This window comes from Tenrec ecaudatus, chromosome 8 (assembly GCF_050624435.1).
Source record: "Tenrec ecaudatus isolate mTenEca1 chromosome 8, mTenEca1.hap1, whole genome shotgun sequence".
NCBI classification, from domain to species: Eukaryota; Metazoa; Chordata; class Mammalia; order Afrosoricida; family Tenrecidae; genus Tenrec; species Tenrec ecaudatus.
Genome location: NC_134537.1, coordinates 65,354,475 through 65,419,074, shown reverse-complemented (window position 1 = coordinate 65,419,074; position 64,600 = coordinate 65,354,475). Strand labels below are relative to the sequence as shown.

General features: G+C 40.6%; 2 protein-coding genes across 5 annotated transcripts; one reads left to right on the top strand and one right to left on the bottom strand.

Annotated features, from left to right (window-relative positions):
- The first annotated feature begins 16,316 nt into the window (after window positions 1-16,316).
- Window positions 16,317-44,199, top strand: LOC142454960 (low molecular weight phosphotyrosine protein phosphatase). Of its 4 annotated transcripts, none has more exons than XM_075556403.1 (7): window positions 16,323-16,449; window positions 17,677-17,727; window positions 23,024-23,097; window positions 23,181-23,294; window positions 38,832-38,893; window positions 41,432-41,537; window positions 41,681-44,199. In XM_075556403.1, the coding sequence occupies exons 1-7, from the start codon at window positions 16,407-16,409 to the stop codon at window positions 41,756-41,758; spliced, it is 528 nt and encodes a 175-aa protein (XP_075412518.1). In that variant the 5' UTR covers window positions 16,323-16,406; the 3' UTR covers window positions 41,759-44,199. The 4 variants fall into 4 exon arrangements, with proteins under 4 accessions (XP_075412519.1, XP_075412520.1, XP_075412518.1 ...); XM_075556401.1 differs by lacking the exon at window positions 23,181-23,294 and adding an exon at window positions 23,344-23,457 and having other exon boundaries at window positions 16,324-16,449; XM_075556404.1 differs by lacking the exons at window positions 17,677-17,727; window positions 23,181-23,294 and adding an exon at window positions 23,344-23,457 and having other exon boundaries at window positions 16,317-16,449; window positions 41,681-44,198.
- A 5,784-nt stretch (window positions 44,200-49,983) lies between these two features.
- Window positions 49,984-55,057, bottom strand: ALKAL2 (ALK and LTK ligand 2). Its single transcript, XM_075557182.1, has 4 exons — window positions 54,799-55,057; window positions 53,367-53,420; window positions 53,203-53,283; window positions 49,984-50,048 (listed from the first exon to the last, which is right to left on the bottom strand). Exons 1-4 carry the CDS (start codon window positions 55,055-55,057, stop codon window positions 49,984-49,986), a joined length of 459 nt encoding a protein of 152 aa, XP_075413297.1.
- Between the last annotated feature and the right edge of the window lie 9,543 nt (window positions 55,058-64,600).

Here is a 64,600-nt window from a genome sequence, read left to right as displayed (position 1 = left end):
GTGGCCTCTCAGAAGCAGGTAGTCAGGCACCTTTGGGTGGATTTGAACAGCCAATATTTCTGCAAGTAGTCAAATCATTTATTGATTTGCACCACCCAAAAACTACATGTATAGTCTTTATTGATAAATTTATAGAAAATTCAAGAATTGGGTGATTACTCCATTAAAACAGCATACCAATTAACAAATGGGAACAGCATTTCATGTTTTATATTGCTTACTCATAAATTTATATGTATATTTAGGTTTTAACAATTGTAATATAACCATTAAAACTTTGAAGTATCTGAGTGACGACAGCACCATTCCACACTCCCAGGAAATGTAATCATACACATTTCTAATAAAACCATATGATGCATTTAATTACCACTATTGATAAGCATGATGATATATGCCACTTATTTTAAACTCAATCATGGTCATACTTTAATTCTTTTTTGTTACCTTAAAAAATAGGTCAGCATCAATTCTTTAAGGCTGTTTTTGGTGCCTTCAAACAACAAAACTTTATTCTCTCACAATTATGGACTCTAAAAATCAGAAATTGTTTGCAGTCATTTTCTCCCTGTAGATTCCAAGAACATTTCCTTGCCTCTTTCTAGCTACTGGTAATTTTTGCCACTCTGGTGGAGCTTGGCACAGACGTGAAACTGCTTCCTTGTGGCATCTTCTGCTTTCATCTTCACGTGGATTTCCCCGTGTTCATATTTGCTTTTTCTCATAAGGGGCCAATCATATAGGATTTAGGTACCACCTCTTCTTACCTTGGTTATTACATTGACAAAGACCTTTTTTCCACCCAATCCAGGAAAACATATGGTAGCCAACAAAAAGGGGTGTGGGAAAACATAGGGAGCAGGGGAACAGGACACTTACCCACCCAAGGGGAGGGCATTATTTATCTCCACAGGGAAAGAGGGACCAGACTTCAACTCCAAGATGTGAATGCAACATACCGGCATGAAGCAGAGACCCAATAGAGAGGGCTGAGTTGCCGACCCCAATCCCAACTACATGGAAAGCCTCCAGAAGAATTCACTTCAGAGGACAGCACTGAAGCTACAGCTCAGAGAGAGGGACATGTTTGATCAGAGCCCAAAGGAGCAAACAAAGGAAAAGGTAGAGAGAGTGGAGTACATCCAGGCCCACCAAGTCCTAAGCAGGATATTCCTGCTCAGAACAGCCAATGCATAGGGTTGACCCCACCAGGAGACAAGACATCTCTCACTGACACATAGTGCTAAGGGGGAAAACACTGGAGACACAGTGCAGGAAATGTGCCCGATCTGACCTCACCACACCAAGGCAAAACACTAAGGATGTGTAACAGAACAGCAAGGGGAGCAGAGCAATAAAGTCCCCAGAGAATACCAAAAATAGACTCTAGGGCCAGGGCGTGACACCCCATCAAACTTGACAGGAAAACACTCATAAAGGTCAACAAACAGACCTCGAACTGTTTATAGACTTTTCTATTTTGACTTTGTTTTGTTGTTGTTGTTTTGTTGCTTAGTTTTGCTCTGTCTTATTTTTGTGCTTATTATCATTTCTGCATGTCTACCTAAATAAGATAGGTGGGACAAACAATCTCGAGGAGAAAATAACAGGACGGATGTTTGGAGTGGGGGCAGACATGGGAGAGGCAGAGGCAGGGGCAGGGAGGGGGCGGGGGATGGACAACCAGTGATCTAAAATAGATGGTGAGGAGGTGTGTAGGAGGCCTGGTATGGCTTGATCAAGGGCAATGTAACCGAGAGGAATTACTGAAACCAGCGGGATGGACAACAAAAAAGTGGATGAAGGGAGATATCAGTTAGTGTAAGACATGAACAAATAATAATTTATAAATTATTAGAGTTCACGAGGGAGGGAGGATAAGGAAAGGAGGGGGGAAATGAGAAGCTGATACTAAGGGCTCAAGCAGAAAGAAAATGTTTTGAAAATGATGGCAACAAATGTACAAATGTGCTTGACACAATGGATGTATGTATGGATTGTGATAAGAATTGTACAAGCCCCCAATAAAAATATTTTTTTAAAAAAGACCTTTTTTCTGAATTGTATTTAGAGAGGCACTAATTCAGTGCTTAAACAAGGAGACTTGGCAAGAGTAGCCATTATCAAGCCACCGGAAAACTAACCATGAGTCCATCTTTTGTTAATATTTTGTTCGAGGTCAATAAAACACATATGCATGCATGCACATTATATAAGTATTTGTGTGTAAATATGTGTGTCGATGCCTATGACCCCTTTGAAAACCAAAGCACACAGCTCACATTCTGCCACTCACATTTGTTTATTCTGGGATAGTTAAAATACTGGATTTCAGTATAGGTTTTTAAATCAATTTTATGTGATAATAATTTACAAAACAAAATTTATCTGTTTCACAAGTATAGCTAAATGAGTTTTTGCAAATATATAAAACCTATGTAGCTGCTGCATTTCCATCATTCCAAATAGTTTTTTTCCATTTCCCTTTACAGTCAAATCTAACCTACCTCCAACCCAGCCTCAGGCAAGTACTGATTTGATTTCTGCATCTATTAGTTTTGCTTGTTCTTAGAATTTCATGTAGATACAATTATATTTGTATTCCTTTCTGTCTGGTTTATTTAGCTCACCAAAAAAATTATTGAAATTTATTCATGCTGGGACGTCTTTCAGATGTTAATTCCTCGTTAGACTTAAGCAGTGTTCCAATGTATGACACTAACAAAATTTGTTCATTTACTCATTTGCTTATATATTCATGGGTTGTTCATAGTTTGGGACCATTGCAAATAGAATTTCTATAAATATTTAAGTATAAGCTTTTTGTGTAAAAATATTTTTATTTCTCTCAGGTTGATAACTAGGATTAGAATTGCTTGTTCATCTTAAAGGATATATTTAACTACGTAAGAAGATGCCAAAGAGTCCTCTAATGCAATTGTACTATTTCATGCTTATACCACAAATTTTCAATTATTCCATAAATTGCATCATTTGATGTAGTCAGTCCTTTTAATCTCAGTTGTTCAGTGGGTACACAATGGCATCACACTGTGGACTTGATTTCCATTTCCCATATAATTAGTGACACTGAACATTTTTTCATATGTCTATTCGCTACTTCTATTTCTTTGTTGTGATGTTTACTCACATCTTTGCCCATTTAAAATGTGATATTTTGTCTTAGTGGCAAGAGAATTCTCAAACGTTGTTGGGAGTCTTAGTTGGTACAAGTGCTTTAGAGAACTATTTGACTGAATCAAACACAGGTGAAAATATGCAGTGCTTATGATTTGGCAGTTCTGTCCCTGGGAATAATTTTAGGTAAACTTAGGTGAACTCACAACAATATTCAGGAAATGGCATGGGGGCCATGTCTGAGAGCTTCCAGCCACCCTAGCCAGAGGCGGATTTTGAAGAGGCTCAGTCAGCCGTGGCTCCACCCCACCACTCCTGATTCTTCTCTATCAGATTCAGAGGCTAATCATCCCTCCCAGGGCTGGGTTTGATGGGACATTGCAACGGGACACAGAACTCACAGCAGATAATAGTCAGGATTGTTAGGGAAGTTTACAGGTTGTCATGAGTCAGTGTCAGGGGAAGCCAGTCCCTAACACATCATTACGGGTCTGGTAGGGGCAATTGTACAGCGATAATAAGTAAACATCATGGTAAAGTTATAGAGAGCATGAGAGATAGAAGTGAAGTATTGAAATCAATGGAGTCAGACACGATTCATGGTAGCATGCTCACCTCAGCCCTGCCTGAGGGTCCACGTGGAGGGAGAGAGAGAGCTTAATGCTAGCCCAGGCTTTTTATATTCTCTGGGAACATGCAAACCCCCCAATCACAGGTGAGGACATAAGTCACAGGAAGGGGCTATGCTATAGGCAATACAGTAATGAGAGGGGGGTGGTCTAGGGACATAAACACAATAGGAACAGGAGGGATTGGGGGTATACATGTGACAAGATGGGCGGATCCTAGGTTTAGGATGGCAGCTTAACTTTGACCTATTCTCTAGATCTCCATAGGAACCATTATCAGTAGGATGTAAATTCTACCTACTGGAACCAAATAGATGACTGCAGGCATCCATTGTCTTTAACAGCAGGGAGTGGGGCCTATTGCAGTCTGGCAACTGATCGCCCTCAAGGAGGATGCCTGTGAGCATCTGACCTCCCCCCACAAGTCAGGATCAGAAAACATTGAGAATACAGTCATCTTTTCAACCGAAGTGCTTCTTATTAACCATGCCAGCAGGCCCATGGTCCCTTGACCTCTGTCCTGCTTGAACAAGTCACAAAACTCCTTTAGCACTGATAGATGCCCAAAGGCACCCTGGTCTGCAAGTCAGCCTTTTCCTGAAGGCAACAGCTATACTCCTTCTGTGAGCTGGGAAAGATGTCACTTTATCTCATGGTCCTGGCCTCTCTTGCCTTTGCCACTTCACACAAGGATCTCCTACACATTACTCTGGTGACATTTCTTTCTTGATGGTTGTGGAATATTCTGTTGGTTCTTCTGAAATGTCTCACATGTATACTCAATGGAATGGCAAAACTAACCAATTCCCAGTTTAGAGTTCTACACACCTTATTTCTATGCTCCTCCCCAGTCACTCGGGACTGCTGTTTCCCTGAGCACTAGTTGTGGATCCAAGCAAGATGAAATATTTGAAAATTTCAATTGTTTCACCATTTATCCTGATGTTACCCATAGGTCTGGTTGTAACTTCATTTTCTTTACATTAAGTTGTAATCCGTATTGAAGTTTGCAATCTGTGATTTTCATCAGTGAGTGCTTCCAGCCCTCCTAGTTTTCTGCAAGAAAAGTTGTATCATGTGCACATTTGAAGGCTGTAAATAAGCCTTCCTACAATCCTGATGCCATGTTCTTCCTTATATAGAATGGGCAGTTTTCCTTTGTTGGCCCGAGAAGTAATCTCACCCAAGCAGGATGGGAAAAACACACACAAAATTTTAACTGCCCTCGCACATAAAGGACATATATCAGTTACTCTTATTCTGTTGGGTAGAACGAGTTACATAGCAATACACTTGTGTGTCAGGCTGGGTTGTCCTAAGAAAGGGCTTTATATCAAGAAGCGACTTTACTTTAAAAAGGCACCACAGCCCTGTTAAACTCAAGTCCAGAGGTCCAATGCTAGCAGGGGCCCTCTTCATATTCATGTAGGTGAATATGAAAGGTGAAACAGGAAGCAGGGAGATCAGAGGCCAGTGAATGTGAAGTCATGTGGCTCCAAAGTCAGTGGAAGCATCCATGGCAGGGTACCATCAACTCCCAGGGTTGGGTAGCCCAAATGGGGCTGCCCTGGAGGCAGACACAGAGTCCCAGAAGAGTACCGGTGAGGGGGTAGGTAAGTGATGGAGAGAAAAGACCCCTGCTCAATCTTATACAAAAGGCCACACCCCCAAGGAGGCCTCATGTAGCTACCACTTGATTGAGTGGTTGAACTCGACTCCTACTCAGGTGTGTCTAGTGGACATACCATTTAACTACCACAACCTGGATAGAAAATTATGGTGGGAGTGCAAGGAATGTCTTCCGTGATTGAGCAGCCACCTCCCAGAGAGAGTTCTTCACAAAAACATAGGAAGCACACCTGGTGAATATGTGGTCATCTTTGCCACAAAAATAATAAAACAAACAACAAACTCATTGCATATAACTTATTCCATCATTCTATAAGAATGTCATGAACATTAAAATTGTATCTTTATGATAACTGAAATTTAGACAGTAAGTATAGTACCAAATAATATTGGAAGTTACAAATAGTCTGTGTGTTTACCTGATAAATGTACAAATTAATGTCAGCAAATGTTCTTACTGTGCTCTCCTTGGCTTTTTGGACTCCCTCATATAATTCAATACCACCTTCTCTTGTTAGCAATCCAAATGGAAATGCAGTTAGGTCTCCCCTGAGGATTTACTACAAATCAGATTTTTCAACTTTATAAATTGTCTAAATAATTTTTTTATAAATTATACTTTTTTGCTTCTCTCTCTTTTTCTCAGGCTTTTGGCATTTCAGTACAATTATCAAATATGATTATTTGATTTTAAGTAAGTCGGTTGTTGAAAAGATAAGGAGTAACTTTGTTTTAGATCTTAAACACTGGAATTCTAGAATTAGTACAAAAATCCACAGGGGCAGTTTCAGTCTGTCCTCTAGGGTCACCATGAGTGGAAGACAAGTCAATGGCAGTGAGTTTGCTTTTGGTCTGGTGTGCAGAAAAAATGATCACCAGGTGGTCAGCAATGTGGTGGCTGTGGCTGTGTTTGGCAAGTCTGGGTGTTGGAATGGTCAGGAACCGTATCTATCTCAGGGGAAGGGAAGTCAGGGAACATTCTGATTTCTCTGCCTGTTAGGTCAAATAAAGGATTCCTCCACGATGAAATTATAAGGCTATAGGAGCTGTGGTGGTGTTGTGGGTTAAGGGATGGACAGCTAACACAAAGCCAGCAGTTCAAATCCACCAGCCTCTCCTCAGGATAAAGACAAAAAGATTTACAACACCAGAAACCCTAGGGAGCAGTTCTACTCTGATGCAAATCCACAATGAGGAAATCTCAGACTACCTCAGTGCTCTTAGAGAGGAAGGGATGATCTAAATTTGACTGTAAGTAAACAAACAAACAAAAAAATCAAACTTACTACCATTGAGTTCATTCCGATGCATAGCAACTCTATAGGCCAGAGTAGAACTGCCCCTGTGGGTTTCTGAGCTGTAAATCTTTATGGGGGTAGAAAGTCTCATCTTTATCCTGTGCAGTGCCAGGTGGGTTCAGCCTGCTGCCCTTGTGGTTAGCAGCCAAACATGTAGCTCACCACTTCACCAGGGCTTACTGTAAATACAAGCATGTAATTACATCTTTACATTTATGGTACCCAAATGCATTATTTGTGATTCAGACCTAGACATGATCTTTCTACTTATGCTCTTTGCACCATTTTTCCTATGAGCCAGAGGCAGTAACTTTCACTAATTGTTTTGCATTCCTTAAAGTGCCTTGTTCTGCACAGAGAGGACCATAGGGCCAGCACCACCAGAAGGTACAGCGCCCCCTCACTGACCACAGAGCTGCAGAGGACAGCCCTGGAGACAGTGTGGGAATTATGTCTGGTCTGACCTCCCCAACACCAGGGGGAAACACAAGGTAAGCACAACAAAACAGTAAAAGGGGAACAAAGCAAAGAAGTCCCGGAAGAATCTCGAAAATAGACTTCAGGCTCAGATGGCAGGGCTTGGCACCTCACCAGACTCAATTGGAAAAATTCATAAGGGTCAGCAGACAGACTTGGAATTATTTATAGCCCCCCACCCTTTTTTTTAAGCTGTCTTCTTCTTGGGTGTCATGTCTATCTATATAAGACAGGCCAGATAAACAATCCTGCAGAGAAAACAATGGGAAAAACAGTTCCGGGAGGACACACGAGAAAAGGAGGTGGAGGAAAATTTATGGGGAAGAAACAAACCCAGGGACAAAGGAACAACAAGAGATCTAAAATCAATGGCAAGGAAGGTGTAGAAGGTCTGGTGGGGTTTTATCAATGCAATGCAGCAGAGGGGAATTACTGAGAGCCTAATGAAAGTCGAACATGATAGTGGAACAGGAGGAAAGTAAACGGAAATAGAGGAAAGAACTAGGAGGTGAAAGGTACTTATAGATGTATAAATATAGGCATGTATATATGTAAATATGTTGATATGTAACGACAGAGATATAGGTCAATGGACATATATTTATATGTTAAGTATTAAGGTAGCAGATGGAAATTGGGCCTGTATTCAAGTCCTCCCTCAATGCAAGAATACTTAGTTCTAATAACCTGACATTCTGTGATGCTCACCTTCCTGATACAACCACTGAAGACTAAATGGGGCATAAGCTAATGTGGTGAAGAAAACTGATGGTGCCCGGCTATTAGAAGATATTAGAAGCATTTAGGGTTTTAAAGGCTTGAAGTTAAACAAGTGGCCATCAAGCAGGGAAGCAACAAGGCCCACATGGAGGAGGCACCCCAGCCTGTGTGATCACAAGGTCAGGACAGGATCAGGTACCAGGCATCAGAAGACCCCTAAAAATCCTATCAATGCAAATGAATGCGTTCAGAGTAGAGACCCAAAGTCTATCTATAGACAATTAGACATCCTCTCACAGAAGGGTCACAAGGAAGGGACGAGTCAGTCAGGATGCAGTATAGCACCGATGAAACAAACAACATTCTTCTAGTTTGGCATCTCTCAACCTGTGGGTCGTGATCCCTTTGGGGGTCGAGTGACCCTTTCTCAGGGGTCGCCTGATTCATAACAGTAGCAAAATTACAGTATTGAAGTAGCAACACAAATAATCTTATGGTTGGAGGGGTTGCCACAACATGAAGAAATGTATTAAAAGGTCGTGGCTTTAGGAAGATTGAGAACCACTGCTCTAGTTCTTTAATGCTTCCTCTCCCCCAACATCATGACCCTAGTTCTACCTTACAAATCCAGCTAGACCAGATAATTTACACTGGTCCAGATAAGAACTCTCAACACAGAATCTAGGACAGAAAAATCCTGAGGAACAATAATGGGAGTAGTGATACCATGATGTTAGGGGGAAAGTAGAAAGAAGGGGGAGGAGGGAACAGATTACAATGATTGATTTATAATACTCTCTCCTCTCCCCAGAGGATAGACAACAGAAACATGGGTGAAAGGAGACAGCGGATGGTTTAAGATATGAAAATAACAATAATTTATAATTTATCAAGGGGTCATGATGGTGGGAGAGTGGTGGAGGGAGAGAAAAAAGAGTTGATACCAAGGGCTCAAGTAGAAAGAAAATGTTTTGAAAATGATGGCAACATATATATAAATATGCTTGATACACTTGAAGTATGTGTTGTTATAAGAGCCCTCAATAAAATGCTTTATTTTTTAAGTGCCTTGTTCATATATGGTAGGTGTTTGATAAAATCTATTGATTTGACTTAGTAAAATTAGGTCACTGTGAGATGGAATAAATTCAATGGTTATGGGTTTGGTTTTGATTTTTAGTACACTTCAGTAATTTATTATTATTATTATTATTGCTGTTGAACATTTAGTTTATTTTAGAAGCGGTAGAGTCCATATGTTTCCATTGAAGCAGCAGTTTGGTTTCAGAGAGTGAAGACAGAGACTCAAGTCTGCATTGTTATAGTTAATCAACCACAGAAGAGCTTCAAACCAGGAATTGGTATGGGAGTTGCCAGAACTATGTCTTACTATGTTAGACAGGGTTCTCTAGAGAAACAAAACCAGGACACTTATGATTATATATAAATGAATATATAGATAGATAGATACAGCACAAAGGACTATAACAGATAATTAGTTCATACAGCAGAATAAAAGGCTCAGTTCAACTCACTTCCGTGGAACAGTTAATAAACCGGAAGTCCTTCAACTCATGATGGCTGTTGGGTCCAAGGTCAAGGAAGCAGACCTCTGAGTCTTCCCAGAGGCCTAAAACAGCAGGTGGGTCACCAACATGCAGCAGGTCAGGAGCTTCGTAAAGCAGGCCTGGATGGGATAGCGAACTCAAGCAATGCAACATGACAGGATCCGACAGCCTCAGCTCAAGCGATGTATACACCAGCAGCACGGCAAAACAGCTCTCAAAGGAACCTCAAGCAACATCATCCACAGGTTGTCTGTCCCACAAGTAGTGTAGTTCACAAGTTGAGGCAGAGAACTAGCTAAAGAAGCTGTAAGCTGGTCCAATCAACAGACAGCAAGAGAGAAATGGGCAGGGCTTGCTAAGCCATTTAGCTCTTTGCCCTCCAATCAAACTGTGATCGTATTAATCCCACACGTTTCTATTAGCCAGGTTGGCACAATAAATCTCCCTATCATACTTACTAGGGCACTTCAGTTTGAACCTGCTGTAGGATTTTGTCACCATAAGGAGAGAGCCTTCCTGAGAACTAACTGGGAAAGGGTTTGGCAAGACTTAGAGAGACTGAAATTGAACAGTCTGCTCTGCATTGTTTGAGTCGATGAGCAAGCCATGTCTGAAGTTGAAAGCATCTCTTAACTTTTTACGCACAAGTGTGTGTGTGTATATTTATAGCTAAAGACAATTTTGATATTTTAACGTGTATAACTCAAGCATAATAAGTAACAATACTTATACCTGGTTCAAGAAAATAAAATTATTTCTACTTTGAACCCTCTCAACTAAAACTGTACAAACTAGTCAAATAAACAAATTCCACAGTGGAAATTCCTATTGCAAACATCCAGCTGTATGAAAGGTCATAGCCTCTTGTGTAAACAGGGGGAGAAAAGCCAGTTGCCTTGGGAATTTATATTCAGCCTAAGATGCCTGATGATCACAAGGCCCAGATCACTATGACAAAGGTCTCTAACCACCACCCTGATACTGCAAACTGCATGTTGTGCTTAGTCAGTGAGAACAGTTTCGATTTGTTAGCTGAATTGCAGGTCAGACTGGTAAGTTTTTAACATTATGAGTCTACCTTTTGAGAAAATCATAATGCCCGGTCATAGTGAATTTATCTTTAAGGAGAGAGAAAATATATCTATATACCTATGTATATCATCAATTTCAGCTCTGAGCATCATCAACTCATGGCTTACTCATATTTGATTCTGTTGTGGCATGAGGTATTAAAATCACAGTCTGATCTGAATGTTGGTATTTTATTCAATTATATTTGCTGCAGTTAGGAATATATAGATAATTGCTAATGAAGCTTGTAAAATTTTAAATCATGGTTACCATGTGAACATTTAGAAAAAATTCTTGAGTCTCTTGAAGTTCAAGACCCAGAAAATTTACTATAAATATGTTAGTTTATTTTATGAGGTTGATGCCTGCCAAGCATTAAATAAGAAATTGTTAGCTGTAAAATGTTCTTTAAAAAGTAATTTTTTAAAAAATAATTAAAATATTTGAAAAAAATTTACCAAGATTTTTAATTTTAAATATTGGAAAGAACTACTTTACTTTGGAAAGTCAAGGGCTTTAATTAAGTATACTGTCTGGAAATAATTCCTATCTTGAAAGGGCAATGTCTTCAGGAGTAGGATTTTTGTTCTTTTTTTAACTTGTTTCAGATTAAGATAGTAACATTAAAAAACTACTTGGAATACAGTGCCATATGGAGTAAATAGGTGAACACTACATTTCAGACCTCTGCCACTTATCTGGAAAAAAAAAAGAGAGAGACAAGGGATCCCCCTGTTCACCATTTTCATTAGTAGGGGTCAGTGTTCCTAATTTTTCCTCCCATCTGGAAGTACTCATTATCTTTCAACAGATTCAATGTATGTTTAGGAAAAGTTTTGCAAATTCCGATCAATAAGATCAAAGCACTATACCTTATAATTTTAACAAACTGACTTAACTCACTAAATTAATGACATCTCATCTAAAATTAAAGAAACAAAATATATTTAGAATAAATTGATAATTATCTTAGCTAACATTAAAGAAAACATCTTTCTATCTATTCAAGTAGACTTTGAAATATAATCTATGATTGAGTTGCCTTTATTTGTCCTTTATCATCTTAAACATCACCACCTGACAATTATGTTTGGCCTAAAGCACTCCTTAGACCAATTCTTATCTTCCAGTGGCATTCGTTTAACTACTTGCTTTGACGTAAGGAGGTAAGTCAGTTCCAGAACTGAAGAGTCTTTCTCTATGGTCAGATAATGCTGCTCTTCCTAAACCACTGTAAACTTTTAAGTCAATACTTGTCACTTGAAGCTCAAACATTAATGTGTTTATTTCCGTACACCCTGAACCCAGGCTGAGGATACTACAACAAAGAATAGGAATTTGCTGAAAACTTAACATTCAGCATAAGAAAATATATAGCATACACACTTACACTTGCTTTGCCTTTTCTTAGGAGCCCTAGAGATGTAGTGGTTAAACACAAGCTAAGCAGTTCAAATCCACCATCTTTCTCTCTGTGGGAGAAAGAGGAGGCTGTTGGCTCCAGTGCAAATCTCTAGACTCAGAAACCTGACAGCGGGATGCTATTAGTTGCAGTCTACTTGATGGCAGTGGGTTTTTTTTAAACATAAATTTGGACTTTTTAAAATAGGTGGCTAGAGAAAGGAAAGTATATTTTACTTTGAATTTCTAGAAAAGAGAAGCAATATTAAATACTATAATTTGTTCTTCAGTGAGCTAACCCAAATTAAGACTGAATGATCTCCTTGAAGGGTCTTGGTTAAATATTGGGCTAAAAACTCCACGATCAGCAAAAACTCCACGAATAGCAGTTCAAGCAGATCAAGCAGATCCTCAGGAGAAACACAGGCCTTGTTACTGCCAGAAAGAGTTACAGTCTCGGAAACCCACCGTGGCAAGTCTACTCTGTCCTACAGGGTCTCTGAGTCAGAACTAACTCAAAGGCAATGAGTTTGGTTTGGTTTGGACCTGTATTGAAATAACAGATGATCTACTCCTTTTTTTATATGCACAAAAGGCTTGAAAATCAAGATTCATTAAGAATGTCTAACCAAATCAGCTATTTATTTTATGAAAATGAATTGGATACTTTCAAAACTGGATATTTTCAAAACCAATTTAATAACATAAAATATAATTATAATTAATTTAAAAAATGTACCTCATATTTCTCACTGTACTGTTAAACAATAATATTGTAAGGTGGGGTTGAGAAATAGTCCATTAGCTGATATTTTCAAAGAAGTATAGCTTTAGTGGCATTTTAGGTAGCTTGAATGCATCTTATAATCTGACTAACAACTATTCTCCATCTTTTTTATGAGTGAAACAAGTAGGTTTAAACTGTTACAGAAAAATGTAGATTGAGAGAAAGTATACACAGTGAGAGATTATGAAGCAAAATAAAATAAAACAAGCCAAGCAAATAAAAAAAGACTATGGTTGAGGTCCTCTCCCAAAATATTTCTATATTGTCTATTAATTTTTCCCTCTACTCATATAAGTTCAAATAAAAAGAGGAAAATACATGGTCGATTGCCTACTATACACCCAGCGCTGCTTAAGTTATTTTACACACATTCTTATTTGGTTTTGAATACGCCCTTTTTAGAATGTGCTCTGAAACCCAATTTAAATAGGAGAAACCTAAGTCTCAGGGAGAACTTGCTTTGGTTACACAGAAATCCAAGAGAAGGAAGGAGCCAAATTGAAACTGAAATGTCAGTTTGGCTCAAAGCAGGACTACACATTCCACTGTGGCCTACTGATGAATAATTCTACCCAAAGAAAATCAATCATTCTATGTGCTTAGTTCTGAAATGGTGGAGAATTGTGTCATATTACAATGTCATTTGCATTTAAGGCAATTGTGTTAGTCTGGGTTGACTAGAAAAACAAATTAATAGTCACTCAGGTGTGTAAGAAAGAGCTTTGTATCAAAGAGGAATTGCCCAGTCCAGATCAAGTCCATAAGTCCAATATTAGCCCATATGTCCAATACTAGTCCATAAGTACTTCTTTGGACTCACATAGCCATGCAATTATGCCTAATGCAGGAAGATCACAGGCCAGTAGGTGGAAAGTCTTGTGGATCCAGTGGCTGTAGAAGCATCTCAATGCTGGCAGGGGTCTCCATGAGGCTCCTTCAGCTCCCAGCACTCCAGTGAAGCTCCATGTGTCTTGCCAGAAAGAATGTCTCACAGGCAAAAAGCATGTGTCTCACCTCCAGCGAGCTATTTATCTCCATAGCGCCTCTAAATGAGGTCATCAAACTGCGGCCTGATTGACAGGCTAAACTCCACCCCTTCACTCTTAAATCTCAAATTGACAACAGATTATGTAACTACCATAGCAATGTGTAGGGTTACTTCTCTGACTTTCCTGATTAGTAGAGTAAACAGAACAAACAGTCTTTCCCTTTGGGCCCTATCTACTTTCTTTTTATTTTGAAACATGAAATCCTGATTTCTAAATAGTGAGCAATCTCCTAAGAATAAAGATTTCCAAAACAGATGAAAGTGCCAAATCACTTTTGATGAACAAGGATTCTTCAGCATTAATTTTTTTTAATATTACAAAAGATAAAGGGTAGAATATATTCATTTAAAAATTATTTCCCAAAAAACCCCCCATTTCAATATAATAGTAATGAGCCAAATAAGCCATCCTGTTTAGTCAATGTAAATAAGATATTCAGGGAGGGTAGTTATAACTTATTTAGATTATTCTAACTGCCAACACAGTAATTTGTAAACACCTCAACAGTTAGTCACACCACAAACATTCCAGTACAAGTCCAGCACAGGAAACAGCACTTTAGGCTGATTACTGGAGACCTGTGCTTTCTCAGAACTGTATATACACAACTTTGCAGGCTACCTCATGATTAAGTCAAGCACTTCCACACATTGCAATAAAAGCACTTTTGAGAGCAAGAATGCGGGATGCAGGGTCTCTAAGAAGCCTGACTGACAACTTTATGTCCTACAGCATTCTTAGCCAATGGCTTTCAAGCTCCTTGTGGGCAAGAAATCACCTCATTTTATCCGCTCCCCCCTTTTTAAGTCTACAGTACCAAAAAGGAGTAGAATTTTGATGAAACTAAGGGAAATGAGACTTCCAGCCAGCACTGTCAATCCCTTTTACTTCCGGTTACCTACCGGGTAGTTCAGGTATGACAGTAATGAGTTCCACAGAGAAAACAGGAGCACACAGCACTGATGCCTTGTGTTTTACACAGACGCGGCTCAAACAGCCTGCGCTTGCCCACTCACTGACCTCTATCACACCTTGTTTCCCAAATGCATCCTCTGGATCCCTGGGAGGTTCAGGGAGAGGGTTGGATAGCACTTTTCACTTGGGGAGGCAGCACCATTTCTGACCCCTGGCCAGAGATTTATCAAATTTATACCAAGCGCATAACATTGTAACAAAAGTTTGAGAATGCTATCTATTCACGATTAGAAACCGGGCAGTGGCGGCCATGTGGCTTTTCGGATTTTAGATACACATAAATAAACTTGTAAAATGAATTACAATCAATAACGTAATAATTTAGGAAGAGCTTGTCCTGAAGTGAAACGAACGTAGTTATACTTGACTAAATTAAACCACCATTGTCCGTAGAGAGCAGTAAAAAATTTGATTTTCAGTTTTGACAACTCAAGGAATGCCTTCTTTTGAAGTGTTGATGGATGCGCAACACCTATTTCCTTGTTCTTTAAGCAACGATTTACTCTCCTTGGCGAAAAGTTTGATATTTTTTTAAGAGGAGGGAGTGCCACGTGAAAAAAATTACGCCTTGTCTCAGTTCAAGCGGAGATTCACCACTAGCGAAAACAAATGTCTGTACTCACTTGCGTCCCCCAGACTCGTCCACTTCGGGTGCCCCTCCAGCTCCCAAACTACCTAGGAACCGGAAGCGCTACTCTTTACTGGGCTCTGGCTCCGCCTCCCCCGAAATAGGGAAGGTGAGCTGCACACCTGCAACAGGTAAAGGGGCAAATAGCGTCCTGCTTTTGTCTAGTGTCGATATTCCCCACCCCCCCCCCCACCCCGGGGCGCGGGGAGGATGGCAAAAATGAATGTGCAGACAACAAAGGAAAGGCGAATCTTTTTTTTTTAAGTTGGGAAAGATGAACGCGGATGGTCTCTGCTAGTCTGGAAAGTGCTTCACTTTGGTGCTTTGCTTGCGACAGTGGGCGGCTCCCGGGCCCGGGGCCCTGCCTGCGCCGCTCGCGCAGCTGCGGCGGACGTGCTCCCAGGCTGCCGCCATCTCCAGGCCGACTGCTCATTCCCACGTCTGCGCAGGAACTACGTGGAGGGCTGCAGCCGCCGTGGGGTTTCGAGTCCTGTGGCCCCTTCGGAGCTGAGCATGGTCGCTTGCTTTCCGTTGAAGCATCGCCAGTCTTCCTCCGGACTTACCCTGCAGCCCCCGGAGCTCTTGAGCTCCCCAAACTCTGCTGGCCTCGTCTAGACCTCCCGCGAACAGCCTCTGCTGGCCAGCAGCTTTCCCCTCCCCACCTCGGCCACTATCGCATTAGTCGCCCGATCAGGTGACCGCTTCACACCGCGTGTTCCTCATGTTTTGGACCTAACAGGATTCTTTGAATCCCTTCTAACGTCACATCTCGGCTACCCACATTCTAAGACAGCAGGAGCTGCCGAAGACCAGGAGGGTGGAGCTGCAAGCGTACCACCACGGTCCCTGCAGGTGACTCGCGGTCCTAGGCGCGCAGTGGGTCACGTGCGGATGGACCGCCCACCCAGGGGCGGGGCTAGAGTCCAAACTGCGCTTGCGCGCGAGAGCCGGACGCTCAGAATGCGCATGTGCCGGGATCCGTCAAGGTTCCGGCTGGTGGTTGGGATCCACGTTGTACATCTCTGTGGGAGAGAAGATGGCTGAGCAGGCCCCCAAATCCGTTCTGTTTGTATGCCTGGGTAAGAGGGTGCTGGTTTGACCCCGCTACTGAATTCACCAGGAGGGTTGGATGTGGGCTTCTTGCACTGTGGGCTGCACCGCTGAGCTTGGCAAACAGTGTGCCCAAAGGGCCTTGGACTGGGAGATAGAGACCTTAGAATTGGGTTGTGTCCTGAGAGCTCACTCTGTGCCTAGCACCTGCAAAACCCTCTCGAAATTCATGCTTCCCTTATTGCATTTACCTAGAATCCCTGTCCTGCCCCACATAGCCTGATAGCTTGATACTCGTCTATGTATGAGACAAACGGATGGCCTAGGCCCATGGAAACACTGGCTGTTTGGGAGTGCCCGTTTACCCTTGCCGAAAAACAGATTTGATTTTTAAGGGGATCATGTTGGAAGGGTTCCTGATTTCTTTATTATGAAAGTCAGGCCATGAGGATAGGCGTTAATTTTTCCGATGACTTTGTTACCTATTTTTTCTGACCCCATCTGCCACTGTCCGGAAATCACCACAGGAAAAATAAGGCATTTTCTATTGATAATCTTTGATGGGCATTCCAGCTCAGAGGTATTTTCATTTTTAAAATTTTAATAATTAGTCCATGTGTTCATAATAATTCACATTCTGTTCGTTTCCAGGATTTCTTCGTTGGCCATGGCATTACATGGTTATATTCCTTGGTGTCTCCACTTCATGGTTATGTTCCTCAATAGGTCTTATGTGTCTCTTACCTCCCCTCAGAGGACAGCCTGGTTTATCAGTAGTCAGGTTACTTAATTTTTTCCCTCCAATGAGTCTGCATTTTGGACAGAATAATATTCCCGTTCCCTTTTACAGTGCACCCTTCTAGAAAATGGAAGCCCGCCCTAAACATTCCCATTGTTCTGTCATTACCTTTTACTACTCACATCTGCTAGTCCAGGACTATTTACTGATTCCCAGCACATCAGGCATTCAATGCGCCTTTGATTGTGTGGTTATTTCTGCCCAACTGTGTTCCCTGTTTTACCATATCGTTGTTATGGTAGATGATCAAACTTAGTGTCTCTACTACCCAAGACCTGTTTTTTGTTGTTAGTTGCCAGCAAGCTGGCTCCCCCCATAGCAACCCTATTCACAACAGAATAAACCACTGCAAGGTCCTTTGCCAACCTCATAATTGTTCCTATGCCTGAGCCTATTGACGCAGCATGGTGTCAGTTCATCTCGTTGAAGGCCTTCCTGTCCTCTCCGTGACATCTAGGTGGAAATAATATTTTCTGTCGAAGTTACATGTTGGACTGTGATCTATCAGGTCAGTGGTTAAAAACTACCAACTGCTTTGTGGGAGAGTGATTGGATTTTCTACATCTGTTAAGAATTTCACTGGCAAAAACTCACAGGGCCAGTTCTACCCTGCATTAGAGTGTTGATATGAGTCCATATCAATGCGTTGCAGTGAATTTTTTTTTTTTGCAGTAAATTTTTTTTTAATGACCCTTTCAGGAGCTTTGTTGGCACAGTGGTTAACATGCTCAGCTGCTAGTTGAATCTTTAGTAGTTTGAACCCATCAAGTCATGTTTGGGAGTCTGCTTCCTTGAAGACTCATATAGCCTTGGAAACCCGATGGAGGAGTTCTTTGCTTATCTATAAGATTTCAATGAGTCAAAATGGACACAACAGTACTAGGTGGTTTTTCTTCTTTGTTTCTGGGTATGGCCCTTTGTTTCTGGGTATGGCCCTTTTTAGTCACCCACACAGAATGACCCCATGCACAGGAGGATCTTACATTGTGATCCATATAATTTTTACTGGATACTATATATTAGAAGTAGATCACCAGGCCTTCGTAGTCTCTTTTGGTCTGAAAGCTCTGCTGAAACCTATTCAGCATCATAGCAACTGTAAAGCCTTTACAAATAGAATGGTTTGGCTAGGAATTGAACCTGGATCTCTTGGGTCAACTGAGGCCTTACTGCCAACCTATGTCCCTTTACGAGCATTTTTTATTGCATACACTTTATTATAATTCATTTATAAACCATTGAAATTCCAGCTCAGTTTAACATCCTTAAGGGCAATAACCTCGGCTTATTTACCTCTTTCCAGCTTTAGGACAGTTATCTGACACTTTGTAGGTTAGTTGTAGAATTAGAATTTTGTAAGGGACTTCATGGGGTTTCACTTGACGTTTGAGATCTCCACTGGAGACATCAATTCAACAAATATACTTAGTAGTAGTTCTACTCAAGTTGGGTCCCTCACAGGATTCCATTGCCTTATTTTTGCTTCATGTTGCTAGTTACGTTAGCTGAATACACCCTTCCCCTCAATGCCTTGGAGTCAGTTCCCACTCATCTCACTGCTATCCAGTCTGACACAGAGCGACCCTAAAGGACAATGTACACCTGCACCTGTGTGTTTCTGAGACTGTGTACAAGAGTAAAAAAGGCTCTTTCTCCACAGGGGTGGCTGGTGGGTTTGAACCACTGATCCTGCAGTTAGCCCACCACATAACCCAGCAGGGGCTTCTGAGGCTATAAGTCTTTATGGGAGCATATAGCTTCATATTTCTCCCTCAGAGTGGCCTGTGGGCTTGGACTGCTAACCTTGCAGTAGTCAGTCAACGCTTACTTGCCCTCACCACCTGGGCTTCCTCTGCCAGGGACTGTGAAAAGAGGAATGCCTTGGGCAAGAGGCTGTCTCAGTGAGACCAAAAACCAGGGAGAGAAAGAATGAGAGGTAGAGATGTGCCAGCCTGCATGTCTGATTTCCTTCCCATTTTGTAACCTGTTAGTTTCCTTAACAAACCCTCATGTATCTGAGTTCTGTATGGCCGTTGCTCTGAATTACTGAAGCGCTGTGGGAGGGAAAGTTTGTGTCAGAAGAAGGTAAAGAAAAACGAGGGTGGGGCTGTAACTGGCATCCGCTTCTCAGGACTCTTCCTTGGATATGGAGTTGGACTTACTGCTTTTGTGGAGCCGGAAGAGGTAGCCCCTTGCCATTTCTTCAGAGACTGAACAGTAGATTTGCATAGCTGCATCCTGCTTTCCATTGATAATCCAAATATAACTCCTTATTTTTTCATTTTGTAAGAACATTAAACAATTCATGTTCTTGCCAGATAAAGAGTAACCGGAGAACAGAAGCTGATATTCATGCTGTAGTCAGCATACTTGGTAGCATTGATAATTTGCTAGTGGTGTTAGAGTTCTCCCCCCCCCCCCCACTTAAATAGATATGAATGGATTGTTTTGTATGGGCTAGCTGCCGAGGATACGCCACTGAGCGAAGATGGCAAAGCCCCTGTCTCCAGGAAGCTTTTCTTTTCCCTCGTCTGAACGTGATGAGCCTCAGTGGACGCAGTGGCAGTGAGGTAGGGTTCCTTGGTAAGCCCAGGATGCTCCAGTGAGTGAAAACGACAGCACCCGTCTCCCCCTAGAGCTCCTCTTTCTTTTTCGGTCTCTGAATCACCATCAACTGGATGGTATAGTGAGTTTGTTTTTCCATTTATTCTTGAAAGAAGATGTTGTGTATTGTGTTGTGTGTTCTGCCTGATTTGGAAAGGAGTCCCTGGGTCATGTGCCCGGCTAAGTTTTCCACATCTAACTAATAGGTTGGTGATTTGAGCACACTCCTAAGACAGCTGGTGATCTGCTTCTGAAAGGTCCCAGCCTTTGAAACCCTTTGGAGAAGTTGTACTTACACACAGAGTTGCTCTGAGTCAAAGTTGACCCCGGCACAGCTACAATGATTGGAAAACATAGAGACCAAAATCAAAACAAAGTGAGACTTCTCAGATTGAAACGCTTCTATAAAGAAATCTAGAGATGGCATTTTAAGATTTTAGAATGTATTTCATAAATAAACCTCAGCTGTTGTGTCTTACTGATGTACTCTGTTTCTAAATAGCAAAAATTATAAGCAAGCAAATATTTTTTTAATATTGGTCTTATAGGTAGTGTTAACTTCTAATCTTTTACTAGTGGTAAATAGTTTTTGGAATTTTTCTATGCACATTCCTGGACAGGAATCTTTTCATTTTTTAAAGAGAAATATAAAGGAAACATAGTTATATAAAGTTATATTCCTACCTTAACGTTTATATTATGAGAAAACTAAACTGGTCTTTTATAAAGCATAATTGTGATTTATAAGTGGTTGGGTCTAGTCGTATGTTGTCTTCAGATGCTGCAAATTTCTACTCCCATAAGACTGGCAGTCTTGGAACCCACGGTGCACCTCACCTCTGTCCCCAGGGTTATTGTGGGTCACAATGGACCTGACGATGGTGGGAGTTTTGAGAGACTCACAATAATACTTGCCTTAATTTAGGAGAGGGCTATTTCTATTCAAAGTACTTCTGGGATATATGGTGACAGTAGAATACTTACACATCTATAGGAAGCTTTTCAGTAATAAAAAGACTGAGGAATGGTAGTACCTATTTCAAAAACTATACACAAATTTAAAATGTGTAAAGGAAAAATGTCACAATACACACTAGTATATAGCGGACTTTGAAGACTAATTTCTGTCTTTCCTGCTTAGTAAGAATTTTTACTTCTGTGGAAATCATGATCTCTATGAAAAGCAAAATATACTTAGGTTTTACACTATAAAAAGTAAAGATGGTTGTAAAGGCAGCAGGTGGGTATCTTTAAATATATGGTGAACAGGGAATCAGTTATGTTTCACAGCACTGGAAGATAGTAATTCTGTATGTTTGTTGTAAGCCTATATTACTGTATTCCAATGGAATAAAAGCATAAAATCTGTTATCCACTGTTGTCTGCTTTTTCCTTTCCCTTTATTTTTCTTTTCCATTACCTGAATTCAGGTTACTATGTGTTCTTTGGTGCTTTATTTGCAAATCCTAAGTAGTCTCTAGGGATCCCAAGTCAGAATTAACTTGTTGACCGTGGGTTTGATGGCACTGGAGGTTCGGTATTGTGCTGCTAACCCTAAGTTGGTGTTTCAAGCCTCGGAGAAAGATGAGGCTGTCTGCTTCCATAATGATTTACAGCCACGGAAGCCCTACATAGATGCCTTCTGAGTCCTAAGGACTCGGACCGTTTGTTTGGATTTGGGTTAAGTCGTCTTTGCCTGCTAGCTTGTACTTGTCTAAAGGTCGGCGGTGAGTCTGTAAGTTGTCTCTATAAGTTGTGGGAAGCATCTGTCTTACTTACACAGCTTTTTATCGGCATGTTCTAGCAAGGTGCTTGGTTCATATGAGGAAGCTCCAGAAAGTTTATGGACAAATGGAATGGAAAGATAATGAATTTTTCCCAAACATTTTTAAGCCCTTGGTGAATAGTAGGTATATAAAAATATATTTGTGGAATAAACACATCACATTACTCCTCTGCTTAAAACCTTGAATTTCTCCCCACAAAGTAGCGTTCTTGGACTCCCATATACCAGGCACATCAGTTCATCATAGTTTTGTTTAAAAAATACTGTGCAGCCTCATGGTGTGATTAATACAATCCCCTGGAATTTAAATGTCAATGTATTCTGCTTTTGTCAATTATGATCCTCTTTATCCATTAAAGATACATTCTAATTTTTCTTTTTCCCCTATCCTACTAATGACTTTTATTATCTTGTATGTAGTTTTTTTATAATCCTTTTTTCTTCAATTTTTTCATTGTAAAATAGGTGGATTTTAAATGTTAGATTAGCAGTTTAATTTTCAAAGTTTAAACTACTAATCAGCCTTCTCAATCCTTTACCCTTCACTCACTCTTACTCTCTTTTGAGAATCTCCCTCTTTGTGTTCTAGTTCTAGTTGTGTATTGCTTATCTACCGCCACTTATGCTTTTACTCTAGCTAGCTGTATATCCCTGTAGTATATGGCTTGGCACATGTTTTTGAAGGGAGATCTTGGGTTTCTTATTTTTTCCACGGGGTCTTAGTACATCGTTACTCTGTTAGAGTTTTCAGTTAATTATTCATGTTAATAATTATTTTTATCTTTATATGGTTGAAGAGACATGTTTTTAAAGTCCATTCTACGGAATTTCACTGTGAACTAGGTTAGTCTCATTTTGCTTCACTGATTTTTTTTTCACGACTCACTTCTGGGTCATTAGTAAAACCCCTCAAGCACACAAACTCACTGTCATTGCTTCAGTTCCGATTCATAGTGACCATACAGACAAAGAACACTTGCCAGTTTTGGTTTCTGAGTCTGTCAGTCTTTGTGAGAGCGGAAAGCTCTCTCTCTCTCCCTTGGAGGGCGGTAGGTTCCAACTGCTGCCCTGTGGCTAGAAGCCCAAAGTGTTACCTATCATGCCACCAGGGCTGCTTGGTCCATTGATAAGAGACTGACAGTTAATAATTTGGCTTGTCATCTTTTTCATATCTTTGTTTATATTTGAGTAGGTAGTTGGCGGCAACTACATAGGCAGCTGAGATTGATCATTGCTGCCTACAAGGTTCTACCAGTTTCTGGGTACATTAAAGAGGAATGCTTCCATTTGTTCTGTCTTAAGACAAATTGCGTTATTTCTTGAGAGGTATTTGAAGTAGTTTACATATTAAAGATAGAAATCAGCATTTGCCATGGCATCAAAGCTATAGTGCCCCCCCTTTCTTTGGTTGTAGGTAACATTTGTCGATCACCTATTGCAGAAGCAGTGTTCAGAAAACTTGTCATGGATCAAAACCTCTTAGAGAAGGTAAGTAGTGTTCAATATCTTCTAGAGACCAGCCTGTGTTTTGGTAACTTGTAAACAAACGTCTTTTTTTCCCCCCTCTGCAGTGGAGAATAGACAGTGCAGCAACATCCACATATGAAATAGGAAACCCTCCTGATTATCGGGGGCAAAATTGCATGAAGAAGCATGGTATCCCCATGAATCACATTGCCCGGCAGGTACCGTACTTTAGCTTCAGAAAGCACATGCATTTGTTTTGTGTTGCAGTGGATCATTGACAGTGGTGCTGTTTCTGACTGGAACGTGGGCCGGTCACCAGATCCACGAGCTGTAAGCTGCCTAGGAAGTCATGACATTAACTCAGCTCATAAAGCAAGACAGGTAGAAAAAACCTTGTTTAATTTCTAATGTGTAGACTCTCATATTTGGCATATGTTGCAAGAAGCTTGCTCAAATTAATACATTTATTTAGGTAGAATGAACTAAATGGAATTGCATTGTAACCGTTTTGTTTCACTTCCTGTTCAGTAGTTCTGAAAGATTTGTATAATCTTACAGCGTTTACTTGGTACTCAGTAGAATATATGTAGTAGTTCTACAATGTAGAGAGCCCTAGTTCAGAGCTAGCAGACCTAAGTTGCAGTTGTCATTTTACTTCTACCTGTCTAGTTTTGAGGCCTAGTATACATTAAAGGGGGAAATGGTAACAACTCAGCTTCCAAAGCTTATTGCTTGATGATAGTTACTTACTGTGTATTAAAATAGTTCATCAGCTGAATTATGTTAGGAATATAGAAGAAGAAGAATATGAGCCTGAAATTGCTTAGATTTGAAGTTTAACAAAGTAAATACCAAAATCTTTAATCCCTAATAGGCGCCCTGGTTGCAGAGTGGTTGCGCCACGGGCCCCTTACCGCTGGGTCAGGAGTTTTAACCCACCAGTTATGCTCCGAGAGGAAGAGCTTTCTACTGTAAAGACTTACAGTCACAGAGACCCACAGGGGCAGTAGGGTAACTCAGATGCAAGTGGTTTTAAGTTTGTAATTCCATAAAAAGATAACCTTGTGTTTCTATTATAAATTAGAGAATACAATTGCTTATCTAAGACTCCTTATTATTCAGTATTCAAATAGACTATGAAACATTTCCCAGGTGATGATAATAATCTTATACTTAAAAATGACATTTATATTGAATTTTTGTTTCCATAAGGTATTTTTTCTTTTAGATACGTGAAATTTTTTCTTTTTTATAAATCATTTTATTGGGGCTCATACTACTCATCACAATCCATAATACATCAGTTGAGTAAAACGCCCTTATACATTTGTTGCCGTCATCATTCTCAAAATTCACCTTCCACTTTGGTTCCTGGAGTCAGCTCATTTTCCTTTTTTCCCTCCCCCTCCCTCCCCGCTCCCCCCTTTCTTCCCACTCCCCATACCTCCCCATTCCCCCCTCCCTCATGAACCCTTAATAATTTATAAATTATTATTTTATCTTACACTGCCCGGTGTCTCCCTTCACCCACTTTCCTGTTGCCCATCCCCAGAGAGGAGGTTATATGTAGATCCCTGAGATCGGTTCCCCCCTTTCTACACCCCCTTCCCTCCCGGTATCGCCACTCTTACCATTAGTCCTGAGGGGTTCATCCGTCCTAGGTTCCCTGGGTTTCCAGATCCCTACTGCACATCTGTGCATCCTCTGGTCTAACCAGGTCTGCAAGGTAGAATTGGGGTCATGATACTTGAGGGGAGGAAGCATTTAAGAACTAGAGGAAGGATGTGAGTTTCTTTATTGCTACACTGAACCCTGAGTGACTCATCTCTTCCCCACTACCCCTGTGCAACGGATGTCCAGTTGTCTACAGATGGGCATTGGGTCCCCATCATGCACTCGCCTCATTCACGATGATATGATTTTTTTCCCCCACCTTTGTTGCTTGAAACCTGGTCCCCTTGGCCCTTCATGATCACACATGTTGGTGGGCTGCACGTGAAATGTTTTAAATGCGCACAGAATATGGAAATAATCTGGATGATCTCTGCATTCGTCTAAACCCTTTCAGTGTTGAATTACTTTCTGCTGTGAATATTTTGCTGATACCATGTGTTTTCAAGGTGGCACCGTTGGTTAATCACTGCTGACATCATGGTCTGCTGTTCAAAACCATCAACCACACTGAGGGTGAAAGATGAGGCTATCTGCTTTCTTAAAGAGTTACAGACTCAGAAACCTTCTGTGGTTCACTATGAGCCATAATTGACTCGGTGGTAATTTAACAGAAAGCATGCTGAAATCAGTGGGGCATTTTTTTCCGTTATTTTTGAGGCAATACAGATTTTGAATTCTGAGGTACACAAATATACCAAGTAAAATGTGGTGGTAGGATTGGTGGGGCCCATTTCTTCAGATTCACACACATATATACAAATAAGTCCCTGGCAGGTGGAAGCTTATACTATAATTGGGAGAGCAGCTTCCCAGGAAACTAGAACTGCTGAAAATGTTGGTGGGCATTATATGCCCTAATAAGCTAGGTAAGCTAGACCGAGTTTGCCACATTGTCCTTTTATTTGTTTTTACAATGTAAGGTAAAGACACAGGTAACATTTCTCCCTCTCTCAGAATAGTCAATATCCAGAAATTGTTGTGTGTCCTTACCAAGTTTTCATTCTTTTATTATTATATATTTATTTTTTCACAATTACGTTCATTTATACAAAAATGTTGATTGAGCCTTTACTATGTCATGTTCTGTTTTAGAAATCGAGAATACAGCATTAAGCAAAGCTGTGTTCTACATATGTGGAGCTTAATTTGTCCAGAAAAGCTAGACTACATACAGAGACATGGTTTGTGTACGAAGGGACGGTGAAGGTGGCTTGTTGGGGTGACCCAGTATTGAATGACTTGAGGTCACAATCCTCTAATGGGAGCAGGAGAGTATTTTCGGTGTAGAGTAGGTGAGGATATGTGGCTTGAAGGCTAGGGAAAAAGAATCCAGTCCTACACCAGCCTAAGGCAGCTTGCCACAAGGCAGAGGTCAGCGATGCCTCTACCTCCCTTCCTTTATCCTACTCTGACAACCACCATCCTACACGTGTCCCTCTGCTGGGTTTCATAATTAGTTGTAGTGGCTTCTCATAAAGCTTATGCAAAGTTATGATTTATAGGATTTTATTAGAGAAGTTATCAAGTTACCAAAGTCAAGATCAGAAAGCATTTAGGACACAGTCCTTTGTCCATGGCACTGCCTCTTTACAGCCATTCCAGAAGCCATGTCTCTCTTGCGCTTAGCCTCTTAGCCATGAATCCCTTAGCTTCCTCCTTGTTCCATGAGCTGCAAAGCGGCTCGAACCGCCACTCCCGGCTCTCTCACACGGTCGCTTCATGCAGCCTCTCCTGCTTGTGCCACGTCAGGCAGGTTCTCGCATGCACTTTGCTGCTGTCTCTTCTTTATGCTGGCCAGGAGATTGTTTCTACTTCTGAGATGGCTCACCGACACCAGCAGAAAGTTGAAACTGACCAACCCCCAAGTTAGAGTCTTGTATACCTTATTTGCTGCTTATCCAGTTATTTGATAGGAGTTACCAATTCTATGGTAGAAGAACCATACAAAATAATTTCATTTCATCACAAAAGAGACAGTGAATATATTCTATCATAAATTGCTTTTAAATTTGAATGCTATTTTTGGTTTATTCATGTGCTGCAGATAGCATTAGCTTACTCTGTTCAGTCACGTGTTCACATATAGATAAACATATGAAAAGATGTTCAGACTCATTTGTAACCTGGAAAATACACATGCCAATCAGATACCATTACATGCCAATCAGACTGGCAACGAAGAAAAGATCTGGCAGTAGTTTGACGATGCCAGGTATCGATAAAAATATGGGGAAATGGAGACTGCATTTTTGGTGAGGTATACTGTAGAGAACAACTTTGATGATACCTAGAAAAGTTGAAGATGCTTATATCTTTGGCTCAGCAGTTCTGTTCATAGCTTCAAGATTAACTCTGCTTAGTGCAACATCCTGTGACGAGAGAAATGTTCTGTATCTGCTCTGTCCAATGTGGGACCTGCTTGCCAGATGTGGCTATTGTGTACTTGAAACAGGGCTAGTGTAGAGGAACTGTGTTGTTAATATTAATTGATTTAGATTTAAATAGCCACATGTCAATGGGGCTACCGTATAGAGCTGTCTAGTTCTATAGTTACATACGCCAGAAAGAAACAAATAAAAAATTGTTCATTGCTGCCTTTTAGTATTGGGGCAGCAATGGAAAATGATGCATATGTAAAGCAGCAGAGAATTGTATCCTCATTAGCATGTCGCAATACATTTTCGCGTTCCTTTTACTGTCATAGGGATTAAATCAGTTATTTGTTTCTAATACAGAATATTTTACATATTACTTGACAGGGTTAGCTGTTTCTATCATGGATAAATTTCGTGGAGATTCAATTGGGTTTTTAAAAAATTCTGGCCCAAATCTTAAAACTTACATGTTTTCAGTTATCTCAATTACCTAGTGAAATCATAACCAAAAATTGGAACTAGGTGACTTTACACAACAATAATAAATCTGTCCAAATTTTTCCCCCACATAAATGATAATAGATCTCACCTAGCAAACACAAGGTGTTAGGTGATAGCTGGTTGTGTTGCTGAAAGTGGTTATATGTCAACTTGACTGGGCCGTGATCCTTGGTGGTTTTCGCCACTATGAAATGATGTCATTCTCCATCTAATGATCTTATATTACCCATCCTCTATTTACACTTAATGCCAATTTTCACGTAACAACCAGGTTTTTGGAGCTTGACCATGTCGATACTTGAGGAGTGAGTTTATGTTCTTTTAGTGTGAATAGCACAGGCGAGAGGAGAGAATTAGAAGACTGCAAACCATACCCATCGCTGTTGGGCGCTGTGGCTCCGAGCAGCTCCGTAAGACAGCGTGAACTGTTATGTTCGGATATGTTGTTAGTATTATAGGACCTTTTCCCTGCTAGTTCTTGTTATTAGTTGTTTGTGTTTGTTTAAATGTGTGGTAGCAGCTCTGTCAATCTTTTTAGGTGTTTTTTTTAATACTTTATTATTTTTTAAATTAAATTTCCCCCGTCAGGTTACTACTTTCTTTCAGCTTAATTTACTATCCTGCTTTCTAAAATTTAGAGTTAATGTTTTAATTATTGTTGTTGGGGCTCAATTGCTTTTCATTGATAAGTTTAAAGTCTCCTCAAAGCACACGACATATCCCGCAAGTATGTGTGCTTTTCTTATTCAATTAAATACACCTTTATATTCTTCTTGTTTTCTAAATTTATCCATTGGCTACTTAGAAATCTGTCTAAAATAAATTTAGTTTTTAATTTTTTTGGTTTGTTTCCATTCTGTTTCTTTATGGTCAGAAGCTTATCCTTGACGCTAATATTTGAATTTATATCATATATCATGTCAAGTTTGAAAATTGTGTTCAGATTGTCTGTATTCTTATATAATTGTTCTACCACTTATTAAGTATGTTAAAATGCCATGTTATTGTTAAGGACTTCTTAAGTTTTTTTTTTTATCTTACTCAATTTTGTTTCTAATACTTTGAATATGTTGTTAGATGGACGCACATTTGGAATTGTAAGTATACCTCCTGTTTGATTGACTTGCAAAAATAAGCGTCTTTTCTTTCCCCATAGACTGTCTTACACTGGTGTAGCTTTACTGACTTATTCTGGCTACATGCATTTTCTTTTCACATGCATTTTTGGTGTCTCTGGATGGTGCAAAACAGCTAAGCACTCAACTACTAACCAAAAAGTTAGTAGTTTAAGCCCATGCGAAATCCCTCAAAATAGGCCTGGCCATCTAATTCTGAAAGGTCAGAACCTTAACAGCCCTCTGGAGCAGTTCTGCCCTGCACACAGGGTCACTGCGGGTTGGACTAGCCTTGAGAGCAACAGACAACCGTTTCCAGCAGTAGTACTGTGTTCAGCAGTAGTACTGTGTCCAATAGTAGTACTGTGTTCAGCAGTAGTACTGTGTTCAGCAGTAGTACTGTGTCCAATAGTAGTACTGTGTTCAGCAGTGGTACTGAGGCATGCCCAAGTTTGCTTTCTGAATAAGTAGTTGAATGTTTTCCATAAAACTTGGGAGACTCCACTTAATGTGTATATTGAACTTAGCATTCTTACTCCTCTTTGATCTTTTCATCCTGTTTCCGCTTTTTGGTGGTGACACTTTGTGCTTACATGCTGAGGTACGTGAACCTTGTTTCCCCTAACCTTTTGTTTCCAAGTAGCTAATAAAGCTGTACTTACCAAGGTTTTAGTGCCATTTTGTTTTTCAACTCTATGAATTTTACTTGATAACTTACATTTTTGTATATTCCACTTCTCTTGAAATTCTGCGCCTTTAATTTTGGGGGAACGTAATCATAGTTACTTTAGATAAAGTCTGTTTCATAACTAATACTAGGTCGTCTGTGATTCGGTGAGCTGGGTTCTTTCTTTCATTGTTTGGTCTGATTGCTAGTGTGGGATTGGATGCTAAATATGTTATATGAAAATTGTACATGTTTTGAACACTAGTATTTTGTTTCACTTTTGTAGGTGGATGGATTGGGGCAAAGAATCTTAATATAAATATGGCTTACCTGATTTAAGACTGAATTGTGTTTATTAGACTAGGTCTGCTTCTAACCTGCTCCCTCTCCTTAGGCAAATGCTCCTGGAATTCCTAACTCGGAGCTAAACAGGATTTGTAGACAACTTTGATAATACATATAACCTCCCTCCCCTTGTTATTATTAGACTTCTATAGCATCTTTCTTTGGTTCTTAGTTTTATTTGGTTTGAGTAGTTTTAAAATATTGGCAAATGCTTTGAGGGGAAAACTTCTGAGTGTCTGGCTCACTTATCTCTGCCTCCTTTCTTTCTGAGGTCTTGGTTTTTCAAGTTCTAATTGTGTTGTTAGTCTTTTGCCTCAGTTTTTCTTTTCAGCTCCGTGAAGCTGCTGAGAGTGGATTTTTTTTTTTTTTTGGTTACTGTTTTTGGCTCTTAATTATGGCCCTCAGCGGGTTTCTCTGTCTTCTGGGGGAAGATTTATCAATTCCTGCCCACTGTTGACATTATAGAAAGGGGAGCTTTCTGTTGTGAGAACTGTCCTGTGCGTTGCTGGCTTCATCCCACCTGGTACTAGTAGTGCCCCTATTCCTGCCCCTCCCAGTCATGATCAGCAGAACTGCCTCTCAGAACTCAATGCAAACGCTCTGCCCTTGAGTCTATTGTGACTCATCGTGACCATGTTGCTGCCTCAGGAAGCATGTGGGAGATCACAGGGCAAAATAGCTTTTGCTCTAGAGTTTGAAATTAACCTCTGCAAAGTGTGCCCATATAACCTTGAAGTTTCCAGAGATGTTTTCAGAGGGACTATGAGGTAAACAGCTGCATGAATAAAAAGGTAAATTCCAATTACAAGATGTTGTAGGTACTATCCAGTTGATTGTAACTCTTATGGAACCACGTAAAACAGAATGAAACGCTGCCCGACACGGGATCTCCCGTGTTCTTACTACTTGATTCTCTTGTTATAGACCCTGTGCCAGTTCATCTCCTTGAGTGACTTCCGTGCTTTCCTTGACCCTTTCCTAAGCAGGATACCTTTTTGGAGGAACTGGCCCTCCTGATAAAGTGTCCAGAGTTGATTAAACCATCCTCACGTGGAGGGAGCATTCTGACTGGAAGAGGCTGGTTTTTTCACAGTAATTTCCTCATTCTTTGCCTGCAGCACAGTTCGGAGTTAGCATTTTCTCTTCACTCTTCCTGTTCATTGCCCAGTTTTCCCAGGCATTGGAGGTGATCTTGAAATACCAGGGCTTCCACCCAGTACATTTGGTCCCTAAAGTGGTGTCTTTATTTCTTAACCCCTTAGAGGTTTTGTGCAGCATATTTGCACAATGATATTAATGTACCCTTTGATTTTGTAACTGCTGCTTCCATAAGAATAGACAGTAGACCTGGTAAAATGAAGTCCTTGACAACTACAATCTTTCTCCATTCATCATGTTTTCAATTGATTAATTGTGAAGATTTTAGTTTTTTTTTTTACGTCCTACCTATATATCCATTGTGTAATCTTGTGCAAGAAATTTAACCTCTGTGCCTCAGTTTTTCATTGATAAAATGGGGATGATTCTCTTTAATCACTGAAGCCAACTGACAACTTTTTTAAATCAATCTTAACCTTTATGGGGAAGGGCAGTACCACGGAAGAATAAAATATGAAAGATAGGATACCAGTCACGGGTCTGTCTATAGTAAAATTATGTTAACACTGAAAGAATGCATTATGTATTTCAAACTATATCACAGCCTACTTTTTCTCCAAATTGGATTGTCAGTGGATTTTCCCTTATCTTAAAATAAGTATACGTATGTCATATTTTTAAATTACTCAATATGTTTCTTACTAAATGTGGTACACAGTGTTCTCAGTTAAAAATTAGAGAAGCACAAAAGGTCATTTGGAAAATGAACTTGGCCTATGACGAACTGAGAGATAAACAGCATTACCGTTTGTTCTGATCGTACATTGAATTGTAACCCGTACATTACCCTTTGTTCTGATCTTACATTGAATTGTAACCCGTATATACTAAAGTTTGTTGTCGTCTTTGATCTAGTCCCAGGCCTCCTCACCTCCAGTTCACTGTCAGTTAGCTGTCTTTTCCAAATTTCTTGATACAGATTAGAGAGTAGTTATGGGGATCAGTTAGTTTGTGTGAACGTTTCACTTGGTGTGTTGTAAATTCCTGCAGCCTTGTTTTTCATTAGTCCCTTCCGTACAGCTTGCACATCCTTCAATACCATCCGTCAGCTCTTGAGCTTACTCTACCTCTTGAAATGGATGCAGGTCAACCCACTTTATTTTATTAGTACAGTGACTCTGTTTGCTTTATTTTTATTTAATATAGTGTCCATGTAATTCTTCAATGTTGCAACTTAAAGCTTGTAGAGATGTTGTCTCCCCAGAAACGGCTTTGTTCTTCAAGATGTGTCTTGGGGTATCCTTTCAGACGATGAATGCGCTGGCATTCGTGCCTCTTGATTGTGCTGTCCCCGGCATAGTAAGCCTTGCGATTTTTCAATTAAAAGTGGCCACTTCCAGCCCATTTCTGCTCACTAATGTGTGGGATAATGATTTTCCTAGATTCATACTTTGTATATTTTCTATTCCTTTTACAAATGGATGTTTGCAGCACCACCACCCCCCGCCCCCCGCCACTCCCCACCCCACAAGTCTCCTTTTGCATCATGCCTCATTAGCAACTGATGGTCGTAACAGCTTTGCTCCTTCTACCTCATTCCGACTGACTTTGTTTTCAGAGGCCAATTCTTTCATTGTCACCCTTTGAGTGCCTCCCATCCTAAGTGACCCATCTTCCTGCATTCTATCAGAAACTATTCCCCTGCTGTTGATAAGATTTCAGTAGCTAATGCCTCAGAAGTGGACTGTCTTTCTTTCTTCATAGTGTGCAAACTCCATGAACACTTAACTACCAGGAGTGACTCGAGTTGCCTTTGCAATAACAGTGGCATATAGCTTGCAGCACCACAGCAATATGTAACTCCACCACAGTAAAAAAAATCTTCTTTTATTAAAAATCATTTTATCAGGGGCTGATACAACTCTTATCGCCATCAATACATACATGAATTCTGTAAAGCACATCTGTACATTCATTACCTTCGTCATTCTCAAAACATTTGCTCCCCACATAAGCCCCTGGCATCAGGTCCTCATTTTCCCCCACCCCCCCTCCCTCCTCACTCCCCACTCCCTCATGAACCCCTGATAATTTATAAATTATTATTTTGTCATATCTTGCCCTGTCCGGCATCTCCCTTCACCCACTTTTCTGTTGTGTCTCTCAGGGAGGAGGTCACATAGATCCTTGTAATCAGTTCCCTCTTTCCAACCCACTCTCCCTCTACCCTCCCAGTATCACCACTCACACCACTGTTCTTGATGGAATCATCCGCCTTGGATTCCCTGTGTTTCCAGTTCCTATCTATACCAGTGTGCATCCTCTCTGGTCCAATCACACTTGCAAGGTAGAATTCGGATCATGATAGTGGGGGAGGGGGGGAGGCAGCATTTAGTAACTAGAGGAAAATTGTATTTTCCCTCATTGCTACATTGCACCTTGACTGACTCATCTCCTCCCCTAGACCCCTCTGCAAGGGGATCTCCAGTGGCCGACAAATGGGCTTTGGGTCTCCACTCTGCACACACCCCCTGATTCACTATGGTAAGATTTTTTTGTTCTGATGATGCCTTCTACCTGATCCCTTTGACAACTCGTGAGCCACAGGCTGGTGTGCTTCTTCTGTGTGGGCTTTGTTGCTTCTGAGCTAGATGGCCACTTGTTTAATTTCAAGCCTTTAAGACCCCAGATGCTATATCTTTTGATAACTGGGCACCATCAGCTTTCTTCACCACATTTGCTTATTCACTCGCTTTGTCTTCATCAGTTGTGTCGGGAAGGTGAGCATCATAGAATGCCGATTTAATAGAAGAAAGTATTCTTGCATTGAGGGAGTACTTGAGTGGTGGCCCACTTTCCTTCTGCTGCCGTAATACTAAACCTATAAACATAGACACATAGATCTATTTCCCCATCCTCATCTATGAATATATTTCTTTATCTAGACTTCCATAAATGCCCTTTGCCTCCCAGCTCTTTCCTCTTATTTCCCTTGACTTTCCTCCTGTTCCACTATCAGGCTCAGTCCCCATCTGGGTTTCAGCAATTCCTCTTGGGTACATTACCCTTGATCATGCCCTACCAGCCTCCCATACATACCCACCTCACCACCAATTTGGATCACTTGTTGCTCCCTGGTCTCTGGCTTTGTTAAAATCACTTCCTTTCCCCCTACCTCCTCCTGTCCCATGTCCCCCGGAACTGTCGGTCCCGTTGTTTTCTCCTCCAGATTGTTCATCCAGCCTATCTTATTTAGACAGACCTGCGGAGATAATAACATGCACAAAAACAGGACAGAGCAAAACCAAACAACAATATACAACAAAACAGCAAACCACTGACAAAGAACAAAACAAAAGACAACAAGAAAGAAAAGCTTGTAGTTAGTTCAAGGAACATTTGTTGGCCTTTAGGAGTGTTTTCCAGTCCAGTCTGTTGGGGCACCCCGCCCTGACCCCAAAATCCGCTTTCAGCATTCCCTGGGGACCTTGCCACGCCATTCCCCTGCTGTTCCACTGCACTCCCCCAGTGCTTTACCTTAATGTGGTGGGATCAGATTGGGTGCAATTCCCACACAGTGTCTCCAGTGTTGTCCCCTGCAGGGCCTTGGGTCAGTGAGGGGCATCATATCACATAGTGGTCCTCTCTGTGGACTGGCTGCTCTAATTGGAGCCATCATCCTCAAGGCCTGGTGGGCCAGGATGTGCTCCACTCTCTCCTACACCGCCTTCATCTGCTCCGTGTGCTCTGGTCCGATTTGTCCCTCTCCCAGAGCTGCAGATTCAATGCTGTCCTTTGAAATAAATTCTTCTGGGGGGAGGAGCAGGTGGTCGCTTAGTATTTGGAACTGGGACCATCTCCCCAGACCTCTCCACTGGTTCCCTACTCCATGCCGGAATGTTGCATTCATACCTTGGGGCACTGAGTTGAAGCCTGGCCCCTCCTTCCCTGTGGAGATATAAACAATACCCTCCCCTTGGGTGGGTCAGCGCCCCATGCCCCCGCTACCCATTTCTTCCTTATTTTCATAATTTTTTTTCCTATCCCCACCTCCTCCCCAGTTGTCTACCTTGTGCATCCCTGCATTTGATCTGGTCCCTGCCATACTACACGGTCCTCACCTCAAGAATATTTATGTACAGTAGCTTTTTCCCTATACCCCTTTTGCATTTTTTTTTTTGTTGCTTACCTCAGAGGACTCATGTTGTACTTGTCCTTTTGTACCTGGCTTACTTCGCTTAGAATGATTTCCTCCAGTTCTTCCCATGCAGTGATGTGCTTCATACGTTCATCACTGCATTTTGGCGATGCGTAGTACTCCATAGTATGTATACACCACAGTTTTTTAATCCAATCATCAGTTGATGGAAATTTGGGTTGCTTCCAACTCCTTGCAATTGTGAACTGTGCCACAATGAACATTGCAGCACAGATGTCTGGCCTTGGTTTGTTTCTTGCCTCTTTTGAGTATATGACCAGTAGGGGGATTGCTGGGTCGTATGGTAACTCTATTTCCATGTGTTTTAGATATCACGAGATCGATTTCCATAATGGTCGTATATACTTACAAGTCCACCAGCAGTGGATGAGAGTTCCTGTCTCCCCACAGCCCCTCCAACACTTGTTGCTTTCTGATTTTTTTCAATTGGGCTACCTTTGAGGGTGTTAGATGGTTCCTCATTGTTTTAATTTGCATTTCTCTATGGCTAAAGATCGGGAACATTTTCTCATATGTTTGTTGCCATTTGGATTTCTGCCCCTGTGAAACTTCTGTTCAAGTCCTTTGCCCACCTCTCAAGTGGGCAATTATTTTTTTCTTTTTGAAAGCTAGCATAGTATTGTAGATTTTAGTAAAAAAGATCTTTGTCTGATGTGTCATTGCTAAAGATGTTTTCCCAGTCTGGGGACTCTCTTATTACGCTTCTTGGTGAATTCTCTCGATGTACACAGATGCTTTATCTTCAGTATATCCCATTTGTCATTTTGTGCCTCCTTTGTGTTTCTGTCCTTCCCTATATTTCTGATAGCCTATGTATTCCCTGTGCCAAGTATTTGTTTTATATACTTTTGTATTCTGTTAGCTAGTATTTAGTTAAGGATTTTAGCATTGATTTTCATTAGGGATATTGGTCTGTAGTTCTCGATTCTTGTGGGATCCTTGCCTGGTTTTGATATCAGAGTTATACTAGCTTCATAGAAGGAGTTTGGGAGTTTGCCATCTTTTCTTTGTTCTGGAAGAGTTTGTAGGATTGGTGTTAGTTCTTCCCTAAATGTTTGGTAGAATTCTCCTGTGAAGCCATCTTGTCCAGGGAATTTTTTTGTTGACAATTGCTTGATAATCTTGTCTGTTTCTTCTATTGCTATGGGTCTGTGGAGATTCTTGACGTCCACGGGGGATATTCTAGGGAGGGATTGTTTTTCCAAGAATTTGTCCATGTCTTCCATGCAGGGATTATACGTTTACAATGCTTTGTCTACCATTCCCTTGAGCATTATATAGTGTCCCTCATCTCTTTTTCTGGTTTGCACTTTGGTGTCAATTTTTTCTGAGATTAGGATTGCCCTGCTTTTTCTGAATTGCTGTTTGTTTGGTATGACTTTCCCCAGCCTTTGATTCTCAGCCTATTTTTTTTCTGTAGTCTTAAAATGTGTCTCCTGTAGGCAGCAGATTGGTGGGTTGTGTTTTCTAAGCCAGTCTGCTAGTCTCAGTCTTTTAATGCCTGAGTTCAAGCCATTGGTATTCAGGGTTATTATTTCCATCTGCGGACTCTATAATGTCATCTTATACCTTTAGTGTTGGGAGTTTTCCTACTTTCCTTTCTCATTAGTGTGTTGTGCGCGCATGTGTGTGTGTGTATCATTCTTGACTTCTTTCCATCCTTAAACCAATGCTATTTTCAGGTCTGTTTTCTCTTTTTTTGCCCTCTGAGTGAGGTGGTTTTATGTGGCGGTCTCTTATTTATGCTTGGTGAGCATTGTTCTGCCCATACTGGGTCTACAAGGATCTTTTGTAGAGCTGGGTTTCTTCTAACGTATTCTTTGAGTTTTTCCTTGTCTAGGAAGACTCTTACTTCTCCATCTATCTTGACCGATAATTTGGCTGGTAGAGTATCCTTGGGTTTGTATTGTTTTCCTTCAATTTTTTGGAATATGTTATTCCACTTTCTCCTCTTCTTCATAGTTTATGTTGATAGGTTTGCGCTTATTCTTATTTGGGAACCTTTATGTGTGATTGCTTGTTTTTCCCTAGCTGCCCTCATGATTTTTCTCCTTTTCCTCAAAGTTGGATATTTTAACTATTATGTGCCGTGGTGACTTCTTATTAGGATTCAGTCTAGGTGTTCTTTCAGCCTCCTGAATGGTTGCCTGGTTTTCATTCATTAAGCCGGGGGAGCTTTCCTCCAAGAATTCTCTCACTATTGTTGCAGATAACTTCTTGTGTCTTCCGCTGGTAAGCCAATAATTCTAATGTTGTTCCACTTCATTGCATCAGACATGTCTCTTGGGTTTTCTTCAGCTTCTCTGATAATCCTATTAGATTTTTGTTCACATTTGTTAAAGTCTGCTTGGCTGTCCTCCAAGTCACTGATGTGGTTCTCTGATTCCTCCAGTTGATTCTCGAGGTGCATGAATCTGCTACTGGTTTTTGTTGTCTCCTCCCTAATGTCTTGTATTTCCCTTTCGTGTATGGCCTTTATCTCCTCTATCATTTTATCTTTTTTCTGTATTGTTTCCCTCATATCCTGTGTGACTCCAAGCAACATTCTGAAACTTTGTTTCTGTGGCAGCTCAATGGCTGATAGTAAAAAAATTATGAGAGTATTAAATATTTTTTTTCATGCTAACTGAATCATACTTTCTGAGAAATCGGAGCCAAGGTATAAGATCTGTGTCCATTATATTATGACCATTCTAAGGAATCTTAAAATTGTAGTTTATTTGCAATATAGTTTTAGGAACAAGATTAGCTGTCAAACTTAAAATTACCTTCCTTAATTAGTGAGTAACATATTCAAATATGACCCCTTTTAAAAAACCATTTTATTCCCCGCGGTTTTATTGGCCCATAAGTTGTATGTCACACAATTGAACAGTTCGATCGTCCAGTCATCTATCTTGGAGCCCTCCCCTCACCATGTTCAAATCCCCTTAAGCTGAGTTGTGCAATCATGATCAGTTCAAGTCTTGCTCTCCCCTCTTGCCTTCATTGTTTACTTCTGAAGTCCCCATTCCCTCTCTATCGCGTATCCCCCTATAGCACCTTGTGCATTCCCTATAACGGCTTGTATCGATTATTATCATTATACACCCACTCCTCCTGTGCTTCACAGCTGGTAAACCCAAAAGTAAACAATGAAAAACAAATCAAACTAAGGTGGTAAGGATAAGATCATATTGGTATAAAGGCAGAAATAATGTGTGAGAGGGAGAAGACCTCCATCAACATTCAAAAAAACCAGGGAAGAAATTCTGTCATGCAACAACTAAGAGATACTTGCACCCAGTACAATTTCAGGTCATGCCTATAGGAAGTTCAACTGGCCAAGTACCGTGTTTGGTCCAGCATAATCAAGATTACAATGGTGTGCTTGATAGTAAGGCTGTGCGGGACTCTTTTGGCTAGAGCAGATCTGCCAGTGGCTCTGTCTAACTAGATACTCTGCAGCTGGGTTTTGGGCTTCTAGTGTACTCCATAACCTTCTTTCTGCAAATTGGGTGTTCATATTTGTAGCACTTATACTTTTCACTATATTCAAATTTTGTGATTGTCAACCTTGGATGACACCAGCTGGAGTGTGTCTGTGTGAACTCAGTTGACTTCTCACTTAGAAGAGAAGATGGTTGCTTGCTTGAATACGGGCCTGTAGGACTCAGTAATATGACCCTTTTAAAAGTTTTTAAAAACTTTCCTCTAGACTCAACTGGTATAAATACAGAACTCGTGTTGTTGTTGTTTTTAACTTCTTTATTTAATTTTAGATTACCAAAGAAGACTTTGCCACATTTGATTTTATACTATGTATGGATGAAAGCAATCTGAGGTAATAACATTTTAAATGAGCATTTCTGTTTAACTCTTAATCCAATATTAGGCCAAGAAGTTTATTGATCAAAGTGACCTTTTGTGTTTTTTCTAATTTTTAAACTTAACATACATGGGCGTAGTCACCGTGTACAGCACATTTATTTAGCACAGCAGGAAATTCATTGAGTTATTTAGAATTGTGACATAATTATACTTATTAAAATAAGGGAACTTTCAAGCAGGATGATAGAATTTTCAGAATAGGTACGTGATAATACAGTTTGATGTAAATTACGTATTATTTCAGTACTAATATTTTGCTATGGATAGAAGCTTGAGTGTTATCTTTCTTAATTTAGACCACCCTGCCTCTGTTCTTTCCCATAAAGAATACTTTTACTCTAATTACATAGTTGACTGATTAAAAATAGCAGATGAAGTATTAAACAATAAGCCTACTCTTTACATGCTAATTTTATGTGCTCTGCATGGCTCAGAGTGTTTTATTCATTTTAACTTTTTGATTCTTCATGACAGCACAGTGGGGTAGGTTAGTAGTAGTGTCCCCATTTTATCAGTAAGGAAGTTAAATCTCCTTCCCTGATTCATAAAACTAAGGAGTGGGTAGGGAGAGAAACCTGGCATGCTGCACCTGAGTCCACTCAAAATGCTCATTGCTTTCCTGCCCTTTATGTAAGTAAGGGCCTCAGGGGAGTATTTTCAGCTCCACAGCACGTGGTGCCATTTCTTCAGCTGTCTGTGTCAGGCACTACGAGGCCCTGGAAAAGAGTAATAAAGAAAAGTGGCACGATGCCTTCTGTAAAGAAGGAGTTCATGGGTGGGCATCTGACTGAGCTAAGCTACGGATGGAAAGAGGCTTCTCTCTACTCAGTTGCCTCAGAAAGAAGAGTTGTGATTGACTTCTGAAAAAGCAGCATAAAAAGAAAACCTTGTGTGGGCTTGTCATGAGTCAGAATTGTCATAGGTCTCCTGTGGTGTACATGTGTTACTCATAAAATTAACTAGAATGAAAGAAAATGAACTGAGACAGTATGATAAAGTGCCAAAACTAATTGTAATTTTACAAATTTAGTGACATTTGGCTTAAATGACCAAGTAAAATGGGCCAATGTTTTCTGATTCAAAACGAGAGGACACTTACACTACAGGCTTGACTGTTTAGTGCACCAAGTTCTAGCAGCAGACTGTTTAATCTTTTTATAGCGCTTTTATTACCTTACTATTTAGGAATAGAAGGAAATACATGGCCAACAATGAACTGGTCATAATTCGGTATAATCTTGTTAACAATACTGTTTTATTAATGGCCCAGCCACATGTTTGGTGAGGAGACACTTTTAAATTTACTTCCATAGGCATGAACAGAGATGAATGACACTTTGTTACTTTTTTTAACCTTCATTTATTTCCATTGCTGTTTTTATAACCACATAATAAAATGCATTCTTTTTCTTTAAATGACATCTTTTTATAACATGTAAATTTGCATCGTATGTTACTATGTTTTTATTCAAGATTTTCATTGACATGCATAAACTTTGTTTCAGTAGTTTATTTCCTTTTTCCCATTTATAGGCTAATGAGCATTATAGGGATTGTCAAGAATAATTCTTTAGGAACTCGTAAAATGCCCAGACTGGCTTGGCCTTCCTTTTCAGGTGCTTTTAGGAGTATGTTAAACTGTCGTCTCCTCCCCGATTCTTCCCTTAGCACATGCTGTTCCTTCTTCCTGGAAGTTCTTTCGTCTTTGTCTAGTGAACTCCTACTTATTCTCATGATTCAGCTTAAAGTCATTTCTTAGGGGAGGCATTCTATTACCTGGTAGCCCAGCATACGTCTTCCATTTTACTCTCTACAGATGTTCAGTAATTCTTCATCTTTGAATACAACCACAGTACTGCAAGCTTCATGATTGTCATGGTTCACCCCCTATATGTTAGCACAGTGTTCTGACTTGTGAAATGGATGAATGGTTGAAGTGTTGCTTTGCTAAATGCCAATTTGTAGCAATCAGAAAGCTAAAGGTAGAAGAGCATATGTAGGTGGGTGGAGATGAGCGTTCAGTTTGGGGAGTGCCCAGAGAAATCAATAAAATAAAATGATTAGTGAGACATCATGTCCGATGGTGAAAGTCAAAGGACTGTGGACACACTGACTTGGATGGTAGACATGCAGAAGAAGGGGCATGATTCATACTGTTGCGTTACTTCTGTCAGTCACCTTTTCTTTATCTCCGAAAGAGGCTTCAGAGGAGAGTGCATTGCACATAAGAAACAGTTAAGTTCTGACTCGACTGGTGTTTATTTTATATAAGAAATCAGAAAATATGCTGATGTTACAAGCTCTCTTGTGTAGAGATATAGCAACCTGGGACATGAGGACTCCTACAGATCTACTGTATATTTGATTTCACTTTTAAATCAGGTCACTTTTGTTGGATTTTGATATGGATGTTGCATAAACCCTAGCAGATGTCCCTGTTTAACTTGAAACCATAAAGCAGAGAACTTAAGTTCATGTTTCCATTTTACAGAGATCTGACGAGAAAAGGGAATCAAGTTAAAAACTGCAAAGCTAAAATTGAACTGCTTGGAAGCTATGATCCACAAAAACAACTTATCATTGAAGATCCCTATTACGTAAGTACAATTCACATTTCCTTTTATCTTTAGTGTACTGGGTAACATGTTTGTATATTTTGCTGTGTTAAATAACAGGTTAAGGTTCTCTTGAAAACACTTTTTTGTTATACTTACTTTATTTTTTCGCCCTGTCCTTTTAGGGGAATGACTCTGACTTTGAGACTGTGTACCAGCAGTGTCTTAGGTGCTGCAAGGCATTTTTGGAGAAGGCAAGCTAAAGCTGCACCATTCACTGCTGCTAACGGCCTACTGTGATGAGCACCTTCCCGCGATGCTAAGTAGTGTCAGTTGGAGCCCATGTTAAAGTGTAGTCCTGTTAGTCCCATAGCTCAGAGTCACAGCTACTTCTTCAGTTGACCTACTGTTTCTTCCGTGGAAAATTATTGTAGCTGGAAATCAGTTGTGATTGGCAGAAGAATAAACATTTGATTTATGGGGTACATTAAAGCTTCTCAGTTCGTTGAACTTCCCCCTCACCCTCGTTTTAAGCAAAGTAGTAAAACAAAATAGAAAGTTTTGTGCATGTTTTGAACGTGGGTCATTCTCTGGTGCTTGCAGTTGAACATCTAAGGACTGCCTTCACTTGGAATTGCTTAATTATGATGATAATGAAATAAAACACCTTAAGGTTCTGGCCAACAACAGGCCAATTGAGACTTGGAGATGTTAATGAAGGACAAGCATCCTCCACTTGCCCACAAACGACCTCTCATCTTTTTATCCCAGGGCCTTGCATTGAATAACATTCCCCAACTAAGGGCACCCCAGCCTAGATGAGAGTATTCTAATTTACACACATTCTTGTGTGTTCAAAGAATAGGTAAAGGATTATGGAAAACATCTTCCACACCTGTCATGCTTCTTAATTTTTATCTCCTTTATTTTCTTATTTGAATCGCTTTCCCTCTGAAGATTCAAGTTTATCAAAAGGACACTGCAAGCTGTTTAGTCGTACTGTCATTTGACAAACATGTCTTTTTGTATGTACATTTTGGGTTATCCCAAATGTCAAATAGATTAATAGACTTAGAGCAGGGGAGAGATACTTTAAAAAGTTGGCAGAGGCCAACTTAATATTGATTTGTTAATAATTTCCTTCAGTATTGTTTACTAAACTTATAGGAGAATGTAGATATTTGTGTCTTGAGGTCACTGTTATCTCAAAGTCATTTGTAAAGATTGTTTTTAGAATAAACTGAGGAGTATAAAAGTATAACTTGAGAATTTTGGTGTCTGCCTATTTTTGTTGATAAAGAAATGAACATTAGAAATCAATTAGGCTTTTGTCCATTTTTAGTTATCTATGCATTTTTACCTTTTGAATTAGGAAGTAAAATGATGAGAATCAGCACATTCCTTTCATCTAATAATACTATCTTCTTTATTGACCGAGAAAGTCAAGATCATTGCAACCACAGGTGGTGATGCCCACTTGTTTGTCCATCACCAGTACCCAGAAGGTGGGTTTCCTTATTTGATCCCAGCTTCCCTCCACAGACATACACAACACCTCCCAAATATGCCCCTAAGCACATGGAAGTAATTAATACTAATTTGCTGTATTTCATGTTTTAATCCTCCCCATTCAGAGTGATTTTAAATCCTAAAATAACTAAATATTCGATCTTCATAAAAAGGTTGTGAGGCAGCATCACCTAAGAGTACATAGCATTTTCTAGGAAGACATTTGATTCTCTGGTTGTTCTCAGAACGCTGAACATTTCTGTGTCACAAAGTGGTGTGGGGTTGGGGGTTACATCCTGAACTCACTTATGCTTGAAGGGCCAGCCTGTCCCTCGGTGGAGGAGAAGGGGGGTAGCTGATACTTCTCTGAAAAATACACGAAGGCAACAGTGATTCCTTGCAATTTTATTATGACAAGAAGAGTTTGTAAAACACCTCCACATGAATTTCAGTGCCCTAATAAAATTATGTGTGGTTTTCCTATATAGAAAACTTTCTAGGAGATAAAGTTTGAAAGACTAAAATAGATTTATAACTTGATAATGGTTCCTCCAACAAAGTGTAAATTGAGAAAAAAATGGGCAAGCAGTTGACTTGAATTAGGAAACAAGATTAAATGACCTGTTATTCCCATCTCACATCTTTTCCTTAATGGCTGAAGAATCTCCAGGAAATTTTTACTGTTCATAGATAAAATCCTACGGTTTGTTTTGTTTTCTCTCTAATTTTTAAGTATATATCTTAAATATCAAACTAATCTTAGTACTTTAATGTCAACTTTGTTGTTTTGGCTAGAACCGGACAATATTGTTGTTTATAAGGGGTCATTTGAACTGAGACTCATTGCTTTATTTAATTTACCTTTATAAGTTGCATCCAATCTGATTAGTTTAAGATACTTCTGTCTATAAAATCTGGGTTGTTTAAAGGTCCCTGGTTTCTTTGTGTTTTCTTGAATTATAAAGTCACCAAGATATGTTATCCTCTATGTAAAGGAAAAAGAAAAATGCCGACTTCTTCCTTACGGAAATTCCTAGCCTGAGTTTCTATATGGAACTGTGCCTCATGTCCTCTTTGACAGTCTGTGCCCACATAGTGATTTCAAAAGACTTACCCCCACGGGTTCCCAATACTGAAATTGTTAACTAGGAAGTAAACAATGACTTGGAATACTATTCATTATAATAAACACTTCATTTATTACTTGTGCTTATTTACAGTGTTTACATATTACAGAATAGCTGGCATACTATTTTACATTTATTATAAAAGGACAACTGAATTTAGTCTGGATAGGTTCACAGATATATACTCTACTTTGTCCAAAATATGACCAAAGTTTTCTTTTTCATTCATGCAACTTCCAGTAGTGCTCAAAGAATGAAATTGTAAAAGTAATAAAATCACATAATAACATATGCTATATGAAAATATAGTTTTAGAGTTTATGTTTCTAAGGAAATATTCTTTGTGGTTTCAGCTAATCAGCAACAGGAAATATTCTATTATTTTATAGAGCTATACTTCAAATGTGGAGTATGATACCTTTTATCTTCTAAAATAAAGAGTGGCACATATCACTGGCAGGTATACTAATATGTCAAATATATATACCTTCAAATAGTGTCAACAACATAAAAAAACTCAAAAGAATTATGGACGAGTCTCCAAAAATAAATCTCTTGTTCGCAAGGGAATATGTTTATAAAGATATTAAGTCCTATTTCCCTGTTGATTTCCAAGGCACTTCTCATGGTTCTTGGTGTGTGGCTTTACTGCTCCATTCCTGCTGAGAATAAATACATTCATTGTATTACTGCTCAGTTCACAATAGCTACTCATACTGTATATAGGAATGTTTGAGACCTACCTGGAAGTTAAAGTAAACAGTGTAACATTTCTATAAATAAGAAATCTTGACACTTTCTTGTCCTAAAAAAAGTATAATCTACTTTTTTTGGAAAATAGCAGTGCCATTGTTGTGTGTCTAGTGCGCAGCATAGAGGAAACCCGAAAGCCAAATCCATAGGGTTTCTGAGACTGTAAATCTTTAACTATTTTTTTTTAACCTGGAGCAGCTAGTAGTAGATTTGAAACAACAGCCTAGCAACTAGCTGCCCAATGCCTAATCCACTAGGCCTCCTTTGGCATATAAAAACCCGTCAGCAAGCCCACTCTTAACTAATAGCCGCCCTGAACAGGTTCCTGAGGCTCAGAATCTTTCTCCATGAGCAGTTCGTCTCTTTTTCCCTCAGAACTGCTGGTGGTTTTGAACTGACAACTTACTGTATATACTCAAATATAAGCAGACCCAAATATCACCTAATTTTACCACAAAAACTACATTAAAAATGTGCTGAACACCCTACCCTGACACGATTGCTGAAGACAAAGCGGGTGCATAAGCAAATGTGACAAAAGCTGATGATGCCTGGATGTCAAAAGATAAGAGAATCTGGGGTCCTATAGGCTGGAAGATAAACAAGGGGCCATCTAACTGAGAAGCGACAAAGCCTGCATGGAAGAAGCACACCAGTCTGTGAGATCACAAGTTGTCGAAGGGATCAGATATCAGGCATCAAAGACACACACAAAAAAATAAAAATCATAGTATTGTGAATGAGGAGGAATGCAAAGTGAGGACCCAGGGCCCATCTGTGGGAAATTGGATATCCCCTTGCAGAAGGGATGCGGGAAGGAGACAAGCCAGTCAGGGTGCAGTGTAGCAATGATGAAACACACAATTTTCCTCTAGTTCTTGAATGCTTCCTCCCCCGCCACTATCATGATCCCAATTGTACCTTACAAATCCGGCTGGACCGGAGGATGTACACTGACACAGATAGGAATTGGAAACACAGGGAATTCATGAACCTCTTAGGGCCAGTGGTGAGAGTGGCAATACCGGGAGGGTGGAAAGAAGGTGGGGTAGAAAGGGGAATGGATTATAAGGATCTACATGTAACTCCCTCCCTGGAGGACTGACAACAGAGAAGTGTGTGAAGGGAGGCGTCGGATGGTGTAAGATAATGACAAAATAATAATTTCTAAATTATCAAGGGTTCATGGAAGGAGGAGTGGGTAAGGCGGGGTAAAAGTGAGCTGATACCAAGGGCTCAAGTAGAAAGCAAATGTTTATAGAATGATGATTGCAACATATGTACAAATGTGCTTGACATGATGGATGTATGGATGGTGATAAAGAGTTGTACAATCCCCCGATAAAATTATATATTTTTTAATGTGCTGAAAAACTCAGCTTATACACAAGTATATATGGTATTTAGCAGTCTGAGCTTACCTGTCAGCACCAACAGCATATAGGAGGTACTAAAATAATTTAGTGAAGGAATAAAAATCATCAGTAAAAGTGAATGTGCATTAAAGTTTAAGGACTAATGCGTAGTTTTGGTATTTGTGCTGCACTTAAAAATCCTTACTAATTCATTCTGCATTGATTGGCAGTTGATGACAGTCCCAGAAAGTAGCTCAGTTGGTATTCTAGAATCAGTATTAATAATTATAAGTCTAATAAGATTAAACACCAGTATAATAGGATTCAATATAGACTGAAAGCATTAGCCTGTATTATTCTTAGTTTTTTAAAAATGTTAAAAATAATCCCCCAATTTACTAAACATAGGCTGCATTTTATAGACTACTTGAATTGCCCTAGATACGTATTAATCAATATTCCAGAGCTCTAGCTTTAACTCATCTGAAAATGCTGCTTCTTGAAATGCTATTGCTTTCTAGTCTTGTAGAGGTTGACAGTCTTGGAAATTCATGAGGCCGTTCTCCTCAGTCCTATAGAGTGACTAAGAGTTGGAGTCGACTTTGTGGTACTGAGTGTAAGTGTCCACACGTTCTGGTCTAGAGCTAGGGCGTCACATGAAAGCCTTCAGGAGGAATGAAGCAAAGGGTTGGGCTCTGAGATGACGTCAGTGTGTACAAGGTCCCTCTAAATCCCTGAACCTTTAAGATGACCTGATACTCTGGAGTAAGAAGAATGTTATTCTGCCAGCTTTGTAGTTAAATTATTTTATATCTAATTATATAGCATATATTATGTATAAATAAGTATACTTATACATTAATTTGATATATTACATTAAAATACATTAAAAGAAAAATATTTAGATACAGTAGTGATACCACATCACTTACTGCTATAAAATGAAAAGTGGTAGCCATAAAAACTGTTGTGTCTTTTCCTACTGCCATATCATCAAGTGATAGGGGTGTGTGTGTATGTGTGTGTGTGTGTGTGTGTGTGTATGTAAGGGCCCTTAAAATATCTTTCATTGATTGTAAACCAGGCTGCAAAGTAATAGACAATTGAACGTATCTATATTGTTGCTTTTAAATAAGAAGAATGACTAACCAGTTAAAATAATCTATTATTGTAATTTTAACACTTTGGAATTGGAAGAAAATTAGTACAACAGGACATAAAGATGGAAAATTAGCGTCTTAAACATTTCCAGTCTCTTGGCTAAAACCAGCAGAGTTACTGCTAGTTCTAGCAGCTGGGGTCTTCAATTATGGTGCTCTTAAAGAAATGGAAAGCTCTGACATGTATCTTAGTCCTTTTATTAACCAGTCAGATTCTAATTGAATGTTTCAAGGTGGGTAATTGTTGCATTGGGTTGTATTGTTAATTATCAACAACATTCCCCAATACAATATTTACTTTACCTGCCTAATATAGTACTACCAGGGCTTATAAATAATTAAGCACTATCTCTTTACAAATTCCCTGTGCTGGAGAACCATGGTAGCACTCATTTTGCATTTGTCAAAGCAGCAATGTGTCCATCCTGAGGCTGATGCAGATCTGAAACCACTCTCACTAGTGATGCTATGGAAGTTCCATTGAGAACTCCTACTCCCACGGTTCTTGAGAAAGGGGGACCATAGGTCAGTGGTGGGCCAATTAACTGGCCAAGAGATAGGAAGAATGTAGACAAAGTGCCCACTTTTTTTGAGTGGAAAGAGGGCATTTATTGTCTCTACCTGTAAAAAGATAAAATTTTATTCTAAAAGTGAGCCCAGTCCATCTCTGGAAGTTGGTGATGTAAATGTAGGGAAATAATAAAAATTGCCCTCTCATTGTCCCTAGCATCCCACCTTCAGAGACTTAACAGGGACTGGCATTCCATTCACTGCGTTTGAAAAAGAAAGAAGAATGAAACCTTTGTTTCATGTCATGTGAGCAAGATACTAGAAATTAAACCATATTAGAATAAGAAATTATTCTAATTCTATCGCATTTCTTAGTTTTTAAAATTTTGTTTCCATTTCTTAGTTTTAACTAGCAGTAGAATCTATCTTTTCACATCCTCAAAAGTACAAAGTGTCAGACAACTTGTACAAAGTGTAGTCTCCTTGTGTCATTATCAATTATCCACTTTATATCGTGCTTCATTTCCCCTCACTTATTCCTGTTTATTATTATTTCTTTAATGTTGTCATTAATATTTCTGATACAAAAAAAATAGTCTAAAGATGCTGTTCTGCATACTTGCCATGCCTTCAATCGACATTTATTCCGATATGTCTGACACAAAGAGCCAAGGCTTTGTCTCATCATTCATCTGCTGCTGTCTAAATATTTATGTGTTGTCTTTCTTTTTCATAATAAGGGTGTCTGTATACAAGAGAACTACTCTTTTATCCATTTTACATGAATCAAACTAGAGTAACTGCTAGAAAAATAAAATATAAGCACATTTTTAACTTAAAATTTCGGGTCAGCTCTAATAAATTTCTTGGGAAACACCAATTGGTAGGTGGGAATCATGTCTTGTTTACTGTGGTATCTTCAACATCTAGCAGTACTTGGCAAAATGAGATGTACAGTAATTATAAAGATGGTGAATTAAAGCTTTTGTTGATATATAAAGTGGCTGAGTCATCTGACATATATCTCAGAAATAAAAAACCATACCTTTGCTGTCATGATACGGACTGCATAGCTAATAGGTCTTACGTGTGTAAATATTAGTCTTCAACAGGCTAAGATAAAACATTTAATAAACCCTTGGGGTGTTTTTATATTTTTACACTTAGAGATTATGAGAACATAACTTTGCTTAAAAGAGGGTAGCTATTCTCTATTGGATTAATGATGTAATGAAACTTCAAATATTTATCAGATATGTCTAGAGAATTTACATGGATATGAATAATATGCTCACTTAGGAGTGAGTGAGTGAAAACCTAAAAGTGAAGAAGGTCTCTAATTTATGTACTTAGGTCTGTGCTGAAATTCACCAATGTACTGTGTTTTTAATTAACGTACAACTTGTTGCCATCGATTCTGAGTATCAGTGATCCTGTAGGACAGAGTAGAACTGCCCCAGTCGTGTTCCAGGGCTTGAAATGGTTACAGAAGTAGACTGCCTCATCTGTGACGTTGTTGGTGGGTTTGAACCACCAGTTGTGTGGTTAGCAGCCAAGTGCTTAATTGCTACAATGCACCACAAGGGCCTCATTAGTACATCCTGCAAAAACCAAACCAAGCTCATTGCTATGGAGTCAAGGCCAACTCATGACCCTCCGAAGAGTACAGAGTACAAGTGTCCCTGTGAGCTTGTCAGACTCTAATTCTTTATGGGAGTGGAAAGCCCTAGTCTTTTCTCATGGAGTAAGTAACTGATGATTTTGAACTGCTGACCTCTCAGACTGCAGCCCACTGCATTACAACTTCACTGCTAAAGCCCCTCTTAGAGCCTCAGTGTCAATCACCATGTGAAAAAGACAAGATGATTTGAAGTGCTGTCTCTCACCAGCAGGGGTACATTTTCTTTATGACCAAGGTTTTGAGAATGAGGGTGTTACAACAACCGTACTCAAAATAAAGTTACCTTTGCCAAAGACTATGTCTTTCTGAGCTCCTATGAATTTTTCATGCCTCAAGTGGAATTCCCATCCTTGTTATGTGTGCCTATGCAATTTTACTGTCAAAGAGCTTACCTTATCCTTCCATGCACATTGGACTGACAGCCAACCGAGTGAGAAGCCGGGCACATCTTTTGTAATCTGCAGTGGGAAGAAGGCAGACTGTTGTCAGTTACATGAACAACGCTACTTTATGAAATAAAGGGGGTTGTTTGGGGGACAAGTATGTAAGAAATTGATGCCTATTTATTCCTTTAAGTATTTTGAATTCCGTGTGAGCAGTAGGGACACTGTCATCAGTAATCATGGGCTCTCAGTTCTTGATTTAATCATTTATGGTACTTCAGGGGTTACCGCATCACATGGTCAAGTTAACGACTAACAGGTGGGGGAGGAAGAGGGGCATAAAAACAGTACTGCACAGCTGCTCTCTACCCATTTTCTTCTTAGTTGCTCTCAGAGCTCATCAAAAGAACACCCGTTTTTCCTATCTGCACAAACCGTTCAGCATTAAAATGTTGAAGAAAGTGGGTCCAAAGGCACATAGCAAAGCAGAGTTGCCACTTGGATAACCAAAGGAAGTGATGACCAGTTCTGAAGCCAAACTGATTTTCCCTTAATATTTTCTATTTAGATAAATATTACTGAAGATAAATGAGGGCTAGTGATCATGGAAAGGGTGGTGTGGTGATGCAAAACTTTAAGCACTTGACTGCCAACCAAAAGATCGGTGGTTTGAGCTTGCCAGCCACTCCACAGAAAGTTATGGCAATCAGCTTCCGTTAAAATTTAAAACCTTGGAAACCCTATGGGACAGTTTTACTCTGTTCTCTAAGGACGCTATGGGTTGGAACAGAATGAGGGGCACGCGGTCTTAGTTTTAGTAGCCATAAGGTAACTTTCCTACAATGTGCTTCTGTGGAAAACTGCAGCAGTTTTCAAATACCTAATATTTAGTCTTCAGAAGCAGCAAAATCCTAATTAGAATTGGAAGTGTTCATATTCCTAACTGAAAATCAGAATGAATGAGTTAAAGTGACAACTATAAATCTGCACAGCATGTCAAACAGATAAATAGCTAGCTCCACTTCTAAAAATAACCTAAGTATTTATTGTACAAGTTAACTGGGTTTCAAAGGGGAAGCATCCAAAGCTGGAAGGTGTGCCTTCTGGACTCCTGATTTTTTTAATCAGTTACACCAGTTTTTGGAATCATTGTTTTAAGTAGGCAACTTATTCTGCTGAAGATAGATTGTGTGAACTCAAAAGCTGATCTAATCACACTCTTGCTACTAACTACTTCCCAGTAACATATCTGGAAATCCTGAAGTTGATCACATATCCCCACTAAACACAAATGTTTTCTGCGGCAATGCTTCTGAAATGTTAACTTGTGTGCAAATTATTTGTGAATCGTTAGAGTTCTGATTCAGTAGGTCTGGGGTGAGACTTCATAACAAGGTGCCCATGTTGTCAGTCCTGGGATCCACACTTGAAGTCAGAAAGCCCTCCGTCTCCTTTCTCGCCCAGCAGCCCAGACCGCTGAATTTTCTTCCTGCAGGCTAAAGCAGCGCAGTGTATTGTTTATGGCCTAAGCTGAGGTGAAAAGGCAATAGTCACTCATTTGAAGGTAGTCCTCTTCAATGATCTCTAATTGTGTTCCGAGCACTGCCACAACTTATGACCTTTGGTCCCATGACCCCAAGTGGCTGAGCAGAAGCAGCAGCATGAGTGGAGCAGAACATGGATTACAGAAGCACTGTCTGAAGTCCGAACATGGAGTTTGGGTCCCCGTTTTGCTAAGAGCCATGTGACTGTACAATTGAAACTCATAAAAGTCTGTCCCCTTACCCGTAAACGAAAGAATTAGATGCAAAGACTCCTAAGATCACTTTCCATTTACAATTGGTGGCTATCACTGTAAGGCTGTTTCATATAAAAATACTTCAACATTAAACAATACTGTTTTCTGACTCCAGGAAGTAGGTTAATAATTCTCCAACAGAAGGTGGTTCCATTTTAAAGGAAGGAAATAAGGAAGCTGTGGTGTACTAGGTACATATGACATGAATGAAAGAGTGGGTCTGAAGCATAGTACTTTTCAGTGATAGAAGCAAACCCGTTTAGGAAATGTTTGTTGCTGGCCTTGGATTTGGAATGGAGTGATTTCAGCCTGACCAGACAGGTCTTCATTTGAATCCCCTTTGTTCCTGCTTGATTGTGTGCTGTGTTTCAATGTTGTCTGCCACAGTTTCATATGTAAAATAATAGGAATCCATATCTTACTGGGCTGTTGTAAAAATTACTTGATAGAATGTTTGTGAATGTGCCTAGCAAAAATACCTACTACATAGTACTGTTTTTTAGAGAGGTGGGAGCTCCTACGCTTCCACTTCATGTAAACTGATACTTTCTGAGGCAGGGAAGGTAAGGCTGGTGTGCTGATCACTGGGCCCCTCTGGATAGTCTGAAAGTGGCTAGTAAAATAATCAGGTGTAAGACTCCTGAGCCCATTATAAAAGATTGGGCAAGGGCTTTAGCAAATGTCACGCCTGCTATTGTTATGCAAAGTGTGAAGAGCAGACTGAAACCCATTTGGGGAAATGAAATACATTTTGCTGTGTATAACAGAAAGACCAAGCTGGAAAAAATGACAGAAATGTTTTTATACTCGTCACTGAAAGGCAACCAACAAGAAGGAGAAAATTGTACAGCTGAGAGCTCGGCTGCTGAGATTGCTCTGCAGCTCCAGTCACGGAGTAACGCAGCCGGACAAGCTAGCTTGGAAATGGCAGTTACAATCCTGAATGGTGGCATCAGAATTACTGATGGGAGAGTCACTGCTCAGGGTACTGGAGATGGTCGAGAAAGTTCACCCAGAATGATTCAGGTCAATCTGATTGTCACTCCCAGGCAGTAGGCTGGACAGTCGGAATTTTAACATTCCACTCATTGTGTATTGTAAGTATGATACATAGCAGTGTATCAGTAGATACAGACATGACCCAGAATACATATACAAAATGGGAATGTGAATTAAAGAAGTCTATTACAAAGGTTGATTAATTTCAACAATTCTTTTAGTTTTGTCCCAAATTTTGTACCTTTTCTTAGGGGACCATGGATACACTAATGCCTAATTCCAGAGTTAAGAAAGAAAATGCACACACACACACACACACACAGGCACAGTTGAATTGTAAAAGAGGCCCATTTGATGGAAGTACATGGAATATATTTCAGAAAATCATACGTCTACACTGTACTTCCCCAGCAGTTTCTAGATGCCACTTACATGCAGGAATGGTACAATCTCTGGTGTTGTGATAGAGTCTGTGAAAGTGTTTGCTGCACTTTGGGCTGAAATAAAGAGGACCTAAGAAATGGAAGAAAAGAGATCATGAGGATTCAGCAAGATGCAGAGCCACTTGAAAGGAATGAATGACAAGAAAGCGTTACCTGTAAGATGTTTTAAAAACTTGTCCTTCACTCTTAGGTCTCGAGGCACAATTTCTGCCACAGGGAAAGAGAAGAGGAGTGCATTATTGCGTCGCCTGGAAGAAGGACTTTTGTGTCCATGTAAGCTTGAGTGCATGTTTGAGGAAGCTCTTGAACATTCCGCTTTAGCCAAGCTATGTGCACCAAGTAAAACAGACCAGAGCTGCCCTGGATTATTAGATGTGACGATGTGAAAAACGTATCCTCAGGGACATATTTTTCCTCAGAACTGAAAGAAACTGGAGCACAAAGCCCAGTGCTATCTGTCTAGCCTCGACCATCTAGAGACAGCAATCAAAGTTACAGTAGGGAAAGTTATTTTTGACAGTGAGTTTCCAGTGAATAAATCACTTTTACTTGCATTTTGTAGAACTTGTAGGAAAATCCCACAACCTCATAAGGTTCTAGGGAGAAAAGTTCTGACCCTTCTTTTGTTTCAGAATTTACAATTTCATGGTATATATTTAGTTAAAGAGTGAACTGCCGTTAAAACCACCTGTTAAGAAGGCTGGTATAAATAAATTGACATATGCATTAACTCTATTTGAAAAAAAAAATAAACATAAAATTCCCAAGGGAAGACTGCTGCAAAGAAAGAGTCTCCTTTTACATCTCCTGCTTGCCTCTTGGTAAATGGCAATAGCTGTACCGACAGGTCTTCCAGTTTCAGGCTTGTGCTTCGTTTATTACAGTCATCGATGTTCACGTCTCTGTTCTGGACCGGTACCTTCTTGAGGACTGTATGTGACGTCACACTTTATTTTTCCACAAATGCTCTTCAGCTCCTTCCCACACATCATCTGAAGGAACATTTCCATCAGAAGCCTACTCCCTTGCAAGGTTCAGACATCTCCCTGATGTCAGTCTTCATTTACTCCTAACTTTAGTCAGTCTATATAAAATTGACCTTATCAGGTTTGACCTAATTGTGTCATGAAAAGCACTAAAGCTTACATGCTTTCCTCAGAAATTTCCCACGGGGCAGTCACTCTGGGAAAGATTTTACCATTGGGGGCGGGGGGCTCTAAAATATTTCTTTTTCAGTTGCAAATGCTTTGCTGAAAATATTTCCATTTCTAAAATAACAGATGACAGCTCTGAGCAGAAAATACCAACATGGGTAACAATCTGTGCACCTGAGAAGTGGGCTAGTTATCTGTGATGCAGCTATGAATAAAACCTTATTCATTTATCTTTCTTTTAAAATGTTTTCTAATTTTTGTGTTTTTAAAACAATTCGAAAGTTTCCTTTTTAAAAATGTGCCTTCTTAAATACATGCCTGTCTTCAACCAAAGTTAGATAAATATACTCAAGGATAAAGTTGTTAGTCCATGATGTTGTGTGTGTGTAAAAGACTTGATGAGATAAGTAATGGAAAAGGGGAAGACTTACCAACTCTTTGCTCCTCCGGATAAACTCCGTAGTCAGTGACCTCTCTACGGCCCAAAGTATAATCATGTTTGCTGGAAAACTGCAATCGCTTGTATTCCCCCAAGTGGTATTTTTTAAGTTCCTGAATGATCTCCATGATGAGGTTTAAAAGAGTGTGTCTGTCGGTGGTTTCTTGGGATTCGCTTCTCCCTAGGCACGGTCCCACCGCTACAAGTAAGAGCCCCAGCCCCAGGAGGACAGCGCGCCTCGGTCCACTCATTTCAGTTTGTATTAGAAGGGCCAGCGTGGTGCCTCAAGGTCGGAATGAAGCCTGAGGAGATCACCCAGCACCCTCTCCGGGATCTTGGTTTACTGAAAGAAGAATAGAAGGGGGGTGGGTTGGGAGTTGAAAAGCAAGTTGGGGAGTTGGTGGGGGAGGGGGAACGAACACTCAGCAAACCTATGGGGAGGAGTCCAGGGACAGGAAGCAAGCCAGCTCCCCACTTAAACTTGCAGGCAGATCCAGCCACCTGGCGTTGGAAGCCTCCCAAGCTCCGCTTTGCCCAAACCCACCTCCCTGCACCAGGGAGGAAGCCCTTTGCCCAGCGCATCCCAAGCGCCTCTAGCGCCCTACAGAGAAGGACATCTTTAAGTCCCTGGGCCGCCTCTGGCCCCGTGCTGGCTTCTCAGCTGCGGAGCCACCCGGGGCCGCCCGCCCCCTGGGGCCTGGCGGGCTGGGCAGGTGAAGCGGGCGTTCGCAGTGCGGCCGCCGTGGTCAGAGAAACACACCGGTGGTCGGCTGGAGCCTGACTTTAAACTTCCGTTTCTTCCATCTCTCTGAAAAACCCTGGCCTCACCGACTCTTCCCTCCGGGCTAGCACCTTTAACTTTTCATTCAAATGAATTCCCAGTATCACAGCAATGCCAAAAGCACTTTCTAAATTTTCTAAACACAAACCATGATGCTCTGACCCACATGTCCGCGGGGCCAACACTCCAGTTACGTGATGCCCTTTGGTGGTCCATTCATCCTCCTTAAAAGAGAAGAAAGGAACGGAAAGCGCCGTGGCACTTTGATGAGCCCGCGCCGGGTTTGGGCGCTTCCCATTAAGTTTCTAAAGCAATGCCTTTTATTGCCGCTTCCTTGTAGGGCCCAGACAGGGAGCCCGAGGCTCGCCAAGCCCCGTCCACGGCCCAGACTGGGTCTCCCAGGCCGAGGGGGCGCCGCGCGGGGGCCGTGGAGCAGGGCACCCAGGTGCTGGCGGCGGGCGCGGCGAGGCTCCGGGGAACCTGGGGCGCGGGCAGGGAGGGCACCCGCAGCCGCCGCCGCGCTGCGCCCCGCGGGGAATCTTGTTCGCAGAAGCCCTGTTTCCAGGACCCGCTCGCCCCGTGGAGGTCCGGAGGTCCCAGAGGAAGCGGGAAGCCGAGAGCCCAGGGGCGTGGGGCGTGGGCAGCAGGAACGCTCTGCCGTGAACTGCTGGGCCAGTTCCAGGTGGGGGGCCACTTGTGCTTCGGGGAGATGCGGAGCGGGGGGCGCGCGGCGCGGGGCGGCTCACCTCGGCCGAGAGTTACCTGCCTGGACGCCCTCGGAGCGGGCGACGGCTGGGCACGGTCCCCTCGGGCCCGGAGTCGCAGCGCGCCCCACTACTCCATGCCCGGCGGCGCCTCGGCTTATATAGCTTTCGGGGTGCGCGGGAGTCGCGGCGCCAGCTCACGGCCGACTGCCAGTGGGCGGACGGCGGCGGCGGGTGCGTGGGAGCGCGGCTGCCCAAGTTCGCCGCTGGGCTCCGCGCGGCCGGGGCAGCGCTGCCACTTCTTATGCGCGCGCTGCGCTGCAGAGGTGGGGCTCGTGTCCCCCGAGGTTCAGAAGCCGGAGTCTTTAATTAGAATCGCGTTGAGACGCCGCTGAAATATTCATACCCTTTTGTGTGGATCTTCGTCAGACCCCCCGGCCCCCCCGCCCCAGTCTCCCCATTTCCCTCCTTCCCTCCTCCCTTTCTCTCTCAGTCTATTTCCCTCCGTTCCTGTCACTTGTGACAGGATGAGAAGAAACGCCTTTACCAGGAACTTGGATCTGTTTTTGTCTAAATGTAGATCTTGGGGCTATTAAAAAAAGGAGCGGCTGCTTGATTGCCTCGACATTTAATAAGTCAATTAAAGTCTATCTATTTTGGAGGGATCAGATGGTGTAGCTGGGGAACTACTCTAAAGACGCCAAGACCGTCTGCATGATCCGGACCCTCTTCCTGGGCCAGTGCCCCCTGTCCCGGGCCGCTCCGCAGGGAGGGGCGGGGGCTCCACGAGGGTCCTTGGACTTGAAAAGAGGCAAAAGAAGACGAAGTTCCGGTAACTTGCAGGGGAGCAGAGGAGAGCGCAGCAGCCGCCCTTCCTCTGCACGCATCCAGGAACTGGCATCCTGTTCCTGGAACCTACCCATTCTATCAATGGTGGCGAGAAAACACCCCCAGGGCCGGTTTTGCAGACTCCTCTGACTGCCCACTCCACCCTGCCTGTGCTGCTGAACTCTGGTTCCAAGTTCGCCCGCCATCTCTTCCCGAGCTCCCCCTCCCTCGACATCTGTAGAATTCTCCAGGTGGTCCCTCCTTGGGGCTCTTGCGTCAAAGACTGATACTTTCATGAAGAAAGTTTGGGGGGTTGAATGTAGGCCGACACATCTGTGAGACTTCAATGATTTGTGTACTTTAATTTTTTTTTTCTTGGAAAATGTATTCTCAATCAATTGGGCACTTTCCCATCTTATTGGCACTTTCTGGGCGGAAGCTGGATGGCCTCCAAGAAAGAGGATCTAATTGGGAAAGGTGTTTCAAGTGCAATGCCAGAAAGGGAGAGTGTGGGCAGGAATGAAAAGCCTTCACCATTTACAAGGCAGGTACACAAAGACAAAGACACAACGGAAATGGTGCCAGTTTTCGTGTGTGTGTGTGTGTGTGTGTGTGTGTGTGTGTGTGTATTAGAAATAGTCCATTGACACAAAAAAGACTTGCATGGTTGTATTTCTCTCCTCCCACTTCACCCCTCCTCTCCCTCCATCCCTTTGCACTATTTTCTCCATATAGTATGCACTGGAGAGGGGTGGGATTGGAAGAATAGATATGGAAGATATTAACACTCCATCATCTAGCCCCCCCCCCCTAATTTGGTAGACTCTGAAAGCTACAGGTTTGCTTTCAAAGTAAACATTTTCCCTCTACCAATGTGATTAAAGTAATATGACAAAAATGTGCAAGTTTCTCTTAAAATGTACTCAGTGAAAATTAAAAATCACATCAAGTGTGTCTACGGCAGAGAAAGTGAGATAAATTTTTTTCTTTCTCCCTTTCCTCCTTTCTGTAAGAAATGTGAGCTCCTTTTGCAAGGGCGACGCCTAGTGGCAAGCACTTGCCTCTGGCTAATAACCATCCCTAGAGGGTAGCTTTGACTTAGAATAAGTGGCTGTGAGTGGTGAATGAGTCTCATTCAGCATCCATCATTTAGGCTGGACCCTATAGTGTGCAGCGCACAACCTTGGTTTATAGAATAATGGAAGCATATGGTAAAATATTTTTGGTAAAAAATTGTCTTTGGGAAAAGAATATTCTTGGGGTGAAAAACAAGAAAGAAAGAAATAAAAAAGCCCAATCACATATTATTCTAAATTTACATAGTTTTTCCCATTTTTAATAGTATTTTAATGAACCAACCTATTTTTTATATATCTATAAAATCTATCCCTCCCACCCAAAATTCCACCAACCAAGAAATATTGCCAAAATGAGTATCCCTTTTTCTTTTGCAGTTTTAATAACACAAATAAATTTTAAAAGAGAAATTTCAGAGTTCCTTTTACAGCTCAATTGTATCTGCCAGCACACATACCACAGACGTGGCAACAGAGCTAAGGCTGGTTAGTGTTTGGACTCATGGCAATCAAGAACAGATCTGACACTTCATGAGCTACCTCAGTCATCTGACAAGCTCTGCTCCAAAATGAATCCAGGGGCTTCTCCTTAAAATTAAAAAAAAATTACAGAGTGTGAAACTTGTACAAGAAAAGAGTGCACTGATTTATTAAACTATGCTGACATTATCAATTTGAGGTATTTTCAGGATGAATTCCTAAGTGGATTTATTTTGCTGGTTAAGGCAAGATAAAGCTTTCATAAGAATAAGGAACATGTGGAATTGTATCTAAGAAATCATTAAGTCCTTTCATTTATTTTTGTGTAAAACAAGACTGGTGGACTAGATAGTGAAGTCTTAAGATATGTAATTCTATGACTGTTGCCACAAATAGCTCAAAAGCAACAAAATACAATGTTTCCTTCCTGAAGAAAGCCGAGGATAATTCCCTTGAGACCATCACTATGAGTTTCACCATCTGTTTTCAGCAAAGGGAAATGATATACTCATATTACATAATTTAATTCCCTCCTTTAATCAGTGAACAATTTCTACTATAAAGAGCCTAAAAGTAAAAAAGATAAGAGAGAAAATTATGCAACAAACTACATGCTAGGGCTACTTGATATATTAATTTATTTTGTTATATTTGATTTAGTTTTGCATCCTTCTTGAGAAAGCTGCCTTAGATGACAAGAAGAAAATTAACCAAAGATGTGAGGGGGAGGACTGTTTTGTTTACTTTTACCACATATCATGAAATGATCAAGTTATCATATATACTCATGTATAAGCTGAGTTTTTAGCACATTTAAAAAAATTAAATCATTGTATTGGGGGCTTATACAACTCTTATCACAATTCACACATACATTCATTGTGTCAAGCGCTTTTGTACATTTGTTTCCCTCATCATTCTCAAAACATTTGCTTTCTACTTGAGCCCCTTCCCCATGAACCCTTAATAATTTATAAATTATTATTGTTTTGTAATTTCTTACACCGCCCACCCAACATCTCCCTTCACCCATTTCTCAGCCATCCTTCCCCCAGGGAGGAGGTTATATGTAGATCCTTATAATCGGTTCCCCCTTTCTACCCCATATTCTTTCCGCCCTCCAGCGATTGCCACTCTCACCACTGGTCCTGAAGGGATCATCTGTCCTGGATTCCCTGTGTTTCCAGGTCCTATCTGTACCAGTGTACATCCTCAGGTCTAGCCAGATTTATAAGGTAGAATTTGGAACATAATAGTGTGTGTGTGTGTGTGTGTGTGTGTGTGTGTGTGTGTGTGTAAGCATTTAGGAACTAGAGGAAAGTTGTATGTTTCATCATTGCTACACTGCACCCTGCCCTGACTGGCTTGTCTCCTCCCCTCGACCCTTCCATAAGGGGTTGTCCAGTTGACTACAGATGGGCTTTGGGTCCCCACTCTGCACTCCCCCTCATTCACAATGCTATGATTTTTTTTTTTTTGGTCTTTGATGTCTGATACGTGATCCCTTTTACACCTCGTGTTTTCACAGGCTGGCGTACTTCTTCCATGTGGGCTTTGTTGTTTATCAGTTAGATGGTTGCTTGATTATCTTCAAGCCTTTAAGACCTCAGACTCTATATCTTTTGAAATCCAGGCACCATCAGCTTTCTTCACCACATTTGTTATGCACCCACTTTGCTTTCAACAGTCATGTTAAGACTCAGCACATAGTTAATGCAGATTTTTTGTCATAAAATTAGGTGCCTTACTGATCCCACTATGAGACATGCCATCCCTTGATGCCCCAGGGCCCTAAGGGGGACAACACTGGAGACTTAGGGTTAGAACTGGACCAGACTGACCCTATGACGCCAAGGCAAACCGCTAAAAGTGTGTGACAGAGCAACTGTGGGAGCAGAGCAGGGAGCCCCCAAGGGAGTACAAAGGACAGACTCTGGGGCCAAAGCATGGTACCCCATTGGATCTGACTGAAGGACACGCCTAGAGATAAAACGAGACCTTGATCTATTTACAGGTTTTTCTTTCTTTGAAATATTTTTTTCCTTTTAATTTATTCTTCTATGGGAAATTGGTTTCCTTTTTTTGTTGTCATCTCTGTGTTCTCACTCATTGTCTATCTTACTATGGCTTGATTTTTGGTGCATATTATTATCTCTACAGATCTGTCTAGATGAAATAGACTGGATGAATAGTCTGGAGGAGAAAACAATGGGTCAAATGGTTCCAGGGGGACACGGGAGCAGAGAAGAAGGGGGTAAAGAGGTAGTGCTGACCAACCCAGGGACAGGGGAGCAATAAGTGATCCAAAATCAGTCACAAGGAGGGCGTGAGAGGCCCTGTATGGATTCAGCAAGGGCAAGGTAACTGAGAGAAATTACTGAAACCCAAAGGAAGGCTGAGCATGATAGTGAGACAGGAGGAAACTAAAAGGAAATAGAGGAAATAACTAGGTGATAAAGGGTATTTATAGAGGTCTAAAGACTGGAATGTACATATGTAAATATATTTATATAAGAGTGTGGGGAAACTGATTTTTGTGCATATATTTATAGGTTTAGTATTAAGGCAGCAGATGGACATTGGGCCTCCACTCAAGCACTTACTCAATGCAAGAACACATTGTTCTATTAAATTGGCATTCCAGGATGCAAACCTTCCTGACACAATTGCTGAAGAAAACTGTGTGCATAAGCAAATGTGGTGAAGAAAGCTGATGGTGCCAGGCTATCAAAAGATATAGCGTCTGGGGTCTTGGAGGCTCGAAGATAAACAAGTGGCCATCTAGCTCAGAAGCAACAAAACCCACATGGAAGAAACACATCAGCCTGTGTGACCACGAGCTGTTGAAGGGATCAGGTATTAAGCATCAAGGAACAAAAAATTATATCATTGAAAATGTGGGTGAGTGCAGAGTGGAGACTCAAAGCCCATTGGTAGCCAACCTGACACCCGCTGACTGAAGGGTTGTGGGGAGGAGATGAGCCAGTCAGGGTTCAGGGTAGAAACGATGGAACATATAACTTTCTTCTATTTCTTAAATGATTCCTTTCTCCAACCCCCCCCCCCCTGCCCCACTATCATGATCCCAATTCTACCTTACAAAGCTGGCTAGACCAGAGGATGTACATTGGTACAGATAGCAACTGTAAACACAGGGAACCCAGGACAGAGGACTCCTTTAGGACCAGTGTTGAGAGTGGCGATGCCTGGAGGGTGGAGAGAATGTGGGGTAGAAAGGGGGAACAGATTACAAGAATCTACGTATAGCCTCCTCCCTGGGGGATAGACAGAAGAGAAGAAGGTGGGGGGAGACATCGGACAGTGTAACATATGACAAAACAATAATAATTTATGAATGATAAAGGGTTCATGAGGTAGGGGGAGTGTGGAGGGAGTGGGGAAATGAGCAGCAGATATTAAGGGCTCAAGTAGAAGGCAAATGTTTTGAGAATGATGATGGCAACAAATGTACATATGTTCTTGACACAATGGATGTGTGTATGGATTGTAATAAGAATTGTACAAGCCCCTAATAAAATGATTTTAAAAATTAGGTGCCTTAGCTGATATTCAAATTGGCTTATACTCAAGTATATATGGTATTTTTAAAATTTATAAACCATTTAAGGCTCTAATATCCAAAATGCAAACGTTTTTATCCTTTCAAAATTAAAAAAATTGTGTATGGATGATTTGAGATGAACAACCACCTGAAAAGACATATAATATTCACTAAGTATATATGTTTTTCAATAAATTGGTGTATTTCTTCAACTACTATGTTAATCATTCAACACACTAACCACAATCACATTAAAGAGAAAAATTATTGTCTTCTATAAAGAATAACTTTATGTGCTTTAAAAAGTTTTGTTGGCCACCAACTGAAAGGTTGCAATTCAAACATCAACCCATTTCCTCCAGAAAGACGTGTCAGTTTGCTTTAATAAAGATTATATCCTTGGAAATTCGATGGGCAGTTTTACTCTGTACTAAAAGATCACCAATCCACTTAATGGGAGTTTATCATTTTGTTGTGTGTGTGTTTTAAAGTTTATTAATTCTATCAATATGTTAATAATTTACTATCACTGTATTATTAATATGCAAGCAATGCACCCCACCACTCATTGGTCAGTTTGTACTACCAAGAGGGCTCGGCCTGTTGTGGTAATGCTGGAAAGGATGCCACTGGTATTCACAACGTCACCAGTGGCACCATGGTTAAGAGGTTTCAACAGCGCTTACAGAATAAGACAGACTGGGAAGAAGGCAGTGGTGGGTTATTTCTGAAAAATCAGCCACTAAAAATCTTAGGAATAGCAATGGAATGTTTTGTGATAGAGTGCCCTCAGGTTGGAAGGGAATCAATTGGTGACTGGGAAAAGGCAGGGTCGACCTTAAGAGCATGCGTGAAGCAAAGCTTTCAGGACATTTATTTGCTGATGTGACATAATTCAACATGAGAAGAAATAGCTGCAAACACCCATTAATGACTGGAAGCTGAAATGTTTTAAGTATGAATCAAGGAAAATTGGAAGTTGTTAAAAAAGGAAATGGAATGTCCAAACAACACTGAAGGGATCATTCAAAAATGAGATTCTGTGAACTGTTGGAATTACAATGGAATAATTTCAGCAAACTGATATAATGCTGGAAGCACTCACCAGTCTAGCCCAAGAAACTTGGAAGACAGTTACAAGACCAACTAACTGACTGGAAGAGATGCATATCCGTGCAGATTGCAGGGGCTATCGAACAATACCAGACACGTAAAATCCTAGGAAGATAATTTAAAAAACTGTTCCAGTAATACACTAACTGAGAGGTACCAGAAATTCTAAGGTTATTCAGAAGAGTGCACGGAGCAAGTGATATCAGATGAATCTTGGCTGAAAGCAGAGGACATCAGAAAGATGTATACTTGTTCTACTGACGATGCAGACATTTAACTCTGTGGGTCATAACAACCACTGGATAATATTGTGAAGAATGGGAATTCCAGAACTCAATTGTGTTTATGCAGCACCTGAACATAGACCAAGAGGCAGTCTTTGGAATAAAGCAAGGGAAAGCTGCATAATTTAAAACCAGAAAAAGTGTATGCCAGGATTGCATCCTTTCACCATACTTATGCAGGTTTTTGTGCCGAGCAAATAATCAGAAAAGCTGGTCCATAAAAAGAGGAAAACAGCATTAGCATTGGAGGGAGACTTAATAATTAATACATGTAAAATGGAGATAGCACAAGCTTACTTGATGAAAATGGAAAGGATTTGAAAAGGCATTTACTAATGAAGATCAAAGACTATAACCTTCAGTATAGACCACAACTCAATATACAGAAAACAGAAATCCTCATAGTTGGGCCAGTAGACAGCATCATAATAAATGGAGAAATAGTTGAAGTTGTCAAGGATTTCACTTAGATCCACAAACATTGCTCATAGAAGTAGCTTTAAGAAATCAAGTGATGCATTATTGCATTGGACAAAACTTCTGACAAGATCTTTTTCAAGTGTTAAAGACCCAACAAGATACAACTTTTACAGACTCACTGACTCAAACCTTGATATTTTTTAATAGTCTCAAAGGTATCAGAAATAAGCAACCAAATTGGGGTGAAGGGTCATGGATGTAGTGGAGACCCCAGACCAAACTTTAATATAATTGGACAGTCCCTCTCAGAAGGGCCACATGGAAGGGATGATCAATCCAGGTATAGTACAGATGAAACATATAACTATACTCTGGTTCTTTAATATTTCCTCCCTTACTATTATGATTTTTATTTGTTTCACCTCATTAATCATGTTGGATTTGCATAGGTTCATGTGTATATTTAAGATCATTCAATACATGAAAGCCAAGAGAGATGACCCTCCAGAAAGAGTAACAGAAGTTACAGTTTCCTTAGGGATGGGA

Excerpts from the sequence above, each read along its gene's own strand:
- LOC142454960 (XM_075556403.1), top strand. The coding sequence starts at position 16,407 with ATGGCTGAGCAGGCCCCCAAATCCGTTCTGTTTGTATGCCTGG. Across the intron at positions 16,450-17,676 it reads CGTTCTGTTTGTATGCCTGG|GTGGAAATAATATTTTCTGT; the intron begins GTAAGAGGGTGC and ends CGTGACATCTAG. Across the intron at positions 38,894-41,431 it reads ATGGATGAAAGCAATCTGAG|AGATCTGACGAGAAAAGGGA; the intron begins GTAATAACATTT and ends TCCATTTTACAG.
- ALKAL2 (XM_075557182.1), bottom strand. The coding sequence starts at position 55,057 with ATGAGTGGACCGAGGCGCGCTGTCCTCCTGGGGCTGGGGCTCTTACTT. Across the intron at positions 53,421-54,798 it reads TCCGGAGGAGCAAAGAGTTG|AAATTGTGCCTCGAGACCTA; the intron begins GTAAGTCTTCCC and ends TCCCTGTGGCAG. Across the intron at positions 50,049-53,202 it reads AGATTGTACCATTCCTGCAT|ATTACAAAAGATGTGCCCGG; the intron begins GTAAGTGGCATC and ends TTCCCACTGCAG.